The sequence below is a fragment of the Theropithecus gelada genome, chromosome 2 (assembly GCF_003255815.1).
Source record: "Theropithecus gelada isolate Dixy chromosome 2, Tgel_1.0, whole genome shotgun sequence".
NCBI lineage: Eukaryota > Metazoa > Chordata > Mammalia > Primates > Cercopithecidae > Theropithecus > Theropithecus gelada.
Genome location: NC_037669.1, coordinates 190,544,977 through 190,606,199, shown reverse-complemented (window position 1 = coordinate 190,606,199; position 61,223 = coordinate 190,544,977). Strand labels below are relative to the sequence as shown.

The 61,223-nt window shown below is 45.4% G+C and overlaps 1 protein-coding gene and 1 long non-coding RNA gene across 2 annotated transcripts; one reads left to right on the top strand and one right to left on the bottom strand.

The window, feature by feature from the left end:
• The first annotated feature begins 996 nt into the window (after positions 1-996).
• Positions 997-49,136, top strand: LOC112619133. The gene is made up of 3 exons (XR_003118180.1): positions 997-1,094; positions 47,249-47,395; positions 48,490-49,136. It is a non-coding gene; the product is annotated as an uncharacterized LOC112619133 (long non-coding RNA).
• Positions 22,487-22,892, bottom strand: LOC112619132 (40S ribosomal protein S26-like). The gene has a single exon (XM_025377004.1). The coding sequence runs from the start codon at positions 22,890-22,892 to the stop codon at positions 22,545-22,547; it is 348 nt and encodes a 115-aa protein (XP_025232789.1). The 3' UTR covers positions 22,487-22,544.
• Positions 49,137-61,223: the final 12,087 nt, after the last annotated feature.

The following is a 61,223-nucleotide window of genomic DNA, read 5'->3' as shown; positions in this document are numbered from 1 at the left end:
AAAAAAAAAAAAAAAAAAAAAAAAGAAAGTGTCAGCAGGGCACAAGTGGAGTCTGCGTGTGCACCTGCGTAAGTGTGTCTGTCCTGATTCTCTCTGTGTGCACCTGTATCTGTCTATGTCCTGAGTGTGCTGTCGTAGGTGTGGCTGTGTGGAGTTGTGCTGGGAGTGTCCTCAGGGTCGAGTGTGTGTGCGTGTGGCCGGGTGCAGACACATGCGTGCACATGGATGCTCCACCCGCTTCTCAGATGTCTTGGCTGTGGGTTTGACAACTGAAACCCAGCTGCGCTCCGGCCGGGAAACATCCGCTGTGGAAACCTGGGAGGAGCTGACAGTCCCTAAAGAGGGGTTACACATGCTGGCAGCAAGCGCGCCTGGCCCACTGCCTAATTCCCTGCAAATGTTCTTTAAATCTGTTTCTAATTTGGACTCTGCCTTCCCCTGCCCCCACCCATCCCTTCCCACCCTCCCAACTCGCCTGAAATCAGTCAAATTATGCTGAATAATGGCTGCAGAGGGGGGGAGAGTGCTAAAGGTCGCCGATGGGCTGTCAGAGGGTGTAATAATGTCACATTTTAATTTACACAGGGAACGGCGCACGAATCAAAACCAATAAATAATTCGGGCTGCACCAGCAGCTGCAGCCAACAGTAACTCCTACAGGTCATGGCACTTCCCGGGGAGAAATCACTAACTGTCACACTCCAAAGTCCACTATGCTTGAGAAAACCCATGTGCGTAGGTACAGATGCAAAATACAGCATTTTCTCTCTGCAAGGGACCGTATTTGGAGACTTGCAGCATCAGCAAGAATCTCTCCAGTTGTCTGAGTATCACCCAGATGTTCTGGGTATTAAGATTCTAAACCAAAATATGCCTTCTGTATATTTTGCTGCTCTGTGAAAGACTCAGCTCCAGGCTGACCCAGATGGGAAAGTGTATACAAAGCAGGGCGAGGAGCGTGGAAAGCAGGACTATATGTCCACATTGATGGCAGCTCTGAAAAGCCAACCTACATGCGGAGACAGGCGGGAGGGGCTGCTGGGAGAAGTCTGTTGGAGCTTGTTCATGCTGAGAGGTTGGGGGTGTGATTTGAGGTACAGTTTTTTCAATAATTAATATGAAGCTATAAAAAAAGCATGCATTCTTTTGAAGGCAGGGGCCTTGCTCTACTGACCCCTTTTGGTCCCTTGTGGACCGATGAGTCAGGGTAAGGGAGCCCAAAAGTGGGGAGGTCCTGAGATAGTTCTCACCTGTGTTTTGTGGCTGGGTAACCTGGGAAGCCGGCAGGAGGACAAGCTGCAGGTTTTCACGGCATCTGGAGGCCTTTCCTGGGAGGCCCTGCCTGCGGTGTTCTGGTGAAAACCCGTTCCTTCCCCCGAGCCTCCTGAGCATCTGCAACTGGTATGCGCTCCAGGGGTTGCTGAGGGGGCCTGGCCTGCTGCCCACCGCTTAGCTGGCTCTGCAACTGCAGGAAGGAGGGGTCTGCACCCCATGGGGCCACTGCCTTGGAAGCTGTGAGGCTGTCAAGACTCTGGATCTGCAACTTCTCCATCTGGCAGGAAAGGAAGCAGGGGAAGAAGCTGCTGGGATGGAATGACGCCCTGAGGATTTCACTCCCCTCTTCCTACCACACACCAGACCGGGCCACCAGGATGCCTGGGTAAGAAAGGGGGGGACCCACGCTTGTACTGTGCACCAGAGCCTGTCTCCTATTTCATCCCTCAAGGCGCTTCCCATTCATATCTTGTTCCATTTTCAAACTGTTGGCCATTTATTTAGTCGTGTGTGATACTAAGGACGCTGCCTATGTCAAAAGCCTCATTTAACCCTCAGAACACACCTGCAGAGTAGAATAAACTATAAGAAACTAGAAGAAGGCTAGCTGTGCACTGCAAGGGCGTACTTCTTCTTCCTTTGTGGTTGAGTTCCTGCTAGGATAGAGCTGCTCATTCTCCCACCCCCTTACAGTGAGGTCCAGTTCTAGGATCGGGCTCTGCTCAGTGGAGTGTGAGCAGTGGAGTGGGTTGCTCCATGCCAGAGCCTGCCCCTAGAAACCTCCCAGCAAGCAGTCTCCAAGCTCCACCCCTTCTGCCTGGATGGAACAGGGGCAACCCGCCATGACCTCGGAAGCTACAAACTTAAAATGGCAGAGCATCTGTCGCCTTGGGGTTTCGAATGGCTGTGTGGAGAAAGACTGCCCAGACAGCATGTTCCCTGCCCTGTCCTGAGCAAGAACATGAACTTATATCCTAGTGTTTCCCAGCCGTTATGGTTTTTGGGATTTGTTTTAGCAGTGAACTTACCCCTCAGTGATTGATTAGAAATTTTCATTCCTGTTGTAGAAATGAGGAAATCGAGACTCAGAGAGGGAAATTCATTGCCCAAGGTCATATATCCAGTTAATAGTCGAGTCACGATGCCAGTCCGGGCCTTCCTGGCTCCAAAGTCATGCTCTGGTTATGTGAGTTTCCCCAGGTGTGTTCCACAGAACACTGTTAAAACCATCGCCACCACCACCACACCACCCCCACAGCTCCTGTGCTCGAATAAGTTTGGGAAATGCCAACTTCAGGTCAACAGGTTTCTTTGCTGCAGTCCTTTCCAGGGTGTCACCATGCTCATGAAACCTGTGAATTACCACCAGGGCCTCTAACATGAAGGATCTTCCAAATGTGTGAGGCTACAGTGCCCCTTCTCCACAGAGCTGCTTGTGAGACTGGCATGCTTAGAGCTCATCTTGGTAGAGGCTAAACTTCAATATGCTGTCTGATATGGGTTGAACTGTGTTACTCTCTCAACCCCCAAAAGGATTCATTGAAGTCCTAACACTTGGGACCTCGGCATGTGACCTAATTTGGATATAGGGTCTTTGCAGATTTAACCAGGTGAAAATGAGGTCCTTCGATGGGCCCTACTTCAATATGACTGGGGAAATATAAACACAGAGACAAGCAGACACAGAAGGAGGATGACATGGAGACACCCAGGGACACACAGCAGATATGCCATGGGAAGAGGGAGGGCTGGAGTAGTGCGTCTGTAAACCAAGGAATGCCAGAGATTGCCAACAAACCCCAGAAACCAGAAGAGGCAAGGAAGGATTCTCTGTCAGAGCTTTCCCAGGGAGCACGGCCCTGCCAACACCTTGACTTTGGTCTTCTAACCTCCAACACTGAGAGCACACGTGTCTGTTGTTTAAGCCACCCAGTTCATGGTAGTTTGTTATGGCACCCCTGGGAAATGCATACACAGCCTCTGGCTCTTTTCAAAACCAGAAACCAAAGCTTCTGGGCAATGTTATCTTACCGATAATCATCCAAATGACAAACTGTGGTGGCTTCAGTTTACTGACAAACAGGTGAAGGAAAAGAGAATCTGGAGGGACAAGGGGTAGCAGCACAGCATAGCTCAGGCCTTCAGCTTTGGCGCCATGCAGCCTGCTCTGCACCTGGCTTTTGTTGCATCCTGGGGCGCAGTCCTCCACCGCTCTGAGCACAGTTGCCTTTTCTATAAGGGTAGGGCTGACACTCACCTCGTAGGTTGAGGGGAGGGTTAAACAAATTCACATACCCTAAATGTTTGGTCTAGTACCTGGAAGATACCCAGTATCTGTTCCTTTGAAATTGCACAAGCAGGATTGCAGACCTGCGCTTGAATCCAAACTCTGCTATTTACCAACAGTGTTGCTGTGGGCAATTTGCTCAATCTTTCAAAGTCTGGATTTCACCATCTATACAAAGAGAAAATAATGCCTGTTGTTAAAAAATGGTTTTAAAACAAGTTAAAAATCATGATTCTCCAATAGATAAAAATGAGCACGTTATTATTGTGAACGAGTGAGCCAGATGTTACAACTGGTTCAAAGAAGAATCCAAAGAACAGATGTGTTTATGGCTATGGAATGTGGATTTTCAAGTGGTCGCAATGATCTGGCTTTTGCCCCGTGTAGGAGGGTGGATGGAGCTCATTTGCGGGTCCACAATTCAGGGTCACTGTGTGTCCTCCGTTCCTTAAAACTTACAGAGCAGTAAATTAGCCCAAAGGCTGGAATCAGAGGGTCTGCTCTCAACAATAAATAGTTTTCTCTTGGAGAAACCCTGTAATCTTTGCTTATTTCAGATTTCCTTAGAGTCTCATGTATTTATATGCCTAGGATTGGCATGTAAGATGCATACATGGAAAAAGTAAGTTGCTGAATCAGGTATAATCTCACTTTTATAAAAACAAACAAACTGTGTGTATGCGTATACATATGCACACACGAGTGGGTGTGTATGTATAATGATTAAACATACACAAGTGTCAGGAAGAATACACAAGGATCGTAAACAGTGGCTACCTCTGGGGGGCAGGTCTGGTGATCGTGATGGTGGAGGGAGACTTTCATGACGTATTTTCTAAACTTCTGTGTTGTTTGAATAAAAACAAATACCTACTTCACAGTATATTGTGAATAAGGAATGTCTGAGTGAGAAAAGCGTCCATTGTGCTTCATCACGCAATGGGTAGCATTCAACAGATCACAGGTTTCATCATTGTTATTATTTATCACAGGTTTCATCATTGTTATTATTTTACGTTCAACTATCCCAGAGCCCCCTAAGCCTATTCCTGGGAAGGAAATTGCAAACGAGAACAAGGCTGTTGCAGTCCAAGGACTTCTGCCTTTGTGGGAGGCTAGTTTTGAAGTCCTAGGCTTGCATTTTGACTCCGGGAGACTGGAGGAGACCTCCATGCTGAGCTACAGCCTTGGAGTGACTCCTGTCTGCTTTATTTCCTTAGCCCCCACCAGCAGCCCCACGCTCAGGCCCACCCAGTGTTCAGCTGCGACAAACTCCTCGGCCACAGAGGGGAGGTCTGGCTAGGGCCAAACCCCAGGGCGAAGGGTTGCCTACGCCCCGTGCCATCCTCTTGCCCAGACTGGGACTAAGAGACACCCATTAGCTCCATTTGAGTCTGGTTACCATCCCCTACCCAAGGAGGTGGTGCTGGTCACAACAGGCAAAGAGACAAAATAAAGTTTTTGATCACACAAAGCTAAAGATCTAATTTCAGCCTCTGACTCATCCCCTAAAGGGCGGCATTGGTGCCTCCAAAGGGCTTGGGATGGAGTCAGGAGACCTAACCCTGGTGCAGGTTTGGCCACTAACCAGCTGCATGTCCATGGACTGTGTCTCAGTTTCCCTGTCTGCCTAATGAGAGTAAGAAGAAGGTTTACATCCAAGGGCTATCATGAGGCTCAGCCGAGGTGATGTCTGTGAGCTGTGGGGTGCTATAGAGATTTAATTTTGGTTGATGCAACAAGGTACTTCAGGGTGCTTAACATGCTTTAATAGCAAATGTTATATGGCACATACAATGACATGCAAGGTCCTGTTATATCTGATTTACATATATATAGTCATTCAATATTCCCAGCAGCCCTGTGAGGAATGCATTGTTATCTGATCCCCATTTTACAAATGAGAAAATAGAGGCAAAGAGAGCTAAACAACTTTCCCCAAACCTTCCCTTGGCGACAGTCCCACCTGGACAGCATCCTTCCTGAGGGACCCGTCTCTCAGACCCACAGACTTTGTTGAGTTTTCTTTTCTCTTCTTTTTGTCTTTTTTCTTTTTCTGTCCTTCCATTGTAGAATGCTTCAATTGCACGAGAGTGAAAAGAATGTTAGAATACATTTCCAGGAATTCCCGTTACCTAGCTTTATTAATTACCAGCTCATAGCTGCCATCATCCCCTTCACACCCTGAATTACTCTAGAGCAAATCCCACACATCATATGTACATACATTTTATTTTCTATTTATTTACTTGTTTTTTGAATGCCCAGTTGGAATGCAGTGGCGCCATCATAGCTCACCGCAGCCTCAAACTCCTGGGCTCAAGCGACCCTCCCACCTCAGTCTCCCAAGTAGCTGGGACTATAGGCATGTGCCATCATGCCCGGATAACTTTTTAATCTTTTGTAGAGAGGAAGTCTTGCTATGTTGCCCAGGCTGGTCTTGAACTTCTGGCCTCAAGCAATTCTCCTATCTTGGCTTCCCAAAGTGCTGGGATTTTAGGTGTGGGCCACCATGCCCAGCCTTTATTCTTCATTTTCGTAAGACAGAGAGTCTCCAGAAAGCATTAACCATAAGATCATTGGGCCACTTAAAATATTTTAACAGTAATTCAATAATTCCATAATACCATTGACTATTCAGTCACTGTTCATATTTCCAAGATTTTCCTACACATTAAGAAAAATTAGTTTTCTGGCCCTGCGCGGTGGCTCACGCCTGTAATCCCAGCGCTTTGGGAGGCCGAGGCGGGCGGATCACGAGGTCGGGAGATCGAGACCATCCTGGCTAACACGGTGAAACCCCGTCTCTACTAAAAATACAAAAAATTAGCTGGGCGTGGTGGTGCATACCTGTAGTCCCAGCTACTCGGAGGCTGAGGCAAGAGAATGGCGTGAACCCAGGAGGCGGAGCTTGCAGTGAGCCGAGTTGGTGCCACTGCACTCCAGCCTGGGCGACAGAGTGAGACTCCATCTCAAAAAAAAAAAAAAAGAAAAATTAGTTTTCTGTACTTGAATTGAGACCCAAAAGAGGTTCCCGTATTGTAACTGGTGGACAGGTCCCTTAAGACCTCTCTACAGATTTCTCTGTCAATTTTTTTCTTGCATTTTTGTTTGCTTGTTTGTTATTATTTTTCAAAGAAACTGGGTCACTTGTCCTGTAGAGTTAACCACAGTATAGATTTTGCTGAATGCGCCTGTGTGGTTTGTTTATATGGTTACAATTCCTCTGTCCTCTAGATTTTTTGTAAAATGGTAGTTATGTTTAGAGGGCTGCCCAGATTCAAGCTAAAAAAAAAAAAAAAAACCTCTAATTTTTACAGCAGTTTTAGGTTCACAGCAAAATTGAGCAGCAGGTACAGCAATTTCCTATATACCTCCTGCCTCAACACATGCATAGCCTCCTCACGATCAATATCCCCCACAAGAGTGGCATTCAATACTTTCGTTACAATTGATAACCCTACACTGGTACGTCATTATCACCCAGAGTCCGTAGTTTACATTAGGGTTCACTTTTGGTGTTGTCCATTTTCTACTGACATGTGTCACTATTATAGTATCATACCGAGTAGTTTCACTGTCTTAAAAATCCTCTGTGCTCCACCTGTTCATACCTCCCTCCCCACTAACTCCTGGCAACCACTGGTCTTTTTGCTGTCTCCATAGTTTTGCCTTTTCCAGATGTCATATAGTTGGAATCATAAAGTATGTAGCTTAAGGTTAGCTTCTTTTCTTTCTTTCTTTCTTTCTTTCTTTTCTTTTCTTTCTTTTTTTTTTTTTTGAGACAGTCTTGTTCTGTTGCCCAGGCTGAAGTTCAGTGGCGCTATTTCGGCTCACTGCAACCTCTGCCCCCCCCGGTTCAAGTGATTCTCCTGCCTCAACCTCCCAGGTAGATGGGATTACAGGCATGTGCTACCATGCCAGGCTAATTTTTGTATTTTTAGTACAGGTGGGGTTTTCCCATGTTGGCCAGGCTGGTCTCGAACTCCTGACCTCAGGTGACCCACCCACCCACCTACCTTGGTCTCCCAAAGTGCTGGGATTACAGACATGAGCCACCACGTCCAGCCTAGATTAGTTTCTTTTACTTAATAATATGCATGTAAGTTCCTCCATGCCTTTTCATTCCTGTTAGCGCGTTTATTTTTTAGCACTGAATAACATTCCATTGTCCGAATGAATTAATACCATGGCTTGTCTTTTTACTTACTGCAGGACATTTGGTTGTTTCTAGGTTTTGGCCATTATGAATAAAGCTACTGTAAACATCTGTATACAAGTTTCTGTGTGGACATAAGTTTTCAACTCCTTTGGAGAAATTTCAGAGATCATGACTGCTGGATTATATGGTAAGAGGATATTTAGTTTTTTAAGAAACTGCTAAAGTCTTTGAAAGTGGTTGTACCAGTTTGCATTCTCACCACCAGTGTGTGAGAGCTTCTGCTGCTCCACACCCTCGCCAGCATTTGGTGCAGTCAGTGTTCTGGATTTTAGCCATTCTAACAGACGTGTAATGGTATCCAGTTGTTGATTTTATTTGCATTTCCCTGATGACATATGATGATATGATGTGGAGCATCTTTTCTTCATATGCTTTGTCATCTGTGTATCTTCTTTGCTGAGGTGTCTGTTAAGGTCTTTGTCTATATTTTAATCGGGTTTCTTTTTTTCTTTTTTCTTTTTTTCTTTTTTTTTTTTTTTTTGAGATGGAGTTTCGCTCTTGTCGCCTAGGCTGGAGTGCAATGACGCAATCTCGGCTCACTGCAACCTCTGCCTCCTGGGTTCAAGTGATTCTCCTGCCTCAGCCTCCTGAGTAGCTGGGATTACAGGCAGCCGCCACCATAGCTGGCTAATTTTGTATTTTTCGTAGCAATGGGGTTTCACCGTGTTGGCCAGGCTGGTCTCGAACCCCTGACCTCAGGTGATCTGCCCGCCTCAGCCTCCAAAGTGCTGGGATTATAGGTGGGAGCCACCATGCCAGCCCAGTTTCTTTTTCTTACTGTTGAGTTTTAAGAGTTCTTTGTAAATTTGGAACACCAATTCCTTAACAGATATGTCTTTTGCAAATTTTTTTTGCCAGTGTGTAGCTTCCCTTCTCATTCTCATGACAGTGTCTTTCATGCAGCAGAAATGCTTAATTTTAATGAAGCCTGGCTTGTCAATTCTTTCTTTCATGGATAGTGGCTTTGGTCTTGTATCTAAAAGCCATTGCAAAACCTAGTCATCTCAATTTTCTTCTGTGTTATTCTAGGAGTTTCCCAGTTTCACATCTTATGTTTAGGTCTGTGGTCCACTGTATTACTTCTTGTGGATGGTGTAAAGTGTGTATCCAGATTCACTTTGTTGTATGTGCATGTCCAGTTGTTCCAGCACCGTGTGTTGAAAAGACTCTCTTTTCTCCATAATATTGACTTCACTCCTTTGCCAAAGATCAATCAGTTATACTTATGTGGGTCTACTTTTGGTCTCTCTATTCTGTTCCATTGATCTATTTGTCTATTATTTTGACAATACCACATCGTCTTGATAACTTTAAAGTAAGTCTTGAAGTTGGTTGGTGTCAGTCACCCAACTTTGTTTTTCTCCTTCAATACTGGATTGGCTATTATGGGTCTTTTGCCTCTGCACATAAATTTTAGAATCAGTGTGTATCATGATTTACACAAAGTAACTTGCTGGGATGGACATTGTATGAAATCGATAGAACCAGTTGGGAAGAACTGACATCTTGACAATAATTGAGTCTTCCTATCTATGAACATAGAATATTCTTCATTTATTTAGTTCTTTGATTTCTTTCATCAGCATTTTGTAGTTTTTCTCAAATAATGCTTGTAAATATTTTGTTAGATTTATCTCTTAAGTATTTCATCTTTTGTGTGTGCTGGTACAAATGATATTGTGTTTTTAATTTCAAATTCCACTAGTTTATTGCTGGTGTATAGGAAAGCAATTGACCTTTATACATTAACCTTATATCCTGCAACCTTGCTGTAATTGCTTGTTAGATCCAACAGTTTTTGGTTGATTCGTTTTGATTTTCTAGATAGACAATCATGTCATCTGTGAACAAAGACAGTTTTACTTATTCCTTTCCATCTGTATGCCTTGTATTTCCTCTTCTTGTCTTGCTGTATTAACTAGGACTTTCAGTAGACTGTTGAAAGGCATGGTGAGAGGGAACATCCTTGCCTTGCTCCTGATCTTAGTGGTAAAAAAGCTCCGAGTCTCTCACCAGTAAGTGTGACGTTCGCTATAGGTTTCTTACAGATATTCTTTATCAAGTTGAGGAAGTTCTCCTCTATTCCTAGTTCACTGAGTGGTTTTTTGTTTTTTGTGTTTTTTTAACTATAAGTGGGCATTGAATTTTGTCAAATTCTTTTTCTGCATTTATTGAGATGACCATGTGATTTTTCTTCTTTAGTCTGTTGATGTGATAGGTTTTACATTAACTTTACATTACTTTTACATTACATTTACATTAACTGATTTTTGAATGTTGACTCCAACTTGCATGCCTTCGATAAATTACACTTGGTCATGGTGTATAATTTATACATTGTTGGATTTCATTTGCTAATTTTTAAAGCATTTTTACATCTGTGTTTATGAGAGATATTGGTCTGTAGTTTTCTTTTCTTGCAACATCTTTGTCTGGTTTTGGTGTTAGGGTGACACTGGCCTCATAGAATGAGTTAGAAAGTTTTCCCTCTGCTTCTATCTTCTGAAAGAGATTGTAAAGAATTGGTAAAGTTTCCTTTTAAAATACTTGTTAGAATTCCTTGGTGAACTCTTCTGGACTTGGTGCTTACAGTTTTGGAAGATTATTAATTGTGAATTCAATTGTTCAATTTCTTTAATAGGTATAGGCCTATTCTTGGCTCACTGCACCTCTGCTTCCTGGATGCAAGCGGTTCGGTTCGCCTGCCTCAGCCTCCCGAGTAGCTGGGATTACAGACACATGGCACCACACCCGGCTAATTTTTGTTTTGTTTTGTTTTTTAGTAGAGGCAGGGTTTTGCCATGTTGCCCAGGCTGGTCTTGAACTCGTGAGCTCAGGCAATCTGCCAGCCTCGGCCTCCCAAAGTGCTAGAATTACAGGTGTGAGCCACGGCGCCCGGCCTTTAGATTGTTTGTTTCTTCTTACATGAATTTTAGCAGACTGTGTCTTTCAAGGAATGTCTCTTTCATCTAGGTTATCAAATTTGTGAGTGTAGAGTTGTTCACAGTATTCCTTCATGTTTTTTTTTTAATGGCCATGAGATCTGCAGTGATGTTCCCTTTTTCATTTCTGATGTTAACAATTTATGTCCTCTCTTTTTTATTCTTAGTTTGCCTGTCTTTTATTTTATTTATGCTTTCACAGTATCGGCTTTTCAAACCTTCAAAATCAGGTTTTCTTGATTTTGTCTGTTAATTTTCTGTTGTCAGTTGCATCTCAATTTCTGCTCTAATGTTTATGTCTTCTGCTTACTTTGGATTTCATTTGCTCTTCTTTTTTTTTTAGTTTCTTATGGAGGAAGTTTAGATGATTGATTTGAGAGCTTTCTTCTTTTTAAATATTTGCATTCAGTGCTATAATTTGCCCTCTAAGCACTATTTTGGTGCATCTACAAATTTTGATAAGCTGTACTTTCACTTGTATTTGGTTCGGAATATTTTAAAATTTCTTTAGAAATTTCTTCTCTGATTCTTGTGTTATTTAGAAGTGTATTGTTTAATTTCCAAGTACTTGGGAATTTTCCAGTTATCTTTCTGTTGTTGATTTCTAGTTTAATTCTATTGTGGTCTGATAGCAGACATTGTGTGATTTCTATTGACTGAAATTTGTTAAGATGTGCTTTATGTCCCAGAATGCTATCTTGGTGAACTTTCTTTATTTTTTTCTTTTCTTTTTTTTTTTTTTAAGACAGAGACTCGCTGTGTCACCCAGGCCGGAGTGCAATGGCGTGGTCTTGGCTCACTGCAACCTCTGCCTCCTGGGTTCAAGCAATCTCCTGCCTTCAAGCCTCCTGAGTAGCTGGGGTTACAGGCATGTGCCACTATGCCAGGCTAATTTTTGTATTTTTAGTAGAGATGGGGTTTCGCCACATTGGCCAGGCTGGTCACGAACTCCTGACCTCAGGTGACCTTTCCATGTGACCTTGAGAAGAATGTCTATTCTGCTGTTGTTGGATGAGGTAGTCTATAGATGTCCATTATATCCAATTGATTGATGGTGTCATTGACTTCAACTATATTCTTAACTTATATTCTGCCTCCTGGATCTGTCCACTTTTGATAAAAGGGTATTGAAGTCTCCAGCCAAAATAGTGGATTCATCTACTTCTCCTTGCAGTTCTGTTGCTTTTTGCCTCACCTATTTTGATGCTCTGTTAGGAGCATAATTAAGGATTGTTATATCTTCTTGGATAATTTATCTCTTTATTATTGTGTAATGCCCTCTTTATCCATGATAACTTTCCTTGCTCTGAAGTCTACTCTTTCCAAAACTAATATATCTATCCTTGTTTTCCTAATTAGTGTTACTGTGTTATATCTTTCTCTATACATTTACTTTAAATCTATCTAGATTCTTATATTTAAAGTTTGTTTCTTGTAGACAACATGTAGTCAGGTCTTGTTTTTCAATTCACTTTGACAATCTCTGTCCTTTAGTGGGTGCATTTAGGCTGGGCATGGTGGCTCACACCTATGATCCCAGCACTTTGGGAAGCTAAGGCAGGAGGAACACTTGCATCTGGGGGTTTGAGACCAGCCTGGGGACCACAGTGAGACTCCCATCTCTAGGAAAAATAAAAAATTAGCCCTGCATAGTGGTGCACACCTGCAGTCCCAAGTACTCTGGAGGCAGAAGTGGGAGGACTGCTTAAGCTTTGGAGGTCAAGGCTGCAGTGAGCCGTGATTGTGCCACTGCACTCCAGCCTGGGTGACAGAGTGAGACCCTGTCACAAAATAATAATAATATAATGATAATAATGATTATTTTTAAAATGGGTGCATTTAGGCCATTGATATTCAAAGTGATTATTGATGTAGTTGAATGAATATTACCATATTTATTGTTGTTCCCTATTAGTTGTCCTGGTTCTTTGTTCTTATTTTGTCTTCTACTCTTTTCTTCCTTTTGTGTTTTAATTGAACATTTGATTATTCCATTTTCTCTCCTTTTAAGCATATCAGTTTTATTCTTTTACTTTTTTAGAAGTTGCCCTAGAGTTTGCAATATACATTTACAACGAATCCGAGTCCACTTCAAATAACGATACCAGCTGGGTGCAGTGGCTCATGCCTAGTCTCCCATTGCTTTGGGAGGCCAAGGTGGGAGAATCACTTGAGCCCAGGAGTGAGCCATGTTGGTGCCACTGCACTCCAGTCTGAGAGTGACCCCATCTCAAATAAAACAAAAAATCCAAAGAACACACACACACACAAACAAACCCCAAACAACACTGTATCGCTTATGGGTAGTACAAGTAACGTAAGATAACAAAATAATTTAATTCCTCCCTTCCATCCCTGGCATCATTGCTGTCATTCATTTCACTTATACATAAGCATATACAATTAAATACATTGCTACTATCATTATCTTGAACAGACTGATATCTATCAGATCAATTAAGAATGAGAAAAATAAGGCCAGGCACGGTGGCTCATGCCTGTAATTACAGCACTTTGGGAGGCCGAGGCAGGTGGATCACCTGAGGTCAGGAGTTCAAAACCAGCCTGGCCAACATGGTGAAACCCCAACTCTAATAAAAATACAAAAATTAGCTGGGCACGGTGGTGTGCCCCTGTAATCCGAGTTACCCAGGAGGCTGAGGTAGGAGAATAGCATGAACCCAGGAGGCAGAGATCACAGCACTGCACTCCAACCTGGGCAACAAAGCGAGACTCCATTTCAAAAACAAACAAACAAACAAACAAACAGACAAATAAGAAAAATAAAGGTTTTTGTTTCACCTTCACTTGTTCCTTCTCTGATGCTTTTCCTTTCTTTATGTTGATCCCAGTTTTTGATTTGTATAATTTTTCTTCTTTCTAAAGAACTTCTTGTAACATGTCTTGCCAGGCAGTTGTATAGGAAAAAAAATTTTCTCAATTTTTGTTTTTCTGAGAGTCTTTACTTCTTCATGTTTGAAGGATAATTTTTCAGGGTACAGAATTCTAGGTTGGTGGTTGTTTTCTCTCAACACCTTAAGTATTTTAGTGCATTCTCTTCCTGTTTGCTTTGTTTCTGAAGAGAAGTCAGATATAATTCTTACCTTTGCTCTTCTGTAGGTGAGATGTTCCTTCCCTCCGGCTTCTTTCAAGATTTTCTTTATCTTTGATTTTCTATAGCTTGAATATGATATGCCTGGGTGTGTTTTTGGGGCATTTATCCTGCTTTGTGTTCTCGGAGCTTCTGGAATCTGTGGTTTGGTATGTGATCTTAATTTGAGGGAAATTCTCAGTCATTATTATTTCAAATCTTTCTTCTTTTCCTTTCTCTTGTTCTTCTCCTTTTTATATTTCCATTTACACCGTTTGCAGTTGTCTTGCAGTTCTTGGATGGTCTGTTCTATTTATTCCAGTCCTTTTTCTGTTTTCTTTTCAGTTTTGAAGGTTTCTATTGAAATACGCCCAAGCTCAGAGATTATTTTCTTAGCCATATCCAGTCTATTAATAAGCTCATTGAAGGCGTTCTTTTTTTCTGTCACAGTGTTTTTTATCTCTAGCATTTCTTTTTAGTTCTTAGAATTTCCATCTCTCTGCTTACATTGTCCATCTGTTCTTGCATGCTGCTTACTTTATCCATTAGAGCCCTTAGCATTCTAGTCATAGCTGTTTTACATTCCTGGTCTGATCATTTCAACATCCATGTCATACCTGAATCTGGCTTTAATGTTTGCTCTGTCTGTTTGGAATTTGTTATTTTGTCTTTTAGTATGCCTTGTAACTTTTTCTTCAAAGCCTGGCATGGTGTCTTGGGTAAAAGGAACTGTTGTAAATGGGCCTTTGGTGATGTGGTGGTAAGGCATCAGGCAATTGGAAAGTGTTCCACAGTCCTATGGTTTCGTCTCAATCTCTAAGGGAGCCTATGCCTCTGGACTGTGAACTTCACACCTGCTTCTCGGTACCCCCTTCTCTCCTGTGGGTGGGACAGGAAGATGTGAGTGGGATCCAGCTGGGTATTTCCCTTCCTCCAGGTCAGTTAGGCACTGATAAAACCCCAGTAGTTTAGGCACTGGTAAAATAGTTTCTCTTGAGGGCAGACCTTGTTAAGAAGAACAGAATGTTTTTATGTATTCCAAAATGGCTCCTTTCCCCCTCCCTGTGCTGGAAACATGAGGGATTTTTCTCCAATATTCAATGTGAGCACCAGGTCAAGCTCTTGGGGGTAAAACTCACAAAAGTGTAGGACTCTCCCATCCCCATGACTCAGTCTTAGAGGTTTTCACTCTTAGAATTATCCACACTGAGCCTCCAGCATTAGTCAATTATAGTGTAAGTTTTCCTACCCTGGCCCTGGTTCCCACAGTTTCTGCTCTGGTCTGTTGTGATTCTCTGTATTCACCTGCCTGTCCCTTCAACTTGGGAGCAGTGGTTTGCCCTGTAACCTCTCTTCTCTTATGGATCTAAGAAGAGCTGTTGCTTTTTCAGTTTGTTCAGACTTTATTTATTTATTTATTTATTTGAGACAGAGTCTGGCTCTATCACCCAGGCCGGAGTACAGTGGCATGATCTCGGCTCACTGCCACTTCTACCTCCCAGGCTTAAGCAATCCTCCCACCTCAGCCTTGGGAGTAGCTGGGACCACTGGCGTGCACCATCATGTCTGAGGAATTTTTGTGTTTTTTGTAGAGACGGGGATTTACCATGTTGCCCAGACTGGTCTCAAACTCCTGGGCTCAAGTGATCTGCCTGCCCTGGCCTCCCAAAGTACTGAGATTACAGGAGTGAGCCTGGCCCAGCTTTTTACTTTTTGTTAGGATAGTGTGGCGACTTCCAAGTTTCTTATTTGCTGGGATGGAAACTGGAAGTACTTTTCTGCCTCCTCCTCCTCCTCCTCCTCCTCCTCCTTCTCCTCCTGCTGCTGCTGCTGCTTCTTCTTCTTCTTCTTCTTCTTCTTCTTCTTCTTCTTCTTCTTCTTCTTCTTCTTCTTCTTCTTCTAGAACACTTCATAGGTGCTGTCCTTTTCCTCCATCCAGCCCCCTAAACATTAGTCTCTCTTCCTCCTAGTGCCTAGGATACCACCTGGAAAGAATGTGTGCTGGGACTAGGGACACCTGGGGTCTATCTGATGGGCAAGGCTAAAAGGGAAGTGGCTCAAGATGGCATCTAGAGAACTCAGTCTTTACCTGTACCTGCTATTTAGTGAGGAAGTCATCACTTCATAGTAATAAGAATCATAACCATGACTTCTGGAGTGTATACAATATGTCAGCCACTGTTTTAATTGCTTTTAATGGAAAAGCTAATTTATTCTTCTCAACAACCCCATGTGGTTGGTACTAATATTATTACCATTTAGAAATGAGGAACCAAGCCCGGAAAGACGAGCTCATTTGTCTAAAATGTCACCACTGTGCTTGCCAGAGAGAACAGTCCTATCTTGGAGAGTCCTTGACTTAGAGGCTTTTCGGCTTCTATCATCAACGCACTTTGAAATGCTGCATTCTCACCCTGATTGACCTCTTGTGGTCTCAAAATAGTGCATCAACTACAAATTCCTCTTTTATCTTGGCGGGTGTTTGCCTGCCAGGGCAGCCACTCACCTCCAGACTTCTTGTCTCAAGGTCCTCTGTAGACATAAGAATTATGCCTTCTCATTAGGCAGTACTTTCAAAGCTAGATTCAGGCAAAATGGCCCATCTACCTAGAGCCGTTTGGCCTTCTGGAAATGACAGCTGCTTACCTTTTTTTCAGTGCCAGAGGACCACAGTAATATGGTCCTATAAAGGCAATCTGTAAGATACTGTTTAGTTTTACCACTTTACAAAATATCTACTCCCCTCCTCCACCACTCACACTCTTGGAAAACAAACAAACAAACAAAAAAAACAAAAAAAACCCAAAAAAAACCCAGTTCCCCTCCCACAGGTTTTAGTGTTGGAGCTGTTCCTACCTAGCCCTGGGGAACTGGGGTAATGATCTTTGTACCTTGCAGGGATGTCACTTATCTAAGATTCTGGAAAAAGGGAACTAGTAATAAATTATGTAAAGGCTTCACGAACTGAACCTCAAAGTTCTTTTGGGACCAAACCTCTCTGCTCCCAAATCGTGGAGCAGGAGGAGTGTGGGGCCGGGCGTGGAGAGTGGCAACAGAAGCTGTGAGCAGGACCAGCAACCGATATGCCTAGGGCCTAGGACAAAATGGAAATGTGGGGCCCCTTGTTAAAAAATGATCAAGAACTTCAAGATAACATCAACATGGCATTAATCCAAATATGGAGCCGTTCTAAATGCGGGCCTTGTGTGAACACAGGCGATGTGCTCATGGAGTCGGCTCTGGCAGTAGGGGGCCCTCCTGGCACTTTGGGACGCATCTGAAACACTTGCAAAAATGATATAATGTTTGTAAAATAAGACGGAGCTCGACTGCGTAGTATATGAGGCCATTTTCTTTTTCTTTCTTTCTTTCTTTTTTTTTTTCTTTTGAGACTGAATTTTGCTCTTGTTGCCCAGGCTGGAGTGCAATGGTGTAATCTCAGCTCACTGCAACCTCCACCTCCAGGGTTCAAGCGATTCTCCTGCCTCAGCCTCCCAAGTAACTGGGATTACAGGCACCCACCACCACACCTAGCTAATTATTGTATTTTTAATAAAGACGGGGTTTCACCACGTTGGCCAGGCTGGTCTCGAACTCCTGACCTCAGGTGATCCACCTGCCTCGGCCTCCCAAAGTGTTGGGATTATAGGTGTGAGCCACCGCGCCCAGACATAAGAGGCCACTTTTCGTTGTGGCTCAGATAACTCTGAACTGTGGCATATTCCAGACAGAGGTATAATAGGACTAAGCACTGAATGTCCTAAGGGAAAGTCTCCAGGTTTTTGAAGACCACATCATGGCAATAATGGCCTAGCACAGCAATTCCTGCCTCACGGCGAGGAAGCGGAGGTTAAGGCGCAAATAGAGTATGAAAAAGTACATTTATTAATTTAATCACAAAAACATGGAAAGTAAAACCCCTAAAAGTCTTCTCGGTCCATTCAGATGCAGAAAAGGTAGGGTGAGAAAGCATTGTGCAGGCTTGGCTTAGAGAAGACTGAGGAACGTGAGAAACAGTGCCTTAGCTTTTTATGTTTACTTTTTTTAAAAGAACAGCAATGCAAGGAGAAACATTTGGGAGATGCTTATCAATGTAAAAAACATCTGGAAATGGGAAATAGCAGATGCAGATGATTTTGTGCTAAGGGAGGATTCTGCTCCTAAATTTCTCTAGGAGACCCCACACAGCAGAATGGAAGCTTCTGGTGACCAGTCTTCCACTTCTCTTGCAGAGGAGACATTGATCACCATGAAGACAGGCCGTAAGCAAAAGCTGGGGACAGAAATGTTTGGGGCTGTGTACCAGGCCGTTGTTTCTAGGTACCTCTGCAGGATCTCGAAGGACTTCCCTGAGATCACCAAGGGACAGAAATCCACATTGCACACCTCCGTGGGTCACCATTCACATTTCAGTCTGCTGGGGAACGGTACTCCAGGGTGCCTTTCACACGGTCTACAATGGGGGATGTGTAGTGTGACTCAGTATTTTCCCTCTCTGTGTTTGATAGATGTCTCTGGCATTCTATAAAACAATGGCTTTTTCACAGGTGGTCCTGGCACCTCCACTGGACTTCAGTGGGGTACTCTCTGCTCTATCACCTGTCTTCCTGCTATGACTGGATACAGGCTGGTAAGAGAAGGGTGAGCATGTCATTCTGCGTTCTTTTCCCTTTTCTGCTAACCCACGAAGCTCTCCAGTGAATCGCCATGAGCAGATGAGACCAAATTAGAACAAAATCCCTCCACTCCAGAGACTGAAGCTAGGTCTTCCTGAAAAAGTATTTAATATAGTTTTAATGCTCATATAATCCTTAAATCTGGCTAATTTTTAAGAACCTTCCATTTGCAAGATTACATTTACGACTTTCTCTCAGTGCCTCGATTTTCTCATCTGTAAGATGGGCTGTAATATAATGGGTTATTGAGAGCATCATATGAGTTAATATAAGAAAAGTCCTTCTGTCAAGTACTAAGTGTTATTATTAAATGAGAAATGTGATAAATAAGCACGTACAATGATGGTTTTTTTTCTTTTTCTTTTTAAATAAGATGGGGTCTTGCCATGTTTCCCAGGCTGGTCTCGGACTCCGGGGCTCAAGTGGTCCTGCCACCTCGGCCTCCGAGGGATTACTGGGATTGCAGGTATGAGCCACCACACCTGGCCTACAATATTGTGAAATCAAAAAGATCACTTGTAATACTGGTTTTGTAGTAGCTGGTGCCTTCCATAGGGCAATGTTTTGGCCTGTGGATGAAATGTTGAGTATTACTCTCTAAAAGCAGGCTCCTGACTGACACGAAAGTCATCATGCCTTGTGTCCGCATGAGCAGATTCTTTCCTGCCTTCAAAGAAAAATGAGAAGAAAAGAATTGATTTCTTCTGTGGAGTTGGACCCTTTCCAGAACTTTATGGCTATGTTTTAAATTGATGAATGGCTGACTGCCGGTGGAGACCCTGACAGGCTGGGACTGCTGGGATGTTAAAATAAAATGATAGAAAATGAAGACAATTCAGCTTGAGTTTCCACAGGGCTATTTGATCCGACCAGAATCCTTTCCAGAGCAAACAGGGCCAGAGAGAGCCAACACCTGTAACAACATCGCTGTGTCCCTGCCCGAAGGGTGGCCACTGGAGGCAGAAGGGAAATAAGGAGTCTGTGGGGCAGACAAAGGAAAGACACAGGCCTGGGGACCCAGCTGCCTCATGCCACCTTTGAAATGACAATGGGGATTTTAAAAACCGACTGCAATTTAAAACAGGAAAAGCAGAGTCTCCCTACCTGTAAGGTGATGCTTCGGGTGGGGCCAGTCTCTTCGGGACTCATCTGTGTTGCAGCTTTGTCACCCCCTGGGGCCTTGGGCCTGATTTCTCTTGGGAGGCTGCCCTCCAGGTGGCTGTGCCAGACAGCAGCGGGCTCCAAACTGAGGGAGGTGAACTCATCTTCATAACACTAGATGCTGAAAATCTGACACTTTATCCATAGCAGGTAAACAACTTAAAAAGATTATTTTAAATAACAAAATAAAATAAAAATAATACCCTTTGGGAGGCTGAGGCAGGCGAATCACCTGAGGTCAGGAGTTCGAGACCAGCCTAGCCAACATGGCGAAACCCTGTCTCTACAAAAATACAAAAAAAAATTAGCCAGGCATAGTGATGGACCCCTGTCATCCCACCTCTTAGAAGGCTGAGGCAGGAGAATCGCTTGAACCTGGGAGGTGGAGGTTGCAGTGAGCTGAGATCATGCCACTGCACTCCAGCCTGGGTGACAGAGCAATACTCCGTCTCAAAAAAAAAAAAAAAAAAAAAAAAAAAAAAAAAAAAAAAAAAAGTAATAAAAGTAATACATGTTGGAAGAAAGTTTAGAAAATATAGAAAAGTAACAAAAAGAAGACAATTATTCATGTCTCACTACCTATAGCCAACATTTGTTAAAAGTTTGGTATGTTTTCTTCCGGACTTCAACAAAAACACCCAGAGAGCTATGCTTTAAAAAGTAGTCATGACTATGTCTTACTTAATGTTATTTTATAATCATTCTACGTGGTATGATGACATTTTATAGACACAGTTGAATGGCTGTGTAATTCTATCAAATACATGGATTATTAGTTAATTTTCTTTTTAATAAAAGGATATTTTGACTGTTTTACTTTTTACTAGTATAAATAATGCTACAATGAGCACTTCTTAAATAACTGCGTTTTGAGATGTAATTCAGGTATCATAACATTTACTTTTTATGGAGTACGATGCTGTAGATTTTAGCATATTCGCAGTTGTACAACTATCATCACATCTCATTCCAGAATATTTTTATCACCCTAGAAAGAAATCCCATACCCATTCCTCCCTCTCTCCAGCCCCTGACAACAACTAATCTATTTTCTATTTCTATGGATTTGTCTATTCTGAACATTTCATGTAAATGGAACCACAAAAAAGGTGACCCTTTGTGTCTGGCCTCTTTCACTGATCACAGTATTTCCAAGGTTCACGCATGTTATCACAGGTGTCAGTACTTGATTCCTTTTTATGGCCAAATAATATTCCATCGCGTAGATGTACCACTTTTGTTTATCCATTCACCAGTGAGCGGACGTTTAAAGCTTCTCTTTCACCTTTTGGCTATTACGAACATTGCTGCTCTAATATTTACATATGAGGCTTTTGTTGTTTTTTTTTGAGACAAGTTCTCGCTCTGTCACCTAGGCTAAAGTACAGTAGCATGATCTTGGCTCACCGCAACCTCCACCTCCCTGATTCACGCAATTCTCCTGCCTCAGCCTCCCAAGTAACTGGGATTATAGGCGCCCACCACCATACCTGGCTAATTTTTGTATTTTTAGTAGAGATGGAATTTCACCATGCTGGCCAGGCTGGTCTCAAACTCCTGACCTCAAGTGATCTGCCCGCCTCAGCCTCCCGAAGTGCTGGGGTTATAGGCATGAGCCACTGCACCTGGCCAATGTACAAGTTTTGTGTGGACATGTTTTCACCAATCTTGAGTATAAACCTAAGAGTGGAATTACCAGCCGTGTGGTGACTCTGTGTTTAGCCTTCTGAGGAAATGCCCAGCTGTTTTCCAAAGCGGCTGCACCATTTTGCATTTCCACCAGCATTGTGCGAGCTTTCCAGTATTTTCACAACACTTGCTGTTTTCCGTTTCAATTTTTTAAATATCCATCATAGTGGGTGTGAAGTGGTATCTCATTGTAGCTTTTATTTTCATTTTCCTGGTGACTAGTATGTTTAGCATCTTCTCATGTGCTTCTTGGATGTTTGTGTATTTATCTTCTTTGGAGAAATGTTTATTCAAATTGTGTGCACAGCTTAAAATTATGTTATTTTTCTTTTTATTGTCAAGTTACAAGAATTCTTTCTACATTCTGGATAAAAATCCCTTATCAGAAATATGGAGAAAATGCAAACATTTTCTCCCATTCTGTGGGTCGTCTTCTTACTTTCTTTATGGTGTCTTTTGATGCACAAAAGTTTTACATTTTGATGAGGTCTGATTTATCTATTTTTTTCTTTAGTTGCTTGAGCTTTTGGTGCCCTATCTACAAATCTATTATCTAGACCATGGTCACGAAGATCTACACCTTTGCTTGCTTCTAAAAGATTGATAATTTTTGATTTTATATTTAGAGCAAAGTCTGCATCACATGGAAACATCTAGGACAGGGAGACTTTGCTGACTTAAATGGTATGAAAATTTTGATATAGTCAAATCGCTTTCCAAAGTGGTTGCACCAATTTGCATGCTTATTAGCAAATGAGAGAGCCCATTTCATTGTATACTGTAAAGCTTTTTTAAGGTTCCTATTACTCTTGTTAGACTAGATATGACCAAATTCTTGCTACGGATCCCCCAACTTTACCTTTCATTCTTTTCTGACCAAAGTTTCTTAGGCGTTAAGGTATTCAGCGATGCGTAGATATTTCTTGTGTCGTCATAACTGATGTAATTGACTAAAATTGAGGTAGCCATAAAATGATTTAACTCATTGTTGAAAATAAACATCTATTGAGCATCTGTAGAGGGTGTGGGGAAGGGTGGAGGGGAGGGAAAGAGGGGATGGGGGTGCAAAGATGAATGAGACACAACCCCTAGTATGGAGAACACTTACGTTTGTCAGGAACACTTTTTTTTTTTTTAGTACAATTTCCATTTTATTTTTCTCCAGAGAATAGTCTGTCTCAGTCTTTAAGGACTCAGCTCCTTACATGGGCTTTGGTGGGGGACGTGGGGCAGCACCCACAGGTCTAAATCGGGGAGGGGGTGTTCGATTCTTGCGGGCTTCACAGGATCGATTCCTGACTACTTTGCTGTGAATTGCACAACTCATACAGTAATGCAGCTTCACACACGGCTTGGGAAGCACATAGGCATCGAAGACGCTTGCTTCAGAAATGTCCCTGACTGCTGCGGCCTCCACTATGTTTCCAGTGATGAATTTCTTAATGGCCTTGTCCTTGGGCACGCATCGGGCACAGTTAGCGCAGCGAACAGGCTGCACATGGCCGCGGCCCTTTTTGGCACGACCGTTGTTCCTTCTTCTCTTTGTCATCTTGGACGTACGGACCGAAGAGAGCAAGGAACACTTTCATAGCTGTGTGCCTGGGGGTCCTCTCAAACAGCCCTGGTGTTATGTAAACAAGATGCCATCCCTGTTGTAATGGTGAAGAAATTGGCTCAGAGGTCAAATGAATTGTGCAAGGTCACAGGGCTAATGAGGGAAAAGAGTCAGTCAACCAGTATTTACTGAGGACCCTCTATGTGCCATGCATGCATCCAGAGATATAGTATTGAAAAAGGAGCCTCCATTCTGGTTGAGAAGAGACAGGCACAAACAGTCAAGAAACAGATAAGAAAGAATTGCATGAGGTGGGTAGAGGGATACAGTTTTACCTAGTGTATTAGGGTTCTCCAGAGAAACAGAGTAATAGTGCATGTATAGATAGAGAGAGAAAGATTTATTATAAGGCATTGGCTCATACAATTAAAGAGGCCGAGAAGTCTCACAAAGCCGGCAAGCTGGAGGCAGACGGTGTAGCTCCAATCTGAGTCTGAAGTCCTGAGAACTAGGAGAGCCGATGGTGTAAGTTGGAGTCCAAAAGCTGGCAGGCTTAAGACCCTGGAGGAGCAGATGTTTCTGCTGGAGTCTGAAAGTAGAAAAAGACTGATGTCTCAGCTCAAGGAAGTCAAGCAGAAGGAAATTATTTCTTAAGGGACAGTCAACCTTTTTGGTCTATGCAGGTCTTCAACTGGTTGGATGAAAGCCACTCACATTAGGCAGACCAATCTGTTCTACTCAACCAATTCAAATTTTAATCTCATCCAAAGCACCCTCCCATACACACCCAGAAAATATTTGACCAAATATCTGGGCACCCTATGGCCTAATCAAATTGACATAGACAATTAATATCACACCTAGGATTGCTGAAGGCTTCACTGAAGTAGTGACATTTGAACCAAGAAACACGAATATTTGGGGAAGAGCTTTCTAGGTAGAGGGAATAGCAAGTTCTGAGGTGAGAAGAAACCAGACTATTTTAGGGACAGCAAAAAGATCAGCTTGTTTGGAAGAAAACAGCAAGGAGAGGATTAGTAGAGGAGGAAGGTGGCAGGGCCAGATTGCATGAGGTTTGTAGACCATGATTAGAAGTTCGCACTTCGGCCAGGCATGGTGGCTCATGCCTGTAATCCCAGCACTTTGGGAGGCTGAGGTGGGCAGATCACTTGAGGTCAGGAGTTCACAAAAGCCTGGCCAACATTGTGAAACCCATCTGTACTAAAAATACAAAATTAGCCGGGGGTGATGGCATGTGCCTGTCATCCCAGCTACTCAGAAGGCTGAGGCAGGAGAATTGCTTGAACTTGGGAGGTGGAGGTTGCAGTGAGCCAAGATTGTGCCACTGCACTCCAGCCTGGGCAACAGAGAGAGACTCTGTCTCAAAGGAAAAAAAAAAAAAGTTTGCACTTCATTCTAAGTAAAGTGGAATGGTTTTGGAGGGATATCAGAAAGATCAAGGTGATAAAACGAAAAGAGCACATCATGCATGTGGACAGGGAGACCAGTTACAAGGTCAAGATCACGGTACCTTGAAGTAGGGTGGGGCTCGAAAGGTGATGATGGTCAGAGGTTGGACACATTGTGGAAGCAGGACTTGTAGAATTTGTCAGTGAATTGAACGTGGAATGTGAGATTTATGGCAAATCAGATATTACTCCTAGATCTTGGTCTGAGCAACTAGGATGTTGGTACTACATTTATCAACATGGAGAATTTTTGCTGGGGCTTTGGGGTGAGAAATGGAGTTTTGGAGAAAATTAGAAGTTATCTTTTGGCCTTGTTAATTTGGATTTGTTACTCTGACTAGAACCCAGGCCTTCTGTCTTAGTCTGTTGGGGATGCTATAACAAAATACCATAGACTGGGTGGCTTATAAACAACAGCAATGTATCACAGTTCTGGAGGCTGCAAAGTCCAACATCGAGGCACTAGCAGATTAAGGGTCTGGTGAGGATCTCCTTCCTCAAAGACAGGCTTCTTTTTACTGTAACCTCACATGGTAGAAGGGGTGAGGGAGCTCTCTCAGGCTTCTTCCCTAGGAGCAGGAATCCCATTCATGAGGGTGCCACCCCTCGTGACCTAAGCGCCCAGCAGAGACTCCACCTCCTAACACCATCGCTTTGGGAGTTAGGATTTCAACATATGAATAGGGGCAGGGGGTCATAACCATTCAACCCAGGTCATAACCAGTCTGCATATTCTGACCAGAACAGGTGTTTTTCCTACAAAGATACACTATTTATTCATTTACAATATGTTTATTGAGCCCCTGCTGTGTGCAGAGCTTGGTCTGAGATGCTGAGAAAACAGCACAGACCACAGCAGGGGCATTATCGATAATGGTGCCCCACAGAACCAGCAACTCTGGGTTGAGGCTCTGCTATGTGCTGGGCATTGTGCAGAATACAAAGTGAGTCAGACACATTCCCGATGCTCCAAATGCTTTCAACTTAATTGGACAGTTTAGGCAGAGAGACAAATGACAACTGATGGCCATGAATTAGTTCACAATACACTTATTGAATACACGTTATATTCCAGGCACTGTGCTAAACATGCTACATTCTGAGACTACAAAGATGAATTAGAATGCATTCCTGTCTCCCAAAAGCTCACCTTCACGTGGAGGAGAGATTTAGGCAAGCCCACGATTTCAGTTCCATGTGGTCGAGGTAGGACAGTATGGAAACACATGTACGATGCTTAGCCGAGGTTACTGTCTGGCATTGGGGGAAACTACCCCGAAGAGATCATACCTCAGCTGTGTCTTGCAGGATGAGGCAGACCAGAAGAAGACTGATGGCATTCCTGGCTAAGGGGACAACTGCAAACAGGACAGTGGGGGGCTTGGGGACAGGGGAGCAGAGCTGAGGGGCTCAGGATTCATCCTGTGAGTGACAGGGGCTACTCCTGCGTTCTCAGCAGAGGGTGGGCTCTGTGGATGGGTTGGCTTGAGTTGTACAGCTTCGTATATGTGGATAACGGGCGGTTGAGGAGGAGGTGTGGGGGGACTGGAGGTGGCAATGCCAGCTAGGAGGATGTGCCCAAGGATGACAGCTAAGAGAGAAAGATGGGAGCCTGAGATGAATGACTAGTGGGGTTCAGTGGGGCAAGCGAGGGCCCTATGATCCTGCTGACCTCAGTAAGCAGGGAAGGTTTCACTAGGGAGGAAGGGTGGAGAAGGTTGGAAGGGAAATTGGAAGAAACTGGACCTAGCTCAAGAGGTTGTCAGAGAAGGTTGAAGGAGGGGTGTGATCCATGACAGTAACCAACAGACACTCCCCTCATTAGTCAACAATCCCTGATGTCATTTAATCCTCACAGCTGTGTTGTGGGCTAGGCACACACCCCATTTCAAAGGCAAGGAAATGAAGGGTTGGAGAGGTTGAGTAATGTGCCTACGGTCACAATGCGCAGTGGTGTGGGTTTTCAGGCCCTCCTTTTGTTTTACTCCCTGTTGTCTGGTATCTCCCCTGGCGGTGTGGATTAGAACTGAGGCAGTGCCACCCCAGGGGCCAGAGTGCCAGCCTCCTCATAGCCCAGCGGCCCCTCCCTCCGGGGGCTGTGCATCGCCCTCCCCTAAGGCTCCTCTCTTGCATTCCCTGAATCCCAGCAGGCGTGCCTGGCAGCCGTCAAGCTCATCACCTCTGAGATCAGAAAGGCTTGGAAGTAGACGCTGGGGGCTGTAAGCTGAGGAAACGCACAGAGGAGCAGTTAAAGTAGTGCAGGGTGCCGAGCCTGCCTTTAATGGTTTGCAGCTGCAGCAAGCACCAGCTTCCCCGTGGGCTCTGCCCTGCTGCGGGGGCTGGCTGGCTGTATTTCGCATCCCGACCAATTAGATCCCCATGTGTGCTGCAGGCGTGAAAAAATAGAAAGTGAATAATCCTTCATTCGCCTCTGCATGGCAAGCAGCTTTGATCCTCTCGGTGAGGTGGCCCTGTTCCATCAGAAAGTTCATCTCTTCTCAGCTTCCCTCTTTTTTTTTTTTTTTACCCAGTTTCCTTGTCTCAAAATGGCATTAACCTCCACCCAGAGACCTATGAAATGACCACGATTCATCTTCAGACCCTTCTGATCAAAGCTGGGTTGGATTTTCTTCGCCTTCTCTCTTTTAAACTTCCGCTGTGCAGTCCCTCCTTTCTAACATTGGTTTGGTGCCAATGTTTCCAGGCTGAAATCAAAAGGAATAGTCTATTAATATCAGGCTCCTGTAACAAGGCCACCATTGTTTGCTTCATTTCAGACTACCTATGGTCTTCTGGTGAGAAAGAGAGATCAGGAGCCTGAGTGTGGAGCCTGTGTGTGTGTGTGCGTGTGCACGCAGGCGTGTGTGTGTGTGTGGGGGGAGGTCAGATAAGCAATTTCAAAATGAGCAAAAATAGAAGGAATCGATCCTGGTTCATTTCAAATGCCTGCTGAATCTCAGTGACTCTGGCTATGGATTAAAACACCGATCACCCGTTTTGTTTCAGAAGCACCAAGGTCTTAGAGGCATGTTTGGCTAGAAGACCTACCTTAATGCTACAGGTTAGGTGGTGGAGCTGCTGCTGGAGGTGGTGTGGAAGGGTGGGCAGTGGAGGAGGAGTGGAGAGAGGAGCAGCTGGGGGTGTTGCTGGAGGAGGAAGCAGAGCTGGGGCAGAGCTGGTGTGGGTGTTTGTGCAGAGGAGGAGGAGGTGGGGTGGTGGGGTGCTGGAGGGGAGGGATTAGTAGTCTTGGTGTGGAAGGCATGAAGAAGGTGGTGGAGGTGGCAGAAGCAGTGAAGGAGGAAGTAGAGGAGGCTTGGAGGGGCTGAGGGAGGTGGAGAAGGAGAAAGTGGAGGCAGGGGTTGAAGGGTGCTGGTGGTGGAGGTGTGGAGGAGATGGAGGAGGTGGTGGTGGCAGTAGATGAGGAACTAGAGGAGGGGATAGAGAGGATGAGGGAGAAAATAGTGGTGGGGGGAGATACTGGGTGAAGCAGACTTACTGAAAACAGAACACACTGCTGTCCATGCTTCCTTCATCCCATCCCAGTGATCCCACAAGCTGGGAAGACTCGAAAGGTTATCCTGGAAATCGCAGGGCAGGTTTAGGGTGGTCACTCCCAGCCGAGGCCTCTTTGGATAGCCCTTGTTGGAAGCAGCTCTGCCTGGATAGGAACTGCATAGACATAGGTTTATATCATTCAAGTTTGTGACACAAACCATTACAGTGTAACCCTTCTGGAAGTCGGGGGTGGGGTGGGATCACCTGGGTCATCTACACAGAATGTGCCTGGGATTCGTGAGTGAACTGCATGGCTCAGTGAGAAAAACGAACGGGGAGTCCCAGGCCTGGGTGCCAGCCCTGCCTCTGCTGAACTGCGTGGACTTCTCCACTTTACTTTCCAGTCTCCCAGTGTGTGAAATGAGGTTGTTGAATTAGGAGTGCCGGCTCTAACAGACCCTCTGTTTCTACCTAGGAGAAACTGTGTAACCATTAGCGCTTTGCTTGAGGTGGTTCCTGAGCTTTTAAGGATAGACTCTTATTTTCCATTTTTCCTGCCTGGTCCTTTTCTGAAGATAGGGAAGAGTGGGACTTAGTTTACCTTTTGACAGCCTTGGATAACTGGATGGGCTATATCACCCAGTGCCCATTACCCTTAGGCCATACCCCAAACCAAACCCAGACCAAAGTCAGACAGATTCTTGCCGCAATTAACTTCGAGGAAAGGTCACAAGTTTGGATGAGAGGGTTCCAAAATGGCCTGATGGCTGGGCACAGTGGCTCATGCCTGTTAATCCCAGCACTTTGGGAGGCGGAGGCAGGAGGATCACTTGAGGCTAGGAGTTGGAGACCAGCCTGGACAACATAGTGAGATCCCATCTCTATTATTTTATAAAAATATAACCTGTTGTTACCTGTGACTACTCATTGCCAGAGACCAGAAATGCAAGTTCCAGTCCCAGAGTAAAGTCAGACTGTCAGGAGACCAGCCAGTGAGCAGTTCCATCCATCTAGAAGAGACAGCAGAACTGGGCAGGGGAGGGTATGAGGCAGGCAGGGCGATTCTGGAGTAAAGTTTCTGCTGCTGATAATGAGTCATCCGCAGTTTCTCTGTTGCTTGCTACCACACATTTTGAAGCCGTGGGGAAGGCTTTTAAAGGGTCAGAGCCAAGTTGTCCCTTTGGACAAGAAGTCAGTCCCAAGACATCAGGACGGTTGCTGGTCGTGACTTTTCCAAGACAAGATTGCTCAGGATACTGTGGTGTGGCAGGAACACTGAATTCAGAGGTTGGCATTGAGGGGCTGGGCGTGGTGGTGTACTCCTGTAAGCCCAGCACTTTGGGAGGCCAAAGTGGGAGGATCTCTTGAGTCCAGGAGTTTGAAACGACCCTGGGCAACATAGTGAGACCTAGCCTCTACAAAAAATATCAAAATTAACCAGGCGTGGTGGCACCTGCCTGTAGTCCCAGCTACTCGGGAGGCTGAGTCGGGAGGATAGCTGGAGCCCCACAGGTCAAGGCTTTAGTGAGCTGAGATCTGCATGCTCCAGCCTGGGTGACAAAGTGAGACCCTGTCTCAAAAAAAGGAAAAAAAAAATGATTGGTGTTGAGGCTTGGTTCTGAAACTTACTTTTGAGACATTGAGTATATCGCTTCTCCTATAAAGCCCAATTTCCTCATCCTCATTGTAATGGGAACAGTAACAATTTCAGCTTCTATGTTGCCCTGAGGGTAGGAGCACTTTGGGAACTGCTCAGTATTCTACACGTGTTCAAGACTTTTTGTTACTACAGCTCTCCTTGACTTCTCTGACTTGCTGTGATGGGGCAGGTAGGAAGGAAGGTGAGCTGGGTGCAACTTCTTCTGACACACCCGAGCAGCCTGAAGCCACCACTGACTTAATGATGGATTTCCAGCGGTCAGAGTGCTGCTTACAGACCTAACTGAAATATTCTGAGGTTCACTGGCTGTAACCACATCTGAATGGATCAAAAGGTGTCATAACCCAGCTGAAGAGCCATGCCTTGAAAGCAGGAGACTCAATATTTCCTGAGTGTCAACTATACAGGCTAGCTGCGGCTCACAATTAATCACTATTCACTCCTGGAAGGTAGATATTATCATCCTTATTTTACAGCTGGGCAAACTGGGGCTCAGAGCGATTAAGTAACATGCCCAAAGTCACAGAATTGTTCAGTGAAAGAAACGTGATTCGAATCCAGTTCTGTCTGTGAATGTCTCCACTATACCATGTTGATGCTTTGCCAAGACGAGCTGAAATCTTTCTGTGATATATATATATACACACACATATATATATATATTTTTCCAGACAGAGTCTCCCTCTGTTGCCCAGGCTGGAGTTCTGTGGTGTGATCTCAGCTCACTGCAACCTCCATCTCCCGGGTTCAAATAATTCTCCTGCCTCAGCCTCCCAAGTAGCTGGGATTACAGGTGCCCACCACCACCTCTGGCTAATTTTTGTATTTTTAGTGGAGACAGGGTTTCACCATGTTGGCCAGGCTGGTCTCGAACTCCTGACCCCAGGTGATCCACCTGCCTCGGCCTCCCAAGTTACTGGGATTACAGACATGAACCACCGTGCCCAGCCTGTGATGGATTTTTAAACAAGGTAATCATGGTCTGCCTGATTCTGGGCCACTAGAGTTGATTTTCCTTTTTCAAACACAGTTCTCCTGTCCGCAGATGAACCACCAAGGAGGGCGGTGGAAGACATGCGAGGGAAAACCTGAATGCTATTTTCCAGCGTTAATTCTCATTCCCAAAAAAACAGAATCTGAAGGTACCTTACAAACAAACAAGTAAATAAAGCAATCAATAAAAGGACATTCCTGGACAAACTCAGAGGGAAAGGGTCCCTTTTTCTCGGTTTTGTCTGTTTGAAGGCTGGGGCAGAATCGCTCTAAAGCGTTGATAATGACCCATGTTTGATGGGTCTGGGTGGTCAGTGCTGGTGCAGAGAGACACTCGGGATATAGCAACCTTGGCAGCTTAGTGAAAGCGGCAAACGGCCCTTCCGTGTCCTGGGGCCTCAGCCACCTAAGAGTAACAGCCACCTAAGAGAACGGGAGGCCTCTCCTCATCCCTATGCCCAGCCTTGGCTGAAGTCCGAAGTCCTCTTAGACTTCAGAAATCCCTCAGTTATTGTGTGTTCCTTGGGCTGCATATCTGGCCACTTACTTGGCATCTCCGCTGGGCTAAGAGACCTCTTGAGCTTAACGCATCCGAAACAAACTCTTGGCGACCACACCACCACAAATGTGCTGCTTTCCCAGTCTTCTCCATGTTAGCAAATGTGCCACCATCACCTACACTCAAGACAAGATTGAAAACGTCCTTGGCTGGGCGCGGTGGCTCACGCCTGTAATCCTACCACTTTGGGAGTCCCAGGCAGGAGGATCACCTGAGGTCGAGAGTTTGAGACCAGCCTGACCAACATGGAGAAACCCCGTCTTTACTAAAAATACAAAATTAGCCAGGTGTGGTGGCGCATTCCTGTAATCCCAGTTACTCGGGGGGCTGAGGTGGGAGAATGGCTTGAACCCGGGAGGCGGACGTTGCGGTAAGCCGAGATCACCCCACTGCACTCCAACCTGGGAAACAAGAGCGAAACTCCGTCTAAAAACACAAACAAAAACAAAAACTACACAAACAAACCAAAAAAAGTCCTATCTGATTCGTCTCTGTCCTTTACAGCGCACATCCAGTCCATCAGCAAGTCATGCCAGCCTCACCTCTCCAACACACTCCACAGGCGCTCCTCACTGCTTCCCTGCTCTCCGCCTGGTCCCACACACTCTTCTCCGGGCTGGACCACGGCAGCAGCCCCTTGATTTATCCACCTGCTCTCGCATCACCACTCCTAGGCCATTCTCTACACGGCAGCCAGCGTGGTCATTTTGAAATGTGAAAAAATCACAACACTCCTCTACTTAGAAACCTCCAATGGCGGCTCCCTGATACCCATAGAATAAAATCCAGTCATCCTCACAGCCTGCAAAGCCCTCTGTGATCTGCCCTTTGCCCACCTCACTGACCAAGCTTCATGTGCTCTGCTTGCCGACTGGCCAGTTCCTCCGGGCCGTCTGCTGGAATGTTGTCCCCAAGATCTCTGCAGGCTGGCATGTCCTTCCAATTCAGTCTCAGCTTACATGAGGCCTTCTCAGAGAAGTCCTCTCTAACTCCTGATCAAAAATAGCACCCCAGTCTCTAACTTCTTACCATATTTTATTTTCTTCCTGACACTTATCATTATCTGAAACTAATGTATTTCCTGGTTTATCTTTATGATCTGTCTCTGGCAACAGTATATACATGGTACAAGGACTTATTTTGCTTATTGTTTTACCCTCTGCACTAAAACAGTGTCCACATCTGTGAGGACTCAGTGACCATCTGCTGAACGGGATGAATCTTAAAGCCTTCGACAATCATATTAAAAGATGAAACTCTTTACAATAAGAGAGAAAGCAATCATCTTTTCTTGGGCATTGGAAATACTGAGACACTAGGGGACAGAAGGCACCAAAAATTTAGAGAAGAGGGGCTTGTGACAATACTGAAACAGGTGAGCTTGAGAGCATCAAGGAAGGACAAGGGTGGCTGTATGGACAGGTGGGAATTTGGTCTTGGTCTGTCTATGATGAATTTGGAGACTGCAAATGATAGAGTCAGAAGAAAGTCACTCAAAGATCTGTCTAGAGTCCTTGGCTTTTAGCGTGGGCTTGACCACCAACTCTCTCTGGAATCTCAGGCCAGTTGTTTAGCCTCACTGAGTGTGGGCTTCTCAGGGCACTGGGCTGTGTGATCGCTGAGGTTTTGCCAACTGTGATTGTTCCATGCTCATTCGCCCATGGTTCATTCAATCACTCAGAAAGTATAACTTGAGCACTGTGTTCCTGAAATGGTGCTACGTGCTGGCATGCAGCAGAGGACAAGGCTTAGTCCCTCTCTTCATGGAGCTTCTAACACAGGAGACAAATAGCAAATGATTACGCAAATAAATCCGTCAGTTCAAATGGTGTTGGGAAGGAGAAGTGAAAGGTGCAATGAGAGTGTGTAAAGGGGTGTCTTATGGGGATTGGAGGGTCAGATAAGTCTATTCTTAAAAAAATGATATTTTCTTCTTTTTACAAATGTTCAAGCTTTGGGGAAAGGAACTAAGGGAGCTCTGGAGAGTTCCTGGCGGGGCTCTGGCAGCGGGCTGTGCATTTGAGCAGATGCTTTCCCCCCGCACAGTGATGGATTCTAAGGCTCCTTGTACATGACATGGTGGGTCCTCCCGGAGTCAGGCAGAGAGCCCAGCAGGTTATTCCTTGGCCGGGGTGGGGTGGGGTGGGGAGAAGATGTTTTTTTTTGTTTGTTTGTTTTTGTTTTTGTTTTTGTTTTTTGAGACGGAGTCTCACTCTGTTGCCCAGGCTGGAGTACAGTGGCGCAGTCACGGCTCACTGCAAGCTCTGCCTCCCGGGTTCACGCCATTCTCCTGCCTCAGCCTCCCGAGTAGCTGGGACTACAGGCGCCCACCACCACGCCCTGCTAATTTTTTTTTTGTATTTTTAGTAGAGACGGGATTTCACAGTGTTCGCCAGGATGGTCTCGGTCTTCTGACCTCGTGATCTGCCTGCCTTGGCCTTCCAAAGTGCTGAGATTACAGGCGTGAGCCACCGCGCCCGGCCAAGGAGAAGTTTTTGATAGTGTGAAGAACCATTTTCTTCTGTGTAGCAGATGAAGGTGAAACTGGGTGTTATCAACTTTTTATGCCAATCCCCTGACCTCACCCAGCCAAACTCTTATCAGTAAGCTGAGTACATAGAAGTGAGAAGTTGGGGGGCCGCCTAGTTACCCATTTTGTAGTGCATATAAATCTTAGTACATGAATTTATTTGTATGAGAAATATCACTTTCTTTTGTTTAAAATGATCTTAAATCTTTCTTTATGCTTCCATCCTTCCAGGTGGAGGAAATTAAATTCCAGTCACGTCTGAGGTCCTCTGCTCTGCTCCCCACACCAGGTCCCAGTGGAGGCTGAGAGCCCCTGGCCTTCCTACATGTGGCCTTCCCCACACCTTGAGGGCCTGGCCACCTCCACCAACAAAACTCCAGGGCCCCCTCCTAGGCTGGGAGAAATTCCTCATCACTCTTCTGTCCTGGGCTACTTTAAAGGTCCATCTAGGACACCCAGCATCATCTCTGCATTTTGGCATCTACAAAATACAGCAAGAGATTTAATTTTCAGGTAGCATTTTGCTTACTGTCCTATAGAAACCCCTGATGCAGAACTGTCTAACTCTGTGGAGAGCTTGTGAAAATTCAGGAAAAACACACACAAATCAGTACTTATTAAAAAATCATGGCCGGGCGCGGTGTCTCACGTCTATAATCTCAGCACTGTGGGAAGCCAAGACAGGTGGATCACCTGAGGTCAGGAGTTCGAGACCAGCCTGGCCAACATGGTGAAACCCCATCTCTACTAAAAATACAAAAATTAGCCGGGCGTGGTGGCGCATGCCTGTAATCCCAGCTACTCGGGAAGCTGAGGCAGGAGACTCGTTCAAACTTCAGAGGTGGAGGTTGCAGTGAGCCGAGATCACACCATGGCACCCCAACCTGGGAGACAGAGAAAAACTCGGTCTTAAAAAAAAAAAATTATTCTGCCGTAGAAGTGGGACTCCACAGTCAGGGAAAACCTGTGTTTGTCTGAGTCCTGGCTTTGCCTGGGCAAGTGGCCACCTCTTTCAGCCTCATTTTTCTCATCTGTAAATCAGAACATTGTAGAGATTCCTTCATGGAATTGTTATGAGAATTTAATAAGATTCCCTGAAAAATGCTTAACACAGTGTCTGGCACATGACAAGTGCCCAGTAAATATTGTCTATGATTCACAGATACATCATGTTAGTGATGGTATGAGACGTACTATTCATTGTTACTGTCCAGCTTAGAGATCATGTATAAAGGCTTTGCAGAGGGTGGCCCCCGGAGTGCCGCTGAGCCCTTCCCCTCTTCCACCCATTGGGAATGGGGCTTGGTGAGGCGCGCAGCATTTTTCATCCTCCTTAAAGAACAGGTGCAAGTCCGGTCACGACTTCTCTCCGTCAGCTTCTTGTCAAACCTGTAAAAAATCATCTATCCTCCTTCGAAATTCCTACTTACTACATGGCAGCTTCTAAATTATACCTCTCTTGCTCAGCTACATGTTTTTCTTTCCTTTACTGCCCTGCCCCCACTTCTCCTCCAAAATACTACAAGCAAATATCATTTATATTGATTTTGTGAAGCTCCCTTCCCATGCATCGCCAGTCCCTGAAAGTCTGGGAAGCCAGCCTCTGATTATATGTTTCTCAAGGCTGAATCCAATTTTTGTTTGTTATGGAAACATTAAATCTTTAAAAAACAAAAGTCTTAAGTCTTTGGGACAAATATTGGTGTGGACTATTTTAAAAAAAATACATATATATATATTTGAGACGGAGTCTTGGTCTGTCACCCAGGCTGGAGTGCAGTGGCACGATCTTGGCTCACTGCAACCTCCACTTCCTGGGTTCAAGCAATTCTCCTGCCTCAGCCTCCCTAGTAGCTGGGAGTATAGGCGCTCACCACCATGCCCGGCTAATTTTTGTATTTTTAGTAGAGGCGGGGTTTTACCATGTTGGCCAGGCTGGTCTCGAACTCCTCACCTCAGGTGATCTGCCCGCCTTAGCCTCCCAAAGTGCTGGGCTTACAGGCGTGAGCTATTACACCCGGCTGTGTGTACTATTATTTTTGCACAGATTGATGACAGGAGAGGCAAGGCCTGGAGTTTAGTGAGGGTTTTATTGAAGAGGATTGAGGAGAGGGAAGAAGCAACATCGGGAAAAAGGGAAAAAGAGAAGGGTTGTCTCTGGGCTTGAGGCAGAGAGAGACAGAAGAGATAAACAGGGATGAGGACCCGAGAAAATTAAAGAAAGCCAGTTGCCTGTAGGTTTCTGAGGTTCAAATCTACAGAACAACTCAATGTCAGAAAGGAATGAATGCTTGTATCCAGCTTATCGATCCTACTATGCAGCTAATCCCTGAATGAAATTTCCTGTGTCTGAGTGTAGGTTATGAATATGCAGTGAAATCGTCCATGAACGCCATTTTCCTTACATGCACTTTTTTCCTCATTTTTTTCTAATGTTGAGTCACTCTGTAGACTCGAATAGATGATCTCTGCATGTATTTATACTTTCAAGAAACAAGAAATACGACTGACTTTGCTGGTTTCACTGATGGTGTGTTTGAGGGCTGTTTTTATTCAGTGTCTGAGATGCATTCATTAAGTGTTTCGTAGTGGAGGCTTTTTATAAATGTGTTTGAATCAAGTATAAGAACAATCCTGGGTGGGAGATACTATTTTTCTCTTCTATAGATTGTGGAAAGTGAGGCTCAGAGTAGTTAATAATGTGGTCTGTAAGTACAGCAGCTGGGGTTCAAACTGGGTCTGGTTCAGGCTCACTTTTGAGTCTTGTCTATCTCGCTAGACAGGACCAGGATTATCTCCCCGACGTTCTAGCGCCTTCTCTGGCTTTCAGACCGTCAGTGGTTATGAGACCAATTCCTCACGCTCCCTCCCTTTCACAGCTGCATCCACTCAAGACATCGCCCCTCCCCTCACCTGTGAACTTCCTTAACCACTTGCTACACCTCTCAATGACCCACAGAAGGGCCAGGGCATCCCAGGTATGCTTCAATTATGACTTGGCCTGACAGCCTCCCAAGGACATTGTTTGTTAACCCCTTGACAACAAGCACAGTGTCTTACTTTAGCAATCAGATTCATCAGTGACTTTCCAATTTGAGTTTCTGTATTTACCAAAGTTACATATCCACACAATTTGGAGAGTCAAATAGTTCCACAAATGTTGTCCCTAATATGCTTGTGTTTCTGTTTTTGATTTTTTAGTTTTAAGCATTAAATCTTGAATTCCCACCATGAAAGATGAGTTTAGCTTTTTCTTCTTGTGCCGTGACCTCCCCTCATACACACATTCTTTCACTCTATATCCTTCCACTGTTATTATATGCTAATATCATTTTTCATCATTCTTTGTTTCCATATGAAAATATAAATTCGATTTATAACTGTGCCCTGAAGTACTGTGTGATTGCCTTTCCTTTCCTGGAGTTAGTAACTGTCTTATTTTTTCATTTGTTTTGTTTTTTATTATTGTTGGTTTTTGTTTGTTTGTTTGCTTTGAAATGGAGTCTTGCTCTGTTGCCCAGGCTGGAGTGCAGCGGTTTGATCTCGGCTTACTGCAACCTCTGACTCCTGGGTTCAAGCGATTCTCTTGCCTCAGCCTCCCTAGTAACTGGGATTACAGGTGCCCACCACCATGCGTGGCTAATTTTTGTATTTTTAGTAGAGACAGGTTTCACCATGTTGGGCAGGCTGATTTTGAACTCCTGGCCTCAAGTGATCCACCCACCTCGGCCTCCCAAAGTGCTGGGATTACAGGTGTGAATCCATTTGTTTTGTTTTCATTGTATTAAGTAATAATAAAGGTTCAAACTCTGCCAAAGTTCTAAATCTCCTCCGTGGTGATGTAGATGATCAGGTCTCCTATCGAATTTGTCTTTCTGCTGAAGCCTGTCCCGGGGCTGTGCCCTGCAGCAGTGTGGGCCAGCTGTCCTCCCTGTGCACTGGGCATGCAGCCTTCCTCTGGACGACCCTGCAGCCTCCTGGGGATTGCCTTCACCATCCTTCTGTGTTGGAGCTCCTGTCTCCCAGAGCCCTTGCCTTCCTCCTTCTTGGTTTACTCTCTTATTTGTGAGGAGCTCATTTTCCAGTAATGTCACAAGAAAGGGGCATGTGGCCCTGTTTTTAAAATCTGGGCATCCCCGGCATGCTCAATAAATGTTTACTGAATTAATGAAAGAGTGAAAGAAGAAAAGACAATAAGGAAACATCAGCAGAGATAGGTGGCATGATCACAAACTGAGATTAAAAGGAAACAACGCATTCTGATAATCTGATGTTTAGATAACTGACCTAAGCTTTTAATTTGTGATTGACATCAGTAATAATAAAAGTTCACGAGAACGCCTGGATTTAGAGAACTTATCTTTTCAAATGGCAGTCTGGCACAAGAAAGAATATCAGCTGTGAATGAGTTATTTAAACTTGCTGTGTCTTGGCGTCTTTGTCCATAAAAATAGGGATGCTAGCTGGGCACAGTGGCTCATGCCGGTAATCCTAGCACTTTGGGAAGCCAAGGCGGGCGGATCACAAGGTCAGGAGTTTGAGACCAGCCTGGCCAACATGGTGAAACTCCGTCTCTACTAAAAACGCAAGAATTTTCTGGGCATGGTGGTGGATAACTGTAATCCCAGCTACTCAGGAGACTGAGGCAGGAGAATCGCTTGAACCCACAGGCAGAGGTTGCAGTGAGCTGAGATTGCGCCATTGCACTCCAGCCTGGGTGACAGAGGGAGACTCTCGTCTCAAAAAAAAAAAAAAAAAAGAAAGAAAAAGAAAAAGATAAGATAAAATAGGGATGTAATGCCTACTTATCAGGAAAACTGTTGCACTGGGTGAGAACTAAGGGTGAGTGAGTCCTTTCACAAGTCATCTTATGAAAATGGCATTTAAATAGAATCAATTATATGCAAAATAGCACAGTGCACTTGACAAATGGGATTGACTTCCCTTCTTTCTCCTCTTAAGAGTGAAGGACCTCTGAATTGCCAACTGTAACAGTTATTGATTATGTTGAAAAGGGTTATAAAAAGCTTAGTTTGGGATTCAGATGTGGTAGTGTGACAGCCTTGAGATGCCCTGGTTTAATCTTGACTCTCACCGTGATTTACTGTGCGTCCTCGGGCAAGTATCCTTCCTTTCGGAGCCTCTGGGCTTTCTTCGGGAAAATGCGGGGCTGGGTGGCTGGGGACTAAGGTCTGACTCTGTCAGGCTCTACCCTTATTCTGTGAGTTGCCCTTCCAGAACCCAACAGACTCCACCCAGCTGCTGTGAGCACAGTTTGCCTTCAAAGTAGATGCTATCTCTGTCCCTGGCACCGGCCTTCTTAAGGCCCGGGCCGGAGGTTGACATCCTGTGAGGTCGCCTGGGAAGAAACCCGCATTACATTCTTCTGCAATGTAATGCAAAACAGATCCGGCCTCGGCTCCAGCCAGCACCAGGGAAGTGGACTTCATTGTAAAAGCCACCTTGTCAGCGTCAGGCCTGGGTGATTAATGACTCTTTAATCTCACAGCAGAATACCTGACAAAATACGCCTGGGCCAAAAAGGCAGAACAAACCTAATTAGCCTAGTCGACCCACTCACAAGGTGTGGGTTGCTACGGATCCCAACAGCTTCGAAAGGACGCCTCTCCCTGCCTGTCCCTTTTAGGTCTGTGAAAGAATCAAGTGGCCACAATGGGGAAGGGACTCCATTAAAAGGAGGGGGCCGGCCAATGAATAAACATGCAGGTTACCGTGTTGGTATTTCGCTGAATGCTGTTCTGAAGTGGGGTGTTTGAGGCCTCGGAGGCCGGCGCCCCTGTATTGTGTTGGGGGAGGGACTGGCCATTTGAAGTCAAGGTGAGGACATACTGGGGCAGATGGAACCTGCTTTGTTTGTGAAAGAGTTTTTCTGCTATTTATGCTAATGAGTGGGAAACACTTCTCAAGCATTTCAGATGATTCTGTAATGAGGCCCGGCAGAATGTGCCAACATTGTTGGCCCAGGACAATTTCAAACTCCCACTCGCCACATTAGCAGCCCCTTTCTTTACAGGAAGGCCCTTGGAGGGTGAAAGAGGACAATGCGGGAAGAGTGAAAACATCACAAAGAGGGGCTTTTGTTTCGCCTTCCTTTGAACCCTCTCAAAAGCCCAGTTTCAAGGGGTGTGTTGGGCCTGCCTTTCAACGTTACTGAACCCAGAATCCCCTGTTGTTTAGCAACATAGAAAGCTGACCTTAATTGACTCCACTTCTGAGCAGGCTTTGTAAATCACTCTGCCCCGGAGTGGAATTTCCTGATGGCATCCGTGTGTGATATATAACGTTTGTACACAGGATGCCAACGTGCCAAGGCAATCTACATGCCTTCACGTGTGCGCAGTGATTTACAGCTTACAGCTTACTTTTACATGCATTCTCTCACAACGACCCTACCTCTGGATTAGGAATCATTATTCCCATTTTACAGAGAAGAGAATTGAGGCTCAGACAAGTCAGGTGGCCTGCCCAGAGTCACCCATCAAGAATGAATCAGAGCTGTGACTGGAAATTAGCGTTCCCTGACTCTCTGTTAGGGAGCGTTGTTCCAGGGGTTGTGTTAAATAGACTGTGTAAATGTGTATTCGAGAGACATGTCTTCAGTAATGAGTTTCTTTAAAGCATCATTCTGTGGGTAAAGAAGAACATCGCTAGGTTATAATAACATTTTGGATTTCCCCTTTAATTTCTGGTCATAATAGCATTTTCTCGACAAGACTGTTTCCACTGTACTCTGGCTGTGCCCGGCGGATTTCTACTGTCCCCCCTTTCCTTCCTCATCCTCAAGTCACGCAGCTACAGACACATGGCTCTCAGGTAGGGCAGTGCTGGGTTCCGTCTCCCCTCTGGGATTATGCTTCACTGAGCCTCATCCATTCTACGGATGTTGTGAGGAAGGTGCTCCACCCTGGAATTCGTCTAGAAGTTCGAATTCCCGCCTGGGGCCTGAGAGACACGTCTGTACTCTTATAGCCTCTAGACTAGGAATACTCAACACTGACTTTGTCATGTGGCCCTGAAGTTCTGTTATAGAGGACTCTGTGCTGAGAAGGGTCATGTGCTTGGCTTAGTGCCCTTCTGTCACTGTCTTGACATTCTGATAATTTCATCTTTGAACTTCTTTTTTGTAAGTGAAGCCCAGTGAGACGGTGGAGGAGAGGCGAGTCATGCCACTGCAGTTCCTCGCTATGCCATTCATACAGAGCATTCTCCATGCCCAGGAGTCCAGGAGTCCAGTGGGCCCATGATGCCCAGGAGTTCCTCGACACTCAGGGAGGTAAGCATGCTCTGCCCACACCTGAGTAAGTGGGCACCGATGGCCCTGAGAAGCCATGCACTCCTTGCAAACCAGAGCAAAAGAATACAGAAGAGCTGGGTGCAGTGGCTCATGCCTGTAATCCCACCACTTTGGGAGGGCGAGGCAGGTGGATCGCCTGAGGTCAGGAGTTCGAGACCAGCCTGGCCAACATAGTGGAACCCCCATCTCTACTAAAAATACAAAAAATTAGCTGGGTGTGGTGGTGGGTGCCTGTAATCCCAGCTACTTGGGAGGCTGAGGCAGGAGAGTAGCTTGAACTTAGGAGGTAGAGGTTGCAGTGAACCGAGATCATGCCATTGCACTCCAGCCTGGGCAACAAGAACGAAACTCCGTCTCAAAAAAAAAAAAAAAAGAATACAAAAAAAGACAGTGGAGGTCTAAGAAACACAATTGACCAAAGAATCCCATCACATCCTTTCTTACTCACCTTATGTCCTTGTGTTAGCAAAACAGATCCATTAAAAATGACACAAGAAGGAAAGAGAGAGCTAGGACGATCCATAGCTCCCTGCCCTCTCATTCAGCCTCATCATAAGTCAAAGGTACGAAGGGAAATGTGTGTGTATTACCAACAGAAGTAAAAACAGCGGGGTTAGTTTTGTACAGCACTTTCACTGTTCTGGTAAGAAAAAAATGTATATATATATATATATACACACACACATATATACACACACACATACATATATAGACTACAAAATAAAAATTCTGCAATTTTGGTGATTCTGCATAGGAGTTAAATGTTCTTATATTTGCATTTAAAACTGGCACTATTCAAGTTAAAGATGAATTGTAAAACTCATGCTAATAATTTAAAATGTGAATTTTTCTTTACTTAGAATGACACTAAATAGCAAATAAAATCCACAAACTATGGAGCTAACCCTGTTTCTGGCAGAAGACCTATAAAAATGAATATCATATGTTTGAAAAACATTATGTGATCTCAGATCTTACAATCAAAAGAGCCACTGTGTCAATGCCTTCCTCGAGCTTTCTTGGGTTCTGTGTGGGACTATCACATGGTGCTATATTGCTCTTTGGCAAAGGGTAGTGGGTGGAGATCACAGTGGTCCCACTAGCTATGTGGTCNGCTCTTTGGCAAAGGGTAGTGGGTGGAGATCACAGTGGTCCCACTAGCTATGTGGTCATGAACAAGCCTCTGCCTTCTCAATCTGCAACAGGGAGGTAGCATATATTTTGTCATTTGTCAGGAGTTCCTGTAAAAGAATGCACATAAAGGTGTTTTGGAAAACATAAAATGTTGTGCATGTATAAAGTATTTTATAATTTTTATTACTATTAAAAAACTACAAAGCAGGAACCACGAACATTGCTGTCTTTATTCTCTCTGATTTGTAAATTCCTGCCAAATTTGCATAAATCTACATTCTTTTTTTCTATTAAACAAATTTGGCAACAACCATTTAGATGGTAGTATGAAAATTCAATATATTCACAACTTTCTCTCACTTTGCAGTAATACACATCAGTGTTTTTAAAGGCTATAGGGGTTAGTCCAAAGTAATGAAGTTTTACTCTAAAGTTGTTTATGCAGTTTTCTATGATTAAACAGTTGTCAAACCTGTGTATAGAAAAAATGATAGGCCGGGAGCAGTGGCTCACGCCTATAATCCCAGCACTTTGGGAGGCCGAGGTGGGCGGATCACTTGAGGTCAGGAGTTCAAGACCAGCTTGGCCAACATGGTGAAACCCTGTCTCTACCGAAAAAAAAAAAAGAAAAAAAAAATTAGCCTGGCATGTTGGTGCACGCCTGTAGTCCCAGCTACTCAGGAGGCTGAAGTGGGAGAATCACTTGAACTCAGGAGGTGGAGGTTGCAGTGAGCCAAGATCGTGGCACTGCACTCCAATCTGGGCAACAGAACGAGACTCCATCTCAAAAATAAAATAAAATAAAATAAAATAAAATAAAATAAAAGCCTAACAAACAGAAAAATAAACGACTTGATATAGAAGATGAGTGAGCCATAATAACATAAGGCTCTATCATAACAAGGCCTACTGTTTTTATCATAAAGTTAGGTAACTTCTGGATTAAAAATATATCTCTCCAAATGGAATAGCTGCTCACAGGCAAAGGCTGATGAACCTGCTGAGACTACAGGGAATGTGCTAATCTTATCCCTCCAATGCCAATATCATAAATAAATAGGTCTCTATTATATAATAAGAACCTGTAATAAATGATGGACTGACACTGCAGAATATTAATTGTAGTGGGAGGCAAACATGTTTTCCCTGTGACTTTGAGAACGTAATTTCTCTTAGCTTGGGTCTCCGTTTCCCCATCTGTACTTGGGATGGAGCGAACTGTGAACTCCAAAGGGCCTCCCAGCACCAGCATTCTTTGTTCTGATGGCTTTGATTTGACTTGGAAGCTTTAGTGCCACCTGAAGCCAGGTGATAAGGACACATGAGCACACCTGCCAGAGACAAGTTCTGTGTCCCAAAGTGATACAGCAGATCTGGGGTTTGGGATACCTGTTCCAAATCCAAATCCAACCTCTCCGTTGGGCTTATATCCTCTTTGCTAAAGGGGACTCATTATCCCAGAGTGGGAGACTCTGTCCCTGTTTCCCCATGGTTCAGAGGGCTGACCTTCACTTTCTTTCTGTGGTTGTCTAGCCATCTCCCCACCATGTCAGCACTAGCCCAGAGCCAGCACAGCAGGTGACTCCCAAGTGTTTGTTGAAGACTGACTTGTGGTTTCATAATTTATTACTTTTTAAATTTCTCCTTCTAGACTTGCAAGCACTTTATTTATTTATTTATTTATTTATTTATTTAAGAGGGAGTCTTGCTCTGACGCCCAGGCTGGAGTGCAATGATGCAATCTCAGCTCACCTGCCACCTGTCTCCCAGGTTCAAGTGATTCTTTGGCTTCAGCCTCTTGAGTAGTTGGGATTACAGGCATTTGCCACCACACCCAGCTAATTTTTGTATTTTTAGTAGAGATGGGGTTTTACCTTCTTGGCCAGACTGGTCTCGAACTCCTGACCTTAGGTAATCCACCTGCCTCAGCCTCCCAAAGTGATGGGATTACAAGCGTGAGCTACCACACCCAGCTGCAAGCACTTTAAAAACAGGGCCCTCATCAAATTCATCTCTCTCAGTCGATGGCCCCTTGTTCACCGACAAGGCCCAGCACATAGTGGGAGCTCAGTAGATGGGAATACACATGTTCTGAGTAAGCTGGAATGATGCCAATACCCATTTTGCTAAGATGGGTATTCTTGCTCATGAGGAATCCCAGAGGCCGCCCTAGATCAATCTCAGTATATGCCCTCTGCCCATTGGTGAGAGGAACAAGGATGCAACTTGTGCTGTCTGGGGAAGGCGACGACAATAGCTGGAAACTGTCAAGTCCCAGAAACTCTTCTCAGTCTTGGCTGAAGGCAACACCTTTCATGACCTCAGGCTTTTCTTGCTTTGCAGTCTTTTTAAAATGGCATTTGGGGCCGGGCGCAGTGGCTCACGCCTGTAATCCCAGCCCTTTGGGAGGCCGAGGCGGGTAGATCACGAGGTCAGGAGATCGACACCATCCTGGCCAACATGATGAAACCCTGTCTCTTCTAAAAATACAAAAAATTAGCCGGACATGGTGGTGGGCGCCTGTAGTCCCAGCTACTCAGGAGGCTGAGGCAGGGGAATAGCTTGAATCCAGGAGGTGGAGGTTGCAGTAAGCCGAGACAGCGCCACTGCACTCCAGCCTGGTGACAGAGCAAGACTCCGTCTCAAAAAAAAAAAAAGGCATTTGGAATATACCCTAATCCTATGACTCAGAAATGAATAATATTATGAGACTGTTCATAGCAGCTATATTCCTAATATCCTCAAACTGGAAACAACTTAAATACTCATCAGCAGGAAAATGAGTGGACGAACTGTGTTACAGCCCTCCTAGGGAATGCTACTTAGCAATAAAAATGAGCAAACAAAGTGGATGAATCTCAAAAGCATCATCTAAATAAAAGGAACCAGACACAAAAGAGTACATTCTCCCATTTAAAGGTAGTTCTAAAAACAGACAAAACTAATTGAGAGTGATAGAAATCAGAACAGCGACTGCCAGCTAGGTCCAGTGGCTCATCTCTGGAATCTCAGCACTTTGGAAGGCTGAGATGGGAGGATTGCTTAAGGCCAACAGTTAGAGACTCCATCTCTACAAAAAATACCAACAAACTAGTTGGTGTGGTGGTACACACCTATAGTCCTAGCTACTTTGGAGGCTGAGGCAGGAGGATCACTTGACCCCAGGAATTCCAGGTTACAGTGAGCTATGATCCTGATATTGCACTTCAGCCTGGGGAACAGAGTGAGAATCTGTCTCTTAAAAAAAAGAGTAATAATTGCCTAGGAGGTTGAGTGGGATATGATGGGCTGACTGGAAGGGGGCACAAGGGAACTTTCAAGGGTAGCAGAAATTTTCTATATCTTGACTTGGGTGGTGGACACAAAACTTATTGTTTGTTAAATTAACCCTCAAATTTAAAAAACCCACAGTATTTGGAGCTGAGGTTTACCAGCCTCTCAATGGCCGGCTGTCTCCTGGATCAGACACCAGGAGAGGCAGCTGTGATTCGTGCACCTGTGGCCACACTACTGATTTCCTCACAACCGCAGGGGCGGCCCCAGCACATGGCCCATTTTTCATCCAGGCACTTTGCTGGCACTTGGTGAACGCTGGTCTCTCCCTGGGCTCTGTCCCGGGACCCACAGCAAACTCTCATCCTTCTTCCCGTTGGCACTTCTTCAGCTCCCAAGTCCTCTCTGTGTTTTCTCTTCTCCAGGTAAATCCCTGGGTTTTCCATCCAGGCTTCACTGGATGTGGTTTCCAAACCCTTCTTCCTTGTAGTTTCTCTCCCCTGGATATGCTCCAGTTGCCCAGGGCCCATTTCAAGGATTTCTTGAACACTTTTGCTGATGAACTTGACTTCTACCTTCAAAGCGATTTTAAACGGAGGAGGTAGACTGTGAGCCTTTGTCTAGCCCATCAGATTAAATTTTATTTTTTCAAATAGTGAAGAGACATGAAAATGTAGTGGGAATTCCAGAAAGGCCCCTGCAAATGACTGACATACATTTGGGCAGACAACATCTTTGTGCGGTGCCAGGGGGCCGATGCGTTAATAGATATAATTTGTAGGCTCCCAAGGAGAGGTTAAAGAGGAGAGCACAGGTTCCTTTGAGTCGACTTGGTGCTCCCGTGTCATCTGTCCCCAGACTTAATCAAGTTATCATATCAACCCAGTGTTTCCTGGACCCCAGCTCTCTGTCTGAATGAGGAAAAAATTTGCAGACAAATTTCTAGCAGCAGGAAGTTGGTGCTCTCCTGCGAGGCTGGATAAAAACTATGTGTAACCTCTCAAGGCCTCCCTCCCGCTCCTGCTGGGAGTTCAGTTCAAGTGGTTCCCTTATTTGATTACGCCTCTCAGGCCTTCTCTGGTGTAGGTATCCAATTCACTGCCATGCCCACCGGCTCCCCACAAGGCAGCAAACATTAGAGTCACTCTTTTGTGAAATCATGGGGAGGCTGAGTGGGCCAAGCACTTGTGTGTGTGCGCGCATATGTGTGTGCATGTACGCCTCTCTTTATACACATCTGTGTGTCTCTCTTTATACACATCTGTGTGTGAGGAGACACACAGATGTGTATAAAGAGAGGAATGCCGTCTGTCAGCAAATGTGGCATTGATTTATAATCACTTCCTTTAGTCACAGAATAACTGAGTGGCATCTTTAAATTCTCACGATTAAAAAAAAAGAGACAGTGAAAAAAAAATCCTAAGTGCTAAATATCTAAGTATTATGTATTATTATTCTTAAGAGCTTGCAAAAGCCTTATAGCATGTATGATTTATAATTAATGGACCTAATTCTTTGAATACAGGTTTCTTCCTTCCATGGCTATATAATTCAAGTTATACTGCTAAATATTTTATAATGAGAGTACAGATTATGATGGCCTTTGTAACTGTTTTCATGGGAGCATTTATTATTGGGCTGATGTTGATGGGTTAGTAGATTTGTGCATATTCGTCTCTCTTATTCATTACTTTATGAGTGGACAAGAAGTGTGGGAATGCGTGCTGTGAACATGTGGCCACTCTAGATTTTTCTCAAAAATATAAAAAGCATACATTTGTTTCCCAGCACAATCACAAAAAGAAAGAAAGAAAGAAAAAAAAAAGGTAAAAAATCTTTGCAAGGCAATGTTTTGCATTCATTTTCAGGCAATGTCAACGTAATCGAGGAAAATAATAGCAACGTGTGTTTTTCATCTGCAGGTGCGGAAGACGTACTTAAAACCTGAGAGTCCAGAATGGGAGAGGCGCTTTCAGATCAGCCCGAGTCTTCCGCAGCGCACAGGAGCTAGTCGTGCTGCAAAGAATGAAATTGGACTTGTCCAGGCGAGTTTCGGACAGTGCTGGGTGGTAAGAAACGGAGTCACCATTCATCTATTCATTCCCAGAAAAGAAGGGAAATACACCCTCCCCAACTCAAGATGCCCATTGATTTATGCCCTTTAGCTGGCAAGACACTCCAGCCCCAGTGTCTTCGGGCTCGTCAGCGTTTTTGTTGAGAGAAGAGCGTCCCTCCCAGGTTCCCACCGGGGCTTGGAAGTCAGGGGAGCCGGGAGGGGCGGCGGGGGCCGGGGCAAGAAGCGGGGCGGCTTTTATTTGGCGCCATAAAGGGCTGCACAATGTCTGCTGGAATTTCAACGGTTAAAGAGACCCCTCTGCACAACGGGGCGCCCCGGCTGCAACCGGGAAATACATTTGATTTCTGAATTCTTGGGCAGCTGGTGACAAAGGGCCAGGTAGCGCCGCGGCGGGGGTGATCCTTGCAGAAGGCGGCGCGCGGCGGGGCGTGCGGGCCGCGGGGACAAAGGCAGGCCCGGGCCAGGGGGCTCCGCGCAGCCGCTCGTCTGCGCCCGGGGCCGGGGCGGCCGCTGTGGGCGGCTGGGGCAGAGACACGCCCGCGCCGGAGCCCCCGAGCCTCCGAGACCCCGGGCCCGGGCCGCGTCTCGGGCTTTCCCGGCCCTGCCGTCGGCTGCAGCGCCGCCCCCGCGGCCGCCCTCGCTGCTCAGGACCCTGAGGCCAGGAGACCGCCCCACACTTGGCCCTGTCCCGAACCTGGGACTCCAGGAGCCTCCTGCTGGGGCCGCGCACACGGGACTTTCAGAGCTGAAATCACTTAATCAAGAAATGCCAGTGAACCCTTGCCCAGCTCCGCCTCTTGCTGGTCACCAGGGATGCCCCTCGCTGTGAAGTTGACCCAAATCCCCCCGGCTCAATGAACCCAGTGTGCCCCCTTGCCTTTGTTTATCGGGTGACATTTTGTCATTTAATACGTCTTACATGCCTGTCCTTTAAGTTCTTCTTCTGCAGAGGGGGATGGTCCTTTAATGACAAAGCAGGTGTTGGGGGGACGGGATCCCCCGGGGGAAATGACACTACCTTCTTGGTCTCTAAGGGCAGGAATTCATCATTCAAAAGCACCGGGCGCTGCCCTCCTCACTCCCCAGCCCTGCTGTGATCTCCCGGGTGTCTTCACCTCCTCTGGCTCCAAAATCGGCTGCTGCACCAGCACCCGTCAAACTCTCCTGTAAGGGGAAGTGACAGCTCACCAGTAGCCCGGAAGACCCCTGTGGGCAGAAGCATGGACTTACTCTTCCTCACGCAGATGCGGCTGAACCAGATTTCCTTGGCACCACTCTGGAACTTTCCACAGCCACCACCTCAGACACCAGCCAGACTTTAGGTCCTTTCCTTTCATGTCTAAAATGAGACCGTTCACAATGTTGATTTTATTTGTAGGGGATGTCAGGGTTCCAGAAAACTTGGTAAGCAACAAAACGTTCACATGCAGCTCACTGAGGCCTGACGCTTGGTCTGGGCACCGCTGTATGTAAAAAGAAGTCCAGTATCTTTGCTGGTTGTAGGTGGCCATATGTTTCAGCACAGAAATCGGGCTCCCCTTGCTAGGCTAATTTTTCCTCAGGCTTCATTCATTCATATTCTTCTGCTTGATCCTGACTATCAGGACCAACAGTACCAAATAACACCAAGGTCTCTTGCCTCCTGTCCTCAGAATGTCTCAGAGGCATCCGCTTCCCTGCTGGAGCCATTTCATTTCAGGCTGATCCTTAATTAAATTCAGCGAGATGCCGGACCTGTGTGTGTGAACAACAACCTGTGTGTGTGAGTGTGGACCTGTGTGTGTGTGAACGTGGACCTGTGTGAGTGTGGACTTGTGTGTGTGAACGGGGACCTGTGTGTGTGAGTGTGGATCTGTGTGTGAGTGTGGATCCGTGTGTGTGAGTGTGGGCCTGTGTGTCTGAGTGTGGATCTGTGTGTGTGAACGTGGACCTGTGTGTGAGCATGGATCTGTGTACATGGACCTGTGTGTGTGAGTGCGGATCTGTGTGTGAACGTGGACCTATGTGTGAGTGTGGACCTGTGTGTGTGAGTGTGGATCTGTGTGAGTGTGGATCTGTGTGTGAGTGTGGGCCTGTGTGTGTGAGTGTGGCTCTGTGTGTGTGAACGTGGACCTCTGTGTGTGTGGTGGGGGGGCGGTGCATGTGAGTGTGGATCTGTGTGTGTGAGTGTGGTTGTGTGTGTGTGAGTGTGGACCTGTATGTGTGAGTGTGGACCTGTATGTGTGAATGTGGACCTGTATGTGTGAGTGTGGACCTGTGTGTGTGAATGTGGACCTGTATGTGTGAGTGTGGACCTGTGTGTGTGAATGTGGACCTGTTCATGTGAGTGGGGCTCTGTATGTGTGAATGTGGACCTGTGTGTGAACGTGGAGCTGTGTGTGTGGACGTGGAGCTGTGTGTGTGAATGTGGTATTTACAATCAGCAGGAAGAAGCCTGGAAATGAGTCCTGATTAAATGAGAATTTAAATACAGAACGAGTACCCTAGGAGTTCTAGAAAGATGAATAATTCTCAAGCCAGCACAGTAACAGTTTACAATGTGTTTGTGTATGTCATAATGGAGTGGGTTTTGTTACATGTGTAATGCTGATATCATAAGAGTATTGTCATGCTCACAGGATGTCAAGTACAGAAGGTTCTAACTGTTCTGTTGTGTTATTTATCTATTGCTGCATAACAAATTACCACAAACTTAGTACTTTTAAACAGCACATTTATTATTTCCCAGTTCCTGTGGGTCAGGAGTCCAGGCACAGTTTAATTAATTCCTCTGTTTTAGGTTCTCTTACAATGCTTGTATCCAGGAGTCAGTCAGGGCTGGGGGTCTCATCTGCAGCTTGACCGGGGAAGGCTCTGCTTCCAAACTCATGTGGTTGTTGACAGAATTCAGTTCCTTGAGGGTTGTTGGTCTGAGGGCCTCAGCTCCTTGTGGGCCCTCAGCCAGAGGCCACCCTCAGTTCCTCTCCAGGACCTCTCTCTATGGCAGCTTACTCCATTAAAACCAGCAAGGGAGACAGTTGACAGCAATAGTCAGCTGGTAAGACGGGCGTTCAGGTCTGCTGGAATATATTAAGGTAATGACACGGACTTCGCCACCATTGCCATATTCTGTTTGTTAGAAACAAGTCACAGGTGCTGCCCACACTGGAGGGAAGGGATCCCACAAGGGTGGATACACCAGGGAGCATGGACCATGGAGCCTCCTGGGAGTCTGTCTCCCCTATTCACTTCACCCACAAGTAAACTGAGCCCCCAAATTCGGGTGTGCCCTGGCCACAATCTCAGAGAGTTAGTTTAGTGGCTAGACTCAAATCGAGGACAATTATTCTAAGTCTTGTGCTCTTTCCTCTGTAACATGCCTCCATAATACAAGTTTCAAATAGGTGAAGCCTTTGGTTCTGAAAAGCAGCACATAGTCTCTACCCAGCAGTCTTCGCTGCTCAGGCGAACTGCCACCCCAACCACGAAGCCACTGTGGTCCTTCACGGAGGAACTCAAGGAACCGCTGCACCCTGGGCCCCATAAAATATTCCTAAACCAAAATGGTGGAAAAGATCCCTTTCCCAGATCAATTAAATCAGGAAATTTTAAGAACCTGAGGGTTTGCTTAGTCTCTCACTCCCACCCTCTTAACAAGTGAGAAACCCGAGGTCCAGAAGTGAGAAATATTTTATTCAAGCTCACCATGATGACAAAGCCTTATTCTTTTTCTTTTCTACAAATTTCAAGCAACCACAGAGAATGGATTGGCTTGCAGAGCCAAGCACAGGAAGGGCTGACCAATGGGACACCTGGAGCCAGGACTCAGAGGCCCTCAGGGTCACCCCTGCCCCATCTCTCCCTGCAGGCTGCAGTTTTCAGTCTCCAGCTGACACTGAGACTCCAGGATCTGAGACCAAAAGGAAAACAATCAAATAAGCAACAGTTCTGATCCCAACAGGCCAAGTTGCCTCTTTTAGGAAAACTCTGCTCACATCATGAATTCTGGACATGCAATGGCTGTCAAAATAGTTCATTCCCAAGAGACCACCCTTCACTGATAGAGACAGCTTTGTGTAATATGACTGTAGCCTCGTCTCTGCAATTTAGGTAAGATTACAATTCCCACCTCAAGAGATGGAAGTGAAGTCTAATTTTCCACAAGGAGCGTGTGTGCATGTGGATGTGTGTGTTTTTCTTTTCCTCTGGGTCCGAGTCTTTATCTTGCTAAATCTCTTGCACCTCCTCCCTACCTGTCTGCACTGGAGATGCAAACTGGCATTTTCCGGCCTCAGGCCATTGCATTTGGCCAAACATTCTCCCATCGAAGTTATGAACAAAATTTCCTCCTCCATTTGGGCTCTTCTGAAAGAGACCTTGGCTGCATTCACCGTCCACTGTCCTCAGAGAATAACTGCAGGAACAAATGAAACCAGATATAATGAGTTCTGTGCCTGTTCATCTTGAGTTTCAATGAACTTATCTCTTTGCTGGCTTTGAAGAGCCGAAATCACTCCATGTGCTGTGGGTAGTTTAGAGAATATGAAGAATGTGATCCTTGGATGGGCTAAATAGTTGTGATCCTGAGCTTCTTTTGAGTTGTTTATCCTTGGCTGAAACGGACTTTCTGAAGGCACTTGTTTTCAAGAGAAATCAGAAATACGCTTCAGAAAAATAACCATCAAATCATTTTGGAAGAAATAAGATAAAAACTTTTATTTTAGCAACAAGATAACGTCTTCTGGGATTCATAACTAATTTGGTGGAAGTGTTTCTATTTTAAATAAAATCCACATCAGTATTAGAAGTATGTGGATTGATTTTCAGTGCCATTTAGGGCCACCAACCTCAGCATGTGCCGAATGTGGACTCAAGGACTCCGTCTCTTTGCACATGCTGCTTCCTGTTCTTGGAGAAGCTTCTACCTCCTCTTTCCGACAAACTTCTTCCTACTCACCTGGCAGGGTCCAGCTGCACACCCCCTCTTCCGTGAGGCCTGCTGGCGCTCCCACTTCCCCAGCTTCTCCTCAGTGTGCACAGGGGCGGGTACTCTCCTCTTTGGACGTTCGCAGCCTCTTTTCATAGTTCTATCTAGGGCTTTGCTATATTTGCCCGGGGAGGCTGTGATCAACATGGGAACAGGGGTTTGGTTTTGTTCATTTTCGTTTTCACAGGACTTGGAGGACTCACACAGCTCATAATGGCACAGGCTTGATGGATGGATGAATTGGAAAATCATTTTGAGGAAAATCTCTTTGATGGGTATATTTGATTCCTAGTTAGCAAACTACCTACTAGCATTCCTGTGTATATGGCTCCCAGATATCTAACAGCATTGAAATGAAATGAAACTGCTTTGTGCAAAGATGTGCTTTACAGAAGATAAAGACTGCCAGGTAGAAATGGAGCATATGAGTCACTGCACTCTTGGCAATCGAAAGGAAATTATGTCCCTTATACTGCACATTGCTAATCCTGTCTTACATCTACTGAGCATGCACAGTGTGTCCAGACAATCTGCTAAGGGCTTTATGAAGACTACCACAATGTCCTTGGAGGTAGGTCCTGTTGTGCTCATTTTACAGATGAGAAAACCTAGGCGCAGAGATGAGTTAAGTTACCCTAGATCACCTGGCTAGTGACAGAGGCAAGGGTCCGAGCCTGAGTCTCACCACTCCAGAATGCAGGTCATAACCTCTAAAGGAACACAGAAACTTTGTCCAAGGTATACATTGGCTGAAATGCAATTTAACGTTTATTGAGTGTCTATGGCACACTGGTTCCTGTCCTGGCACTGTGAATACACAAATGAAAGAATCAGGTCTCTGCCCTTGAAATTTTCTAAGGAGGGGTGGGGGCGAGAGCTCAGGCAAGCACACAATTTATTAGAATGCAGGAGGAAATGGAAGTGTCGTTAAGAGGCATGATGTGCTACACAGGTTCCTGCAGGGAGCATGTACCGTCAGGTGGCATGGATTAGGAAAGGCTTCCTGGACGAGGTGGCATGTTAGGTGAGCCCTGAAGGACGAGACATCCGTGGGAGAGATCCAGAAAGAGGCTATGGAGGAGGGAATCTGCCAGATGAGGTGGGAGCAGTGGGAAAGGAGGATGAGAGGGTAGGCGGGGCCAGCACAGGGAGGCCAAGGGGTCTGCTGGGAGGTTGTGGCCAATCTGGTGAGAAAGCCAGGGGCTATTTTAAATGAGCAAGGAGACCTGCCGTCCAGAAGGATGAAGCACTGTAGTGGGTCCGAAGTTCCAATGACTAGTCTAATGCCTGCGTGAGACTAGTTCCAATGTGTCCCTCCATTCCAAAGTCTTCATCTTCACGGTTGCTTTGTAACAGTGCTCTACTCCTCCAGCTCCTGCGTCCTCTCCCCTCCCTGCGTTACCTTTACATTTTGATTTGAGAGTTCTATGGGAATTTCTTCTTACCCTTCATGTATTTCAAGGTGGTTAGTAACTTGTTTCTCAGTCACCCTCCTGATGGACTCTCACCTGGTTTTGGGTGCTCCCTGTCCCAGTTCCGTGATCATCCTCTGGGTTCTCTTAGCTGCTCCTCTCCGTCCCCAGCAGCGCTCAGCCATGGGGCCCTGATTCTTTAAAAATACACAAATGGTCCTTTTGGCCTCTCTTAGCCTAGATAAACATGATTAAAACCCCATTGTCTATAAGGCCAACAGAAACTCACTCATGAGAATCCACTTAATGGCTCTATAATGAAGCACTGCCCCAGTGTTCAACCGGAAATGTTCAAGGGAAAGGGCCAGGGTCTACCATTTCCATGACAGATTACCCTACGCCTTTGCCTAAATGCATCCATGTCACCTTCCAGCAAGACCCAGGGAGGCAACCCATTCTTCCAGTAAGAGACTTAGCCTGAGTCACTAATGGCGGTTAAGTCCAAACCTCCTGGAGAAGCTGAGGCCACAAGCAGGAGCTTGGTATATCCACTTCTCTCTGCCCAGTGGCTTCTGCTCACTCATGCCTTCCACTCCCTGTGGCTTAAGGAGATTGAACAGAAATCCAAAACATTCTTTGAAGGGGGTATGTTAATCACTCATCTTTGAATCCACTTAGCATGGTGCCCTGCACACAGGCATTATTCGGTACATGTTTATTGACATGTTTCCTTTCAGCTCACTAGACTTCATGGACTTGAAATCCATTCCCTAGCACTCCCCTGGTGATCCAGCCCCACAATCCTACTCCTGTCCCAGTCCCAGGCATCCTACTCCTGTCACCCGGCTTTGTAGGTCTTGTTCCCCAGCACTGTCACCACATGCTTAGCTCCTTTCCAAATCTTCTTCTACTTGTCATGTCCCTCTAAAGCTATCAAGCCGACAACTTGACTCCCCCCATGGAAGCAATGGATCTGAAAATGCTTCTTAGACTCCAAGGTGTTGTGCGAATGTAGAGAAACAACAAGAGTCACGATGACATTTTCTATAAAGGACTGTGATAGTTGAGACTAGTGATAGGAATGCTGGAATAAGGAACAACTTAAAAATATCCAGGCAAGGCACTGAAAGTGAATCTATGATAGTAATCTTCAAAGAATAATCACCTTTTCAAATAAATGTTGATGAGGTATATCTTGTAGATTTTTAGTTGGAAAACAAAACAGATTTCTTTCAGTGGCATATTTATGATTTCTATTTTACCTACCTCCAGAAACAATTTGAGAGACATACAACAACTTATCAGCCAGGAAAAGAGAGAGAATTCATTACGTGTTGGTCCCAGCTTTAAAACTGTGTGGTTCTTCCCTTCTCTGTTTTCCATTTATAAAATGAGGGGGTTAGAACAGATCATCTGTAAAGTCTCTTCTGGCCCTGATAGTCTATGGATTATTGAGAAAACCCAACCATTCTCTTTCTTGATTTCCTCCAGGAGTGAGTTTACTTTCCACGTGTCTTTTCCTGGCACGCATCTCACTATTTGCCATTCTTTCAGTGTAGTTTTTCCTGAGTCAACCACGAACCCTCGCAGGTCAGGACCGTGTCTGGTTTGGCTTCCTGCCATCTTAACCCGGTGCCTGACCCATAGCAGATGCTCAATAAATACTGTCAAATAAATAAATTAGAGACACTGAAGGCAGGTGATTAAGAGGATGGGCCAGATAATGAAACGGAACCTTGCATACTTAGAAAGCACTTTATTAAGAGGAAAAGATTTTAAACAATCAGTGGGAAAACATTCTTCAGGAATTCTTCCCCATGTCATGTGAGGTAGGTAAATAAAGTAAGCCTAAAGTATAAAGCATATCTGTGCTGAGCTTGGTATTTTAAGGTTGTATTAGTTTTCTGACTTCTTTTTAGATTTAACTGGTGTTTGTCTGGCCATCCTTGATCTCTGGCAACATTTTAACACCATAAGCAACTTCACAGGTTGATAGAGACTAGGCTGCCATGTACCCCTAGCCACTTGTTCAAGGTGCCTGGGAAGTTGGGACTGGGTAGTTCATCATTCCATCTGAGCTAAGGTGAAGTCAAGACATCATTTCTTTTTTTTTTTTTTTTTTTGAGACGGAGTCTCACTCTGTCACCCAGGCTGGAGTGCAGTGGCGCCATCTGGGCTCCCTGCAACCTCTGCGCCCTGGGTTCAAGCGATTCTCCTGCCTCAGCCTCCCGAGTAGCTGGGATTACAGGCACCTGCCGCCACACCTGGCTAATTTTTGTATTTTTAGTAGAGATGGGGTTTCACCATCTTGGCCAAGCTGGTCTTGAACTTTTGACCTCGTGATCCACCCGCCTATGGCTCCCAAAGTGCTGGGATTTCAGGTGTGAGCCACTGCGTCCGGCCAAGACATCATTTCTTAAGTGGAAAACTCAGCCATTCATCCAGATGTTTTGTCTTTGAGGAGTTAAATCCTGACCTTTGTTTCATATGTATGTATATATATCTCAAGGCCCTTATGATGAGGTTTATTGACTTCAAGGGATCCAAGAACATCCCGAAAGTGGATACCAAGTGTTGAGGCTGGGCCAAGACTGCAAAGACTCAGATTTCCTTCCGGTCAGGATGACTGGCATGGTCTTAGTTTGGTCACTGCTTTCTGTAGGGTAGCTTTACACTATCTTTGAATTTCCTTTCCCCTTTGAAAAATTAATTTCATACATAGGGCCATCCAAACAGGTAACATGGTTGAAGGATGCTACAGTTTTGGTAACAGGATGACATCACATGCATCAGACTCTGAAGGTCTCATCTTTTTTGGTCCTGGAAAGGGTCCCAGGCAGCACAGATGCCAAGGTCTATTGGCTGCTGGAGTCCTAGCCAAGGAGGCTCCACTCCTGGACACATGCAGTGGGCAGAACGTACTCTGTAAACCCATGTCAAGAGTCTGGAAAATGGCTGGACAAGTGCTCTGCCTTGCTTGGCTGAGCAGATAGAACGAAGAGGAAAAATAAAGAGGAGGACTGAAGTCATTCAAAAAGTAAAATTCAGAGGTAGGTAAATAGAAGAGGGGAACTATTCGTATTGGTATGAAATTGAAGAAATATAGAATTGAGTATTTAGGGGCCTGTGCACATGAGTGCAGTCCTCTCGTTAGGTAAATGGGGAAGCAGAGGTTGAGAGAAAGGCCGGGACTACTCAAGGTCATGGAGCTAGTTAGAGACACACCTGGAATTAGAACCCAGGCCTCCTGACTCCAGTGCTGCTGTTGCTGACAGGACACCATCAAGTCAACCAAAACTGATTTCACTAAGATCATCTATGTTTAACAGAGCCAGGGGTCAGAGAAGAAAACAGTTTAATTAGTTATGATCCACCAATTCCACTGGCCCACTGGTTCTGCTCAGCTGTCCTCCCAAGCTCTCCTTGAAGCTTTTTGCATCTTGCAAGAGGAAGAATCGGGAATCTCCACTTCGTGTCACAGAGGAACCTGTAAAGGCCCCAGCCTGAGCACTCACCAGGGCAGCCTCTTGGAGAATAAGATATTATCCAAATCTGTTGTTTCTTTTGAAGGCCCTTTTTCAGTCTTTAAACATATAACAATTTAAACATTTCTTTGGTAGCATAGGTGCCTTTATTTGACTGGGTGGCAGACAGAATTTTTGAAGAATTAACTGATACATTCTCATTCTCCCTTTCCCCCTACCTCTGTCCTGAACAGACACACATCCAGGATTTCCTTCTATCTTAAGGCCCTTTCTCTCTAGTGTAAACAACTGGGGCCTAATCCCATCAGTAGCTGCTTCCTGGAAGGGGGTGGCAGCTAAATGCTGACAGCCAAGATCCCCTCTATTTCTGCCACAATGTCACCAGGAGGAGCAAATGGACAAAACTGGAAGAGCGGCTGGTATCAGCTTATGAAAGCTTTAAATGTCCACGAAAGAGGTTCTTCTTGGTGCTGTAGACCATGAAATGGGCAGAAAAGTCTTTAAAGGGGGAAATAGCATGATGAGATTTTGTGTTTAGAAAAGATTGTGGTTGAACTATGGAGAACGGAGGGCAGCAGAGAGAGTTTAGCAGTAGGCAGACCAATTACCGGGCTGCGGCAAATGTCGGAGAGTAAGGTGCTGAGGCCTTGACCTTGGGGGGTTCCAGAGAGGACTTAAAAAGGAGATGGGTCTAGTAGAAAAAGAAAAAATGCAAGGGAGACTCTAAAGGATCTGGCTATGATGAATGTGGAGAGAGGAAGGAGGCCATGAGGTTGCGAAGGAGGAAGTGGGTGAGGGGAAGTCCAAGAAGGTGAGATGTCTGGGGGGAGCATGGGGGCAGCGGAGGAGAGGGTTGGGAGAGTTTCATTTTGGGTGCATTGAGTTAAGGAGCTTGTGGGCCCTGCGAGCGGACACACCTTCCAGGGAGTTGGAGACACAGGTTTGGAGTCAGGAAGGGATTGCAAATACACATGCAAACTTGCAGGCCAGACAGTGAGAGAAGCCAGCAGCAGGAGACTCCTCATTCAGGCCTCAATGAATGTCCCTCATTCTAACCATGGTCTCTGTGTCCTGTACACTGCATTCATTTTTCTAACGTGATGCTCAGGCCTGAATACCCTGCCAGCAACCTTCAGTGCTCAGCGTTCTGTGGCTTCATTTTTTTTTTTTTTTGAGACAGTCTTGCTCTGTCACCCAGGCTGAAGTGCAGTGGCTCAATCTCGGCTCACTGCAACCTCTGCCTCGTGAGTTCAAACGATTCTACGGCCTGCCTTCTAAGTAGCTGGGACTACAGGCGCCCACCACCACGCCCAGCTAATTTTTTGTATTTTTAGTAGAGACGGGGTTGCACCATGTTAGCCAGGATGGTCTCCATCTCCCGACCTCGTGATCCGCCCTCCTCTGCCTCCCAAAGTGTGGGATCACAGGCGTGAGTCACTGCGCCCGGCCTCTGTGGCTTCTTAAATGCATAAAGAAAACTCTCTGTCTAGGTTCTTCATGACCTGACTTCTTCTAGAATTATTTTCCTCTACATGCAAATACTCCCGTACACCTTACAAATGAAACTACATCTTTTCTTGAATATGCTTTCATTTTCCTGTTCATTATCTTCTGTCTGTTCAGAATGCTTCTTTCATCTCTTTCTATTGAAAGCCTATTGATTTTTCAAAGCATCAGATGAAGTCTTTCTTGGACACTCCATAAGTGATCTTTTGTGTTCTTACACCTCTTTGTTTGAGTGGAGATAGATGATACTTTTCCTCTGGCACACCCTTCCACCCACCCCACCACATGCTTTGTGATCTTCTCCAACCCCCAAAACTGCTAGGGCCAAATTCCACACAACATACCTTGAGGAAGGCACACCTGTGCAGAATGCAGAGAACAAACACACCAGGTCTTGGCTTTTGAGTTGCAGAAGTCAAGGATGTGGACTTACAAGAACCTGGACTTCTGAGTTTACATTTTATACAATAAATAATGGATTTGGAAGAATAGATTAAAAACCAGGCCTTCTTAGCCCAGATGAGATAAGGATTAACCAGACTGGAGGAAAGGAGAGTTGGAGGGAATATGATGAGGGAGAGAGGCTTGTGGGTTCAGGATGAGAGAACCAGGCTTGGAGGGACTACTCAGACAGAAGAAGAATCAGCCTCCAGGAATCATGCAGGCTTTGCTCTGCTGGGCACTGGCTGGCACTGGCAGCCAGAGTGGTGCCCACAAGCCCCCCAGGATCCCTCCCAGCAAGTCTCCATTCCACCACCCCATCACTGGTGTCCAGGAACCACAGCAACCACCCTTCCTGTTGGACCATCGCCATCACGAACAACTCCTGTCAGTGCCCAAAGGCTGAGTCGTCTCTGTCTGCATTGCTCAAGTGGACAACTTCCTTTCCAACAGCCAAGGACTCTACTGTGGAGTCTACTGTCAAGCCCCAAGATAAAGCGGGTACCAGACATCCAGAAGACTCCTGGTGACGTGAACTTCTCTCCCACATCATGTTTATACTTCCGGGACTTTGCACGAAAATAGTTTAAAATCTCCCTCTTGCAGACATACACTTTGTAATCTATTGGCATTAGATTGTAGATATTTCTTATGCTGTGTATTTCCTGTTTACTTCTCTAAATGTCCTCTCCACTCTCCACTCTGCTCTCTTCCCCAGAGTCTTATCAGTGTGGGCTTTAGGCTTTGGGCCTCCTGTTGGGTTCAGCCGATGAGAAGCCCTGGCAGGAGACGGGGGTGGGAGTGAGTTCGGGGCCTTTATTCCCTGGCTGCCTCCTTGCTGGGTAGTCCCCTCTGACTGCTCCTCTCAAGCGAGCTGTCCCCAAACTCTTCTCTCCTTCAGAGTTCCTGTAACCTTATCTTGTTCCTTCCAAATGGAGGTGGTAACAATTTCTATGTTATCAGGAGCCTTGGGATACTGTATCAGTCCATTCTTGCATTGCTATAAAGAACTACTTGAGATTGGGTAGTTTATAAAGACAAGAAGTTTAATCAACTCACAGTTCCACAGGCTGTACAGGAAGCACGGCTGGGGAGGCCTCAGGAAACTTACAATCATGGCAGAAGGCCAAGGGGAAGCAGATACATCCTACATGGCTGGAGCAGGAGGAAGAGAGAAGAGCGGGAGGTGCCACAGACTTGCAAACAACCAGATGTCATGAGAAGTCACTCACTATCATGAGAACAACAAGGGGGAAATCTGCCCCCATGAGCCAAGCACCTCCCACCAGGCCCCACTCCAACACGGGGGATTTCAGTTTGACATGAGATTTGGGCAGAGACACAAATCCAAACCATATCAGAAACTGTATCTCTTGTTTCTCTCCACCCTGCTTATATCTTCATAATTAGTGCTTTCATTACCTCCTTGAAATAGCCTAATTCGGATGTGACTTCTGTTTTCTGCTGGAAACCTGTTGCAGACTGTATTTGCCAATGATAGTTACAATATTCCCCATCCTATAGCTCTTCTTACAGTGTGACTGGGACAATTCGCCCTCAAGGGGACGTGATGGCTGGGCACGGTGACTTACGCTTGTAATCCCAACACTTGGGGAGACTGAGGCAGGTGGATCACTTGCACTCAGGAGTTTGAGATCAGCCATGGCCAACATGGTGAAACCCCATCTCTATTAAAAATACAAAAATTAGCCAGGCGTGGTGGCGTGCACCTGTAGTCCCAGCTACTCCGGAGGCCGAGGTGAGAGGATCGCTTGAACCCAGGAGGCAGAGGCTGCAGTGAGCCGAGATCGTGCCACTGCACTCCAGCCTGGGCAACAGACTCTGTCTCAATAAATAAATAAATAAATAAATAAATAAATAAGAAAAGTTCAGACATTGTGACTTCTGAGCTAGTCATAAACGGTGAAGAGTGAACTATCATGTAAACAGTGGGCTTGAGACCGCCATACTCTGAACACTGTGACTTCTGAGCTAGTCATAGATAGTGAA

What these genes read in the sequence shown, in the direction of transcription:
- LOC112619132 (XM_025377004.1), bottom strand. Translation starts at nt 22,892, where the DNA reads ATGACAAAGAGAAGAAGGAACAACGGTCGTGCCAAAAAGGGCCGCGGC.